This window comes from Misgurnus anguillicaudatus, chromosome 21, assembly GCF_027580225.2.
Source record: "Misgurnus anguillicaudatus chromosome 21, ASM2758022v2, whole genome shotgun sequence".
NCBI classification, from domain to species: domain Eukaryota; kingdom Metazoa; phylum Chordata; class Actinopteri; order Cypriniformes; family Cobitidae; genus Misgurnus; species Misgurnus anguillicaudatus.
The window spans coordinates 25,714,364-25,786,452 of NC_073357.2; the positions used below are offsets into that span (position 1 = coordinate 25,714,364).

General features: G+C 39.5%; 3 protein-coding genes across 4 annotated transcripts; 1 reads left to right on the top strand and 2 right to left on the bottom strand.

Moving 5' to 3' along the window:
- Window positions 1-224: 224 nt before the first annotated feature.
- Window positions 225-29,353, bottom strand: tnfsf10l (TNF superfamily member 10, like). The gene is made up of 5 exons (XM_055199036.2): window positions 28,954-29,353; window positions 21,857-22,006; window positions 11,952-11,988; window positions 11,627-11,728; window positions 225-4,321 (listed from the first exon to the last, which is right to left on the bottom strand). Exons 1-5 carry the CDS (start codon window positions 29,149-29,151, stop codon window positions 3,870-3,872), a joined length of 939 nt encoding a protein of 312 aa, XP_055055011.1. The 5' UTR covers window positions 29,152-29,353; the 3' UTR covers window positions 225-3,869.
- A 4,557-nt stretch (window positions 29,354-33,910) lies between these two features.
- On the bottom strand, window positions 33,911-39,711 carry LOC129440017 (uncharacterized). The gene is made up of 4 exons (XM_055199048.2): window positions 39,466-39,711; window positions 36,339-36,416; window positions 34,671-36,254; window positions 33,911-34,561 (listed from the first exon to the last, which is right to left on the bottom strand). The coding sequence occupies exons 2-4, from the start codon at window positions 36,414-36,416 to the stop codon at window positions 34,388-34,390; spliced, it is 1,836 nt and encodes a 611-aa protein (XP_055055023.2). The 5' UTR covers window positions 39,466-39,711; the 3' UTR covers window positions 33,911-34,387.
- Window positions 39,712-39,877: 166 nt separating this feature from the next.
- ccnb3 (cyclin B3) lies at window positions 39,878-57,070 on the top strand. 2 transcript variants are annotated; one of them, XM_055199061.2, is made up of 12 exons: window positions 39,878-40,028; window positions 40,313-40,426; window positions 40,515-40,595; window positions 41,256-41,356; window positions 44,030-44,141; window positions 44,518-44,616; window positions 44,704-44,796; window positions 45,736-45,873; window positions 46,300-46,455; window positions 50,771-50,920; window positions 56,092-56,222; window positions 56,629-57,070. In XM_055199061.2, exons 2-12 carry the CDS (start codon window positions 40,352-40,354, stop codon window positions 56,693-56,695), a joined length of 1,203 nt encoding a protein of 400 aa, XP_055055036.2. In that variant the 5' UTR covers window positions 39,878-40,028; window positions 40,313-40,351; the 3' UTR covers window positions 56,696-57,070. The 2 variants fall into 2 exon arrangements, with proteins under 2 accessions (XP_055055036.2, XP_055055044.2); XM_055199069.2 differs by having other exon boundaries at window positions 39,883-40,028; window positions 40,316-40,426.
- Window positions 57,071-72,089: the final 15,019 nt, after the last annotated feature.

Below are 72,089 nucleotides of genomic sequence, written 5' to 3' on the forward strand. Positions count from 1 at the left end.
CAGGTCCCCATAACACCACTGTCATGTAAATGAACAGCCAAAACGAATCAAAAGTTTTCAGTTTTAGCTGAATACACTATTGTGTAAATGGCCCTTTAGAGCAAAGACATTGCATTGATGTATATGTGTGCGTGTTAGTGGGACAGTTGTGGTATCATGTGCATTCAACATGAGCAAAGAATGGAAACAAACTGGCAACAAAAAAATAAATAATCCAAACATGATTCATGACTCAAAAAAGGCACTTTAATTTTTGGAAGTGACACCTCAAACATGGACACAGACGCTGTAAAAAACCTACTATAAAAAAAGAGAGTGAGAGATGTCAGTACATTCTTACCAAAAAGGAGGCACGAAGTTTGTAAACAGTGTATAACATTAAAAGGAACATTTTAGAAACCCACAGATTGTTGAACAAGTAAAAAAAATACGTATAATGTCTCTCGCTGGAAAAGGAAAAACAATAGTCTTTTTGTTTGGACTGACAGTTCATGTTGCTCACTGGATTTCGATATGTTCAACCCCCCCTTATGTTTTTCACAGCAGTCCTGTAAAGTCTCAGCAGAGAGTTTATTTAAAGTGGGCATGCAAACCATTAGATCAAACGCTTCAGGCATTTCATTAAGAAAACGCACCTTAAATGCATTCATCTTCCCTGTTCACGTTCTGGTGCTTTGGTGCGGTTTAGCGGGCAAGACCCCCTGTAATCTATCTAGATCCGTTGGAATTTAGCCATATTTCTCTTTCCTGCCAACCCCTCACCCCACCACGACCTTCATGTTGTGGCGTACGTATTTCAACACGTATACACTCGCATACCCGGACCTCGGACAGCCCGGAGGAACTGACTGAGCTAATCAGCTGGCTTAGGGTGAAGTGCTCGGATTATTTGGAGTTAGCCTTTTCAGGGTCTTTTGAGAGACTCTTGGGATCTCTGCATTATGTAGTGGCTATGTATGGCTTTAACTCTTAATTCGGGTATCATTTCCTTTTAAAGGGTTGATGAGAGCACTTTAAAAGAAATTGTGGATGCTTTCATAACATACATATAGAAAACCATACTTGAGTAGAAAAACCTAGTGGTATTCGACATCACATTCCCTTATAGGAAACATGAAAAACATTGCACGTTGTTTGAAGGAATTTGCTGGCATTTTGCCATAACAGTCTATTTAACAACATATACTGTAGTGTTCAAAGTTAGTGTTAAATTTAACTGAAAAAAAATGCAAAAAGAAAACTTCACACCTTTTCCACCCTGCTGAAAAAACAATAAAACCATTACAGAAAATTCTAATGGTTTCCATTAAAATACCAATAGGAACCATTAGCTTTTACCATTAAAACCAGTACACTGTAGTGTGTTTTGGGCCATATTCCATTAGAACCAATAAAATTCCCAATAAAACCATTAGAATTTCTGTGATTGTGTCTATAGACCTTTTGCGTGTTTGCAAACAGAGATGACGTTTTTTGTGGGCGGAGCCCAACTGGTGGCAGAAAGTGAATGCTGCTCAATAGCGGTGTGTTTTAGCATTAAACTGTGATTTTTATGGATCCGGTGTTCTGTAGAAGTCTGTTTCCCCGATATTTCTCTTTAGTATAATGTTTCTTATAACGTTTTCACCAAGTAACCTTTATTTTTTAAATAAATTAAAAGTTTAAATGGCTTGGCTACTAATTGTGTTCATGTATGTAATGTATATGTATTGTTCTTTATCAATTATTTTTACAGTATGTATCGCTGAAGTACTTATAAGAGCAATACTATAATGTATTCTGTATTATATAATTTATTAAATATTTCATAATTTTCCTGTTTTCAATTTCTTCCTTATATTTTTAGCCTACGTGTTTGTTCTAAAACTATTATGTTTACATACAAATTAATTCGTATAGGCCTGTTTATATATTATTAACACTTTACATCGTGTGTGTGTGCTATGTTTATATATTTATTAGTAAACATCATAATTTAGAACAAATAGGAAGACATAGGCTAAGATAGAAGGTAAAAGGAAGTAATAGAAAACGAAAAAAAATCTGAAAACTTTAATAAATGGTAATATTATTGATATTATGAACTCATTCAAATCTTTAATCTTTTTAAATAAATTATAAACGTAACGTAATAAAAACGCTATTAGAGACACACAGAGGGATCAGACTTCGACAGAACACCGGATATCTTTAATTATTTTCTATTCAAATTATTAAAACATTTCCAAATGATTTTATCACTCCAGTCTGTCCGGTTGAGGGCTTATTGCAACCATAAACACCTACGTTTATCTTCAAATGGTGTCTTCGACGCCGATATACTATAAAAATGAAGGTCATCTATTTTGGCACTCTTATTCTGACACTCAACAGCACAACAAAACATTTTCTAGTGAGTTATATTGTTCGTTTCACTCGTGTCTCATTCATTTCCACTGTTTTTCTGCCACCACATTGCGTGCGTGACGTAACTGTGACGTCGACTCGCAAAAGGTCTATAGGTTTTTTTAGCAGGGCATTCAGATTAAATCTAGTTCCAAGTACCAAACAAATCACAGATAGCGCTGAAGAATGAAGTAACTAACATTATGTCGAGAGCTAAATGCCCCTAAACCAATAAATCCACGCTGTATTCTGTATAATGTGATTTAAGACATTGTTTTGGCAGCGGCCTTTAGCGCTCTCCGCTTTTATCAGAGAAACCGGGGTCCAGAGTGAAGAAAAGCCGATTTTTGACAGTGGAAAATGATTACCCCACCCTCTCCTCTCCTAGAAACAAACACGTTTTCTCAGAAAATCTGGCCTTTTATCATTTGTCTCAGTGCTGGTTTCAGTTAGCCGGCGTCGGTTTGTAAAGGCAGTTTGTAAATTTACATTACCAGGCTCAGAGCGTTTGATTTATACATGAAGTAAAACCTAAGAAGAAAAGCCAGCATTACTACGCTTATACATTCAATTCCAAACCTCACAATTCAATTAAATACAATATATACACCGGTTGAACCACAGAGAAAACATATGTACTGTGTTTTCAGGGCACTTAGGAGGTGTGTCTGTGCTTGTGTGTTTATCTCTGTGTGGCAAAAACAAGGCATTGTATGACTGTGGGCGTGGTGTTGTGTTTATTTAACCTTTCCCTCGCTCTTACAATGCACCCTTGACCGGTCAGCAGAGGGAGACTGAGTTTGTGTGTGTGCAGGTGTGTCTGTGTCTTGTTAAAGTGAAAGAAAATTGGACAACGTCTGTTACGTGATTCGCATCCTAACCGGAGACTAAACATACGCGCATAGTCTGCTTTATCTTATGCGAGTGAAATGGTAATGTGTGTAGATGTTAAATATGCACGATGGGGAATTCTCCTGTGTTTTGTGTGCATGTTTTGAGTCTTTTTGCGGGCATGCCGCTCCACTGGTTTGACTGGACAGAATTCCAGAGTTCTGCAACCTGCCAGGATGCTCATTTGAGGCTGGTAGAGCCACATACTTCCCATCTCCTCATTCTTTCCTCCGCATTCCCGCTGTCATCGTTCTCTATTTTTAAAAATCTGCTGTACACGAAAACATTCCCCTCCGGCCGACGAGAGAGACTGCAGTTCTCACGCTAAACATATACACCGTTGGCACAGATTTGCTCGTGTTTCTCTGCTTCCCTCTCGTTTGTTTTTGCTACCGTTTCCAAGGTTCACATCTCTGATGTGATTATTCATACACATTATATACATTCCTCTGTCTTTAAAAAGAAGTAACCGAAGTTTCACGCGTTCACACATCCTTCACATATTCAATAGAAAGGAAAATTAAGCAATGAAATGATTTGTCTTTTTCTTTGGGGTGCAGCCCCACCCAGTGCATTCTGGGTAACGTAATTCCTTACAGATCCAGTCGGAAAGCTCCAAAGTAGCTAGAAGAGTCCTCGCCGTACACCATTGTGGGGGATGAGACGGAGACGAAAACCTCGTCGCCCGCTCGCAGCTCAAACAGGCCGCCCTGGTACACCGAATGAAGGGCGTATTCGGCCTCGGGCGCCCAACATTTGGTCCCTACTCCTTTCAGAAGCTGAATGGGCCGCAGATAGGACGTTTTCTTGTAGATACACTGGACTAGCTGGTGGCTGACGCTGTGATCCCCGTCGGTGGGAGAGGGGTAGCGGAAGTACACCTGGGAGTAAAGGTAGTAGCGGCCGTCCTGGGGTACGCGAAGGCGCCCGTTGGTCAGCGTCATGTTGTGAAGATGGGCGCCGAAGCTCTGATTGGCCCAGGAACGTACTGGGTGGCGGCAGGACTGGTGAAGGTCCGGCTGAGGGGTGGAATACTGAGCACCACCTGATGTAGAAAGAAAGAAACTTACTCGACTTGAAACGGCATTTGCAAGTTAATCAACTTTTGTAATGTGATGTAAAATGTTTTGCTTTATTCTGAAACACAAGATTATAGGACGGGACTTGATTTTATCTATCTTCCATACTAGAATGGAACCGGACTATTTTGAAATATTAACTCATTCTCCTACAGCTTTTTTTTAAAAGGTGCCCGCCAGCATTTTTTGTGATTGAAGGTTTCACAAAATGCCTTCCAGGAACATTTTCTTCTATAAATATATAAACGTACAAATATATCAAATGAAAGAACAGACCCTCTGCTTTCAAACAAACAAACAAACAGGTAAACAAACATAGCATTTGGCTTAGCCCCATTCATTCAATGGTACCATTTAGAGATAAAGTTAGAAGTGACCAAACACATCAACGTTTTTCCTATTTAAGACGAGTAGTTATACGAGCAAGTTTGGTGGTACAAAATAAAACGTAGCGCTTTTTCTAAGCAGGTTTAAAGGAGGAACTATATTTTGTGGCGTGGTGGCACTTTTGGGAGTACTTCGACTTGCCTGAAAAGTCTGCTCCCCTTCTCCCTCTAATAATGAGGTGTTACTGCGCCGAGTCGAAGTACTCCCAAAAGTGCTAGTACGCCATGAAGTATAGTTCCTCTTTTAAATCCGCTTAGAAAAGCGCTACGTTTTATTTTGTACCACCAAACTTGCTCGTATAACTACTCGTCTTAAATAGGAAAAACGTTGATGTGTTTGGTCACTTCTAACTTTATCTCTAAATGGTACCATTGAATGAATGGGGCTAAGCTAAGTGCTATCGAAGCGTTGCAGCGCGCTCCAGCGCTTACGTGCACGCACACAGATGATAGAGGGATGTATCAACAATTCTTAGTAAAGGTAATAACATATTTTAATATTGAAAATGAGTAGACTATTCCTTTAATTTTTTAATATATTATATATATTAATATATTACTGTAAAAATTTGTCAGGAAAGCGTCATTGGTAGGGAAATGTTTACTCTTTATTGACGAGATAACTCGTCAATGGCGGGGAAAGAGTTAAAATAGCATGTCAGATATAGATAGATATTTCATCGGACGCACGTGCGCTGACGCGATACACGTCTGGATCCGAACCTTACTTCCTGTTTCATGGTCTGACCAGTTGCTAAACTGATCTCTTGAACAAATGCCTCGTCGAAAATAACAAATGTTTTGGTTTCCAAGGCGATCTATGTGTTGTTTTTTTTGCTTGTTATATAAATAAACTACGTTTAAAGAACTTTGTTGTTATTTATTCTTAGCGGAGATTACCGGAAGTTACGTGCAGACCACAACAGACGCTTGTTTGTTAGATGTTGTTACTGCTGAAACCGTCTATAGTTATCATTATTGGCTTTAATTGCAGAAAATTGTAATACAACAAAATGAATCGGAATGAAATAACTGAACTAAGTATTGCCAAAATTTTGGTAAGTATCCTCTGATCTTCATCAGGTTGCCTGATGAAGATCAGTTGATCGAAACGTCGCAACGCAACTTTCCTTAAAAAAAAATTCAGCAAGCAGATAGTGTGCGGGAATTGTTCTTTGTATATTTTGAGACTTTTTGTCGTCTTATCCTACGCATCTATCTATTGACTTCAGGTGTGCGACGCTAATTTGTTTGGGTAAGTATCCTCTAAAAAAAATGCGGTGTTATTTTTAACCTATAGTTGGGTCAAAAAGAGTTTTGGCTAGAAGGGATACAGCTACCGGCAAAATCTTGTAAAAATCTTGTTGGATGAGCGCTGTTTTCACCCTAATCCTAACCCCAAACCTAACCCTAAACCCAACATTTCACAGGAATTAGGCGGTAGCTGTATCCTATCTAGCCAGAACCGCTGTTTTTCATCCTAACCTCCCCGAAACCTAACCCTAAACCCAACATTTCACAGGACTTATGCCGTAGCTGTATCCCATCTAGACAGAACCACTGTTTTTATCCTAATCCTATCTCCAAACCTAACCCTAAACCCAACATTTCACAGGAATTATGCGGTAGCTGTATCCTATCTAGCCAGAACCGCTGGTTTTCATCCTAATCCTACCGCCAAACCTAACCCTAACCCAACATTTCACAGGAATTATGCGGTAGCTGTATCCTATCTAGCCAGAACCGCTGTTTTTCATCCTAATCCTACCTCCAAACCTAACCCAACATTTCACAGGAATTATGCGGTAGCTGTATCCTATCTAGCCAGAACCGCTGTTTTTCATCCTAATCCTACCTCCAAACCTAACCCAACATTTCACAGGAATTATGCGGTAGCTGTATCCTATCTAGCCAGAACCGCTGGTTTTCATCCTAATCCTACCGCCAAACCTAACCCTAACCCAACATTTCACAGGAATTAGGCGATTGCTGTATCCTATCTAGCCAAAACCGCTGTTTTCATCCTAATTCTACCCCAAACCTAACCCTAAACCCAACATTTCACAGGAATTAGGCGGTAGCTCTATCCTATCTAGCCAGAACCGCTGTTTTTCATCCTAATCCTACCCCAAACCTAACCTTAAACCCAACATTTCACAGGAATTATGCAGTAGCTGTATCCTATCTAGCCAGAACCGCTGTTTTCATCCTAATTCTACCCCAAACCTAACCTTAAAACCAACATTTCACAGGAATTATGCGGTAGCTGTTTCCTATCTAGCCAGAACCGCTGTTTTTCATCCTAATCCTAACGCCAAACCTAACCCTAAACCCAACATTTCACAGGAATTAGGCGGTAGCTGTATCCTATCTATCCAGAATCGCTGTTTTTCATTCTAATCATACCCCCAAACCTAACCCTAAACCCAACATTTCACAGGAATTAGGCGGTAGCTGTATCCTATCTATCCAGAATCGCTGTTTTTCATTCTAATCATACCCCCAAACCCAACATTTCACAGGAATTAGGCGGTAGCTGTATCCTATCTAGCCAGAACCGCTGGTTTTCATCCTAATCCTACATCCAAACCTAACCCTAAACCCAACATTTCACAGGAATTATGCAGTAGCTGTATCCTATCAAGCCAGAACCGCTGGTTTTCATCCTAATCCTACCGCCAAACCTAACCCTAACCCAACATTTCACAGGAATTAGGCGATTGCTGTATCCTATCTAGCCAAAACCGCTGTTTTCATCCTAATTCTACCCCAAACCTAACCCTAAACCCAACATTTCACAGGAATTAGGCGGTAGCTCTATCCTATCTAGCCAGAACCGCTGTTTTTCATCCTAATCCTACCCCAAACCTAACCTTAAACCCAACATTTCACAGGAATTATGCAGTAGCTGTATCCTATCTAGCCAGAACCGCTGTTTTCATCCTAATTCTACCCCAAACCTAACCTTAAAACCAACATTTCACAGGAATTATGCGGTAGCTGTTTCCTATCTAGCCAGAACCGCTGTTTTTCATCCTAATCCTAACGCCAAACCTAACCCTAAACCCAACATTTCACAGGAATTAGGCGGTAGCTGTATCCTATCTATACAGAATCGCTGTTTTTCATTCTAATCATACCCCCAAACCCAACATTTCACAGGAATTAGGCGGTAGCTGTATCCTATCTAGCCAGAACCGCTGGTTTTCATCCTAATCCTACATCCAAACCTAACCCTAAACCCAACATTTCACAGGAATTATGCAGTAGCTGTATCCTATCAAGCCAGAACCGCTGGTTTTCATCCTAATCCTACCGCCAAACCTAACCCTAACCCAACATTTCACAGGAATTAGGCGATTGCTGTATCCTATCTAGCCAAAACCGCTGTTTTCATCCTAATTCTACCCCAAACCTAACCCTAAACCCAACATTTCACAGGAATTAGGCGGTAGCTCTATCCTATCTAGCCAGAACCGCTGTTTTTCATCCTAATCCTACCCCAAACCTAACCTTAAACCCAACATTTCACAGGAATTATGCAGTAGCTGTATCCTATCTAGCCAGAACCGCTGTTTTCATCCTAATTCTACCCCAAACCTAACCTTAAAACCAACATTTCACAGGAATTATGCGGTAGCTGTTTCCTATCTAGCCAGAACCGCTGTTTTTCATCCTAATCCTAACGCCAAACCTAACCCTAAACCCAACATTTCACAGGAATTAGGCGGTAGCTGTATCCTATCTATCCAGAATCGCTGTTTTTCATTCTAATCATACCCCCAAACCTAACCCTAAACCCAACATTTCACAGGAATTAGGCGGTAGCTGTATCCCGTCTAGCCAGAACCGCTGTTTTTATCCTTAACCTACCCCCAAACCTTACCCTAAACCCAACATCTTGCAAGATTTAGGCCGTAGCTGTATCCCCTCTAGCCAGAACTGTCAAAAAGGGATGAACGCAATAATTTAACATAATTTAACCTATGTTGTGTTGTTTCAACGCCAAATGATGTGCTGTTTTAACCCATTATTGGGTCATATATAAGCATGTCCTTAATTAATTTAACCTAAGGGCTAGGTTTGTTCCTTTTTGACCCAGGACTGGGTTAAAAATAACCTAGTATTTTTAAGAATGTGCTTTACCTAGGACAGTAGCCTAAATCAGTACTTAAAGAGCCCTATTAACTAACAGTCCATGAGACCTAGATGATGTCAGCCAAGTCATATTAAAAGTAAAGCAAGGCAGATTACAATAACTAAATGTTTGTGTCTTTGAATGAACTAATGAATCATGTACAATAGGAATGAGAATTAAGAAAATAAATAGGGTCAGTTATCATTTCATGTTGACTTTAAGAATGTGAGAAAGCAAATAATTCAAGAAATGACAAAACAAATCAGTACTATAGAGAAGAGGAGGGGTGGGGAGCAGGTGCAGGAAAAGGGCGTAATTCATAAAGTAAAAGGGAGGACTGAAAGATTGGTGGATTGACTTAAGAGAACGGCAGAGATTGAAACATAAAGGTAAAGCTGTGTAGGAGAGGAAGTCGCCGACGGTGAGAAATCGAAGAACTGAAAGAGCAAAAGAGAGGAGGAGGAAGGGAGGGATGTGTAGTGTAGAGTAGGCGGCATGTTCCTTGAACACAATGAAGATCGATATCACGCAAGACCAGCTCTCTTTGATTTAAAGCTTCAGAGGTTTTTAAGTGGGCCATACTTCTAACAAAAAAGGTACGGAGAACACAACACGTACGAACTACAGATGCGTAAAACAGTCCAGTGTTATCACAATGGTTAATATAGATCTTGGTTGTTTGAAGTCAGCTGCATGTGCGATCCATCAGGGTGTTATCATCGAGTGCTGTGCGGACAGGTTTATGAATAATAACACAAGGTACAGAAAGAGTGCACGTGTAAAGAAAGAAAGATGTGTTCTGTACACTCCCTTACTTACTGTTAGAGATCAGACTTAATTCAAAGCCGGTTTGACTTGGTTTAATTTCCTTATAGAATACCTGACTGAATAAATCACATATTCCTGCCATGTACAAAGTAAATGTGACTGATCATAGCAGGATGGACGCACTGTATAATCATGTATATAAAAGACAGCTTTATGAATGAATGTATGTCTATTATTATCTTTAATAACTCTGCATATATGAATTCCTGAAATGACGAATTTTATTTAAAGAGCACGAATTCTGTAAAATCTACTGTTTGGACATAAACATGTGTCAGCAGCCTACAATGAAAAAAATCCACCCTCGCTTTCTTTTTTAATCCCTATTAAACCAAAGCAGTCTCATTAATCATGCTGTTTTGATTCTCTTGTTAATGTGATGTCACACTGATAAAGCCCCACCCATGGCCATAGACTCACTGGTTTATTTTACACAAAAAAGCTTTTTTAAATGTGTTTATTAGCACATTGTAGCGCTAATGCAGCTAAAGATATTATTGTCTGTGGGTAAGGAAGTGAGGAACTGAAGCTCATTTGCATTTAAAGGTACAAACACGAAACATTTTTGCTCCCACCCAAATAGGGGCATTTTGGACATTTTTAGAGCTGAAACTTCACAGACACATACTAGGCACACACACACCTGAGACTTATATTACATCTTGTAAAAATGGACATAATATTTGGCCTTTTGTAAGATAGCCCAGCATTCACATGACTTCATACTTCTTTTGTGTTATATATATAAAGAGTTTGGTTCCAAAACGCGATAAACGGCATTTTTTATAAGAATGAGTTACCGCCAAAATCAGTTAAGAATTTAAAAGTAAATTTATACTTTTTTTTAATAATTATTTTTTGGGGACATTTTTGCCTTTATTGATAGATAGTAGTTTTTTATGAGAGACGACAGGAAAGTAGAGGGTGGAGAGAGGGGTATGGGATCGGCAAAGGACCTCGAGCCGGGATTCGAATTCGGGTGCCCACTACACCATCGGCTCCGACTTAAATTTGTACTTTTACGCAAAATACAATTTCTGCCGTGTTATTCTGTCATCTTTTCTCCTTTTTTCCCAAAACACAATTAAAGCCACTCCTCCTTTTCTGCAGAATGCGATAAAACTGCTCAACAAATCACAGCGCACCATTCCACGCATTGTAAACAAACAATGGCGGCACGTTGAATACACACATAATCCTAGTTTTCCCCATCTACTTTGTAACAAACAAAAACAAAATAAAACTTTAATGGCATTGATAAACCTGTGATGGTTTTCTGTGATGGGAAAGAAACGTAAGCCATCAACATCTAATAATTTACGCGAGAGGCACTCGGGAGACGGAAAAATGCCGGTTGCTTGTTCTCACACGACAGCATCAAGTTTCTCTCATGCTAACACATTGACCTCAGGGGATCTTATGAAAAACTTTACATTATTTTACTCGAAGTCAACGAAAATCGAGCAGGACCAAAACATTTTACAGATGATCGCTGTAAAAAAAAGTTAAGCGACGACGTCCCAAGTAGCCTATAATAGCGGCAATGACAGTGTTCTTAATATGACAAAGTAAGTGTTTTGATAAATGCCATTAATGTTTATTTTTTAATCAGTGTATACCACTAGTCAACTCAATAAATAAAAAATGGCAAAGATGAATGCACATTTATATATTGATCAATAGATTTTGATAAAAAATCAATTTTTATAATAAATTTTTAAAAATTAAATTATGGATTTTTTTCTTTATGTTTTTATAACTCGAAGATGCTATGTGAAAGTTTGTAATACAGAAAATAGTGGTTTTCATCTTGTTACTTTCTTGGTATAGAAAACACGTTTTTACCGAAATTAATCCAAATGGATTTATTGCGTTTTGGAAACAAACTCTTCATATATATATAATTTTACCAGTGTTACCTGGGAGACTGTTGAGAGTCAGGTGGGCTGATGGTCGTTGCGTTACGGTGGTCATATATTTTGACCCTGATGTATTATATGCATGCGGCATGGCTCTCGCCTCTGAGGAGGAAGCAGACAGAAGATACAGTCAGCACATCATAAAAATAGTAACTAGTGTTGCGTAAAAGCTTTTAAACCAGTTTCCCGTTCTTTAGATTGTCTAATGTTTGCACTAGATTTCATTGTGTTTTGTATTATAAGTCAAGTGTGAGTCTGTGCTTTGCTCTGTCATTTAGGAAAACTTTGATTCTTTGAAAATAAATGACTATATTTGCATACTTACCATGTAAAGCTTGTTTGGAGATGATGCTGTCTGTAACCTGTGGAATAGAAAACATTTCTGTTAATAAATGAAGCTTTTATGACTCCATAAACATCAATGTGAAACTGGATGATTCAGTTTAGTAGATTTTTAAGTTTCTTTCCTTGTTTCTTGCTGACTGTTGTTAAAGGTGATCCCAAGTTACGAAACAGATCAAAACAAAAAGTATAATTGACCGTTTTATTACCATAATAGGAGACATTTTTTCTTTTTTTAAAGACTGTGAAGTCCGACAGACACTCGCTTTGTATTAAGGTGGAGGTTCAGCCAAAGATGAAACTACTAAGAATAAGTTTAGGGTCACCTTGCTCAAGGGCGAATTTTCAGTAATCTGTGACAGCCATATTTCAACCCCCCTCTATTCGCTCTATTAGTCCCTAGGCCCCTCAACAACACTCCGCTCGGTGAAATATTTCCATTGCCTCCGAGCCAATCTCAGTTCTGAGGCTTGTATGTTTAAACCCCCGAGTGATTTACCCAAATTAAATTAATAGAAAACTCCTGATGATTTGTTACAGCTGAAGTCAGGAAATAAATCACTGTGTTCAAACCAGACAACCGCACTCAGCATGACAAGAAGCAGCAAAGAGTGTCAGTGATGGAAAAATACCATGAAGCCAATCAGATCTCAAAAATACACAAGTAACTAGTACAAAGTTCAACCCAAATCCCTCAGGCTTTTCTGACCTCTCCGGTTTTCTATTTATTTATCTCTTTAAAGGCATAGTTCTTCCAAGAATGGAAATCCTCAAGTTGTTTCAAACCTTTAAAGGGGACATATTATGAAAATCTGACTAAAGTGCTATCATTGGGTTCCCAGTGTTTCTATCAACCTAGAAAATGTGAAAAAGATCAACCCAGAAACTTAGTTTTGGTAAACCATTCTTTGCAAGCAAAATTTAGCTCCCCCTGTGATGTCAGAAGGGGATAATACCGCCCCTTAATCTGCACTATCCAACAACAGCACTGCCATTTAGTGCATAGATCAGCTCATTTGCATTTAAAGGGACACACCCAAAACAGCACATTTTTGCTCACACCTACAAAGTGGCAAATTTAACATGCTATAATAAATTATCTATGGGGTATTTTAAGCGTAAACTTCACATACGTACTCTGGAGACACCATATATTTATTATAAATATAAAAAAATCTTGTACAACATCCCTTTAAATACTACTTTGTTCTGCTGAACACAATGGAAGACATTTTTAAGAATGTATATAACTAAATCAGGGTCACAATTCACTTCCATAGTATTTATACTCCTAGTCAATGGTGCCCCAGATTTGCTTTGTTATAAAGACATTTTATCTTAAATTGTGTTCTGCAGAACAGAGAAATTAGTTTATACTGGTTTCAACAACTTGAGGAGGAGTAAATGGTGACAGAACTTTAATTTTTGTGTGAACTATCCCTTTAAGATACATCTCGTGTGAAGGTTAAACTTCACGTAAACACTAGAATTACAACAAATACTGTATGTTGGAATTGTCAAATGATTAACAATAATATGAATGCTTTTCTTATATGTTGTCTTTTGCAGTACACTTTAAAGTTGTGTCTGTGGAGATAATATGACTGATTTTAAAATTAGCATTTCGATTTAAAGGGATAGTTCACACAAAAACTAAAATTCTGTCATCATTCATTCAGTCTCATGTTGTTACAAACCTGCATACATTTCTTTGTTCTGATGAACACAAAGGAAGATATTTTAAGAAATGCTTGTAATCAAACCGATTGTGGACCCCATTCACTTCCACAGTATTCTTTTTTAAGAAAATGATGACAGGATTTCTGCGTGAACTATCCCTTTAAGGCATGTAACATGACTTGTTTAATTAAGAAAATAAAAGTATTTTTTAGCAATAATAGGTTATTTTCTTCCCTGTTTTTACTCTTTCTTTTCTTTTTTTCTTTCTCTCTCTCTATCTCTCCCCAGTCGCTCTGTCTAGTCATCATTCAGGAGTGAGTGTGTGTGATGATGAAGTCTCTGTTGTTCTTGGCTCTCTCTCTCTCTCTCTCTCTCTCTCTGTCTCTCTCTGTCTCTCCCTTCTCTCCATTCGTCAGACTGCCGAGCTCAGAGCTGCAGGCTTTATAACATGACATAATCTCACACAGGCCACAACAGAGATGGATTTCTGACCAGGGCTTTTTTCTTTCTGGTAAATGATCGTACAATCAATTCCATATTTGACACATGGAGCAGATAAAGGCTTGAGGTTCTTAGCGAAACAAAGAAAAACAATTGTTCATGTAAACGCTAGGCCTTCTATACACATCCCATAAAACATTTCCTCCAATTGAGCAACACATCTAAACTCTTTGCTACAGTCATCATTTAATAGCTAATACAAGCAAAAGTGCTTAATGCTTAGTATTAGACACATTTTGAGGAGGGTAACTTGTGAAATGTACTTTCCGGTCAGTTCAGCAGGTTCAGATAAAGACACAATGTCCAAAAAGATAGAATGAAAAAAGAATAAAAGAAAATTCCCATATGAATTTCATTTGATCCAGTGCAATCTTATTTTATTCCGAAGGATTTTGACTTAATGCCAATAGAATCCTTAAGGATTAGTTCCTTATTATAATATAAATTCCATTTTTTTTTTGGCTAGGGATATAGTTAAAGCATCCACAATCTGTTTCCTGGAAAATACAACAGAGTTCAAAGGTGGAGGAAAAGAACAGACCCATACAGAGACATCAACACTAACAATAAACACACCCAGTGTTAAACCTTTGGCCTTCCAAAGTCATGAGCCAGAAAAGGCGTGCAGCCGAGGATGATTTGTCCTCCATTAAAAGAGCAGGAAGTGGGTGAGTGCAAGCACGCAGCACGAGGAGAAAGCCATTAGACTCCTCTTTACTTAGCAAAGCAAAGTCGGCAATACAATACTTTAATCTGGCCGTGTGCGCCTCTAAAACTAAAGCAATGTGGTCCACCTTCCTCCAGGAGGTTTATTATTAAATGACTGTTGGTTTCCTTGAGGCACAAAGACTGGTAAACAATAAATCTCAGTGTTTTAGACTTTGTCCTGTGTGACTCAGCCTTGCACAGGTATGCTATAAACCTTGGTGTTGATAAATATAGTTCACATAAAATGTCTGGTATGGAAATTATAACTCTTTTTTTATACGTTGACCTAATGCAAAAACAAAACATCAAACAATAATAATAATAATAATAATAATAAGATTAAATGTGTTGTTTAAAAATTGATATTCGTAACCACTGGAGCTTGATATATTTACCACACTATGTATGCTTGGTCAAACTTATAATGGGCTCATTACTTCTGCGTAGGTCAGTGTTCTCCAACATGGTGCCCGGGGGTTGCCCGCACAGAGCTTGTGAGGTGCCCGCCAAAGCTCATTCTACTAATAGCCTCAATTTTAATATTTATTTATTACATATTTTTATATTAGCTTGGCTTTTTGTGTGTGTTAACGTTTTAAACAATAATAAAACATATCAACAAGTAAAATAAAATAAAACCAACAAGTAAAACTTGCTGTTTTGAGTACAGTGTTTCCCATACATTGATTTATTTGTGGTGGCCCACCACAGAATCAACACTGGCCCCCACAAATAGAATTTTCATGATTCCCATTTACATTTTTATTTCACTATTTAAAACAGCTTAATTCGGCTTAAAATATAATTTGATATATAATACAGATCAAATACAGATACAGATCAAAGAGTAGAAGTGAAACATATTTCAGGTGCCAACACTAGATCAAATGCAAACACGACATGATGACATCACATATATGCTAATTAGCGGGTGATGTCATCACCACCACAGTCTCCTCAAAATCCTGTGGGAAACACTGGAGTAGACTATAACAAAAAGCTCCCAGATTTTTATTGTGGTAGCCCTTGCTCGCAATAAGATTGGAGACCCCTGGCGTAGGTCCTACAGCGTAGCCTCAACACCATAGGCTACCCGTCATATATAGTTTTCATATATACTTCTGCTTTGTCATCAACATGCAATTACACATGCAGATTGCTAGTAGGCGGTATCCACGTGTGTAACCCACAGTAGCAGTGCAACAGCCAAAGAAGAAACAGCTTGGACAGTAAACCCACAAACTAAGAAGAAGTACTTGAGAAGTAGGGCTGTCAAAATGATTAAATAATTGTCTCATCGCAATAATTTCACCTTATTGCGATGATTTCAGATCACCTCAATGATTGCTCATCTCTCTAAAAAACACAAGGGGGAACTGCAGCGCCTCTATAAACGAGACAACGAGACCGTATCAGATTACTATTAAATATATGTTCTGTATTAATATTTACTGCCAGGTAAACCTGGCAAAAGATGTAATTTAAATAATCACAACAATATGTAAAAATTATTTCATAAACAAAGAAAAAAATATGAGAATTAAATGTGAAAGCAATAAAATAGGCAATTAATCGGCATAATCGTCAAAGCCCTAAAACAGGCAATTAATTTCCACAATCGTCACAGTTTATTAGAAAATTAAACGTCAGTCAAATTTAATAATCGTGACGCCTTATTGAGAAGACAAGCAGTAATAATAGCAGTAATACAATCCTCAGCTTGGCCAATCATGGTTCTCACCGTTGCAAACGGAAATACCTATGAAGAAATGCGACACAGATTTTTTTTACCGAGAGCATTTCTAGTGGACCAATCACAACGTTTGCGCTCCGTATAGAACGGACGCGTTGTTAAAATTTTGGCGAAATGTGCGTCAGGCAACACAGAGCTAGGCACAGCCTAAGCATAACCTATGATGTAGAACATACGCACCACTAAAAATTGCACTTAAAGAGACACTACACTTTTTTTTTTAAATATACTAATTTTCCAGCTCCCCTACAGTTAAAGGATAATTCCGGTATTTAACACTTTGAGTCTCATTTCTGGTTTGTTTTGGATGAACTACAGTGATGGACACAGAAATTTTGACAATGGGTCGAGTCTTGACTTTTCGACTCATTTAGAAGCGTCTCTTGACTGCTTCAGAATGGAAGTCAATGGCCATGCACAAACATGTCATTAAAACAACACTTAACGTTCATTTTCAAAACTGTACTACTGACCGAGTGGTTCGTGGTGTTCGTTGATGATTAAAAACAAATATATTGGCGCAATGTATGATTTCAATCCGTGTTATTTGCTATAGTGGAACTATTTTTTCAGATACCTCACAACCGCGTATATACTTCCGCTCTATATTTGAGTCTGAAGCATGAATGAACGTAGTCCAACAAACTGTAATAAAACGGTAGCATACTTTCAAAATCAAGTTTATTTATAACAGTTACACCATCCAATATGTTTTTTTCATTGGCAGAACAATAAAGAAGATATTTTGCAGAAACCCCAGTGCTCCGTCATGCAAGTCAACAGATCCGCACACTTTAAGAGCTAAAGCATATATATCCAATACAACAGTAATCCCCCATAACTCCGTGTGACATATTGACTTCTTGTGAAGCAAATCAATCAGTTTTTGCAAGAAACTGAACGTTATTTACAACACTATTAGCGTAAATGCCAAAGCAGGAAGCGCGCTTTACGTTCAAGGCGATCTCTTCCACACTGGTGCCGTTTGGTGGCTGTTGGCTATGGATGTTGGTCTGTTTGCGCCACCTATAGAGCGGGAGCGTGAAGCGCACTTCCTGCTTGGCAAAAGCTCTGCATTAACGCTGTAAAATATTTATATATATATTCGAATCTTAAAACTGAAAATCGAATGTCAACCCACGGAACAAATATTCGAATATTCTGGTCCAGCCCTACAAATATGGGAAACATTTCTTCTGAGAGAAACCGAGCTAAAAAACTACAACCACATGTAAAAACAAACAGACCCTTTTCTGTTTCCCGGCGGCGGAGTGATATATCAGCGAGCAAACAGTCTTCCAATAGAAGTCAATGGAATTTTACAAAATGCCAAATAAAACACGACAGAAACTGTATTTCGCTACACAACTTGTTTTTAATCATCAACGAACACCACGAACCACTCGGTGAGCAGCACAGTTTTGAAAATGAACGTTAAGTGTTGTTTTAATGACATGTTTGTGCATGGCCATTGACTTCCATTCTAAAGCAGTCAAGAGACGCTTCTAAACGAGTCAAAAACTCAAGACACGACCCATTGTCAAAATTTCTGTGTCCATCACTGTAGTTCATCCAAAACAAACCAGAAATGAGACTCAAAGTGTTAAATACCGGAATTATCCTTTAAACATTTGATTTTTATCGTTTTGGAATCCGTTCAGCTGATCTCCGGGTCTGGGTCTACCATTTTTAGCATAGCTTAGCATAATCCATTGAATCTGATTAGACCATTAGCATCGCGCTCAAAAATGACAAAGAGTTGTGATATTTTTCCTATTTATAACTTGACTCTTCTGTACTTACATCTTGTACTAAGACAGACAGAAAAATTAAAAGTTGCAATTTTCTAGGCAGATATGTCTAGGAACTATACTCTCATTCTGCCGTAATAATCAAGGACTTTGCTGATGTAACATGGCTGCAGGAGGCACAATTATATTACGCAGCAGCCGAAAACAGTCACCCTAGAAACTTTTAATGGCAGGGTACCATTTTCGGGCACTGCGTAGTAGCGTCAGACCCGGAGATCGGCTGAATGGATTCCAAAACGGTAAAAATCAAATGTATAACTCTAGGGGAGCTGGAAAATGAGCATATTTTCAAAAAAAGTGAAGTGTCCCATTAAGAATTCATAGAGATTTCAGGTCTTTGTAGTATGATTTGTTTTATTTGTGTGTGTGTGTGTGTGTGTGGGGGGGGGGGTTCATTCAAGTGTTCCCTATGGTAAACCTGGCTCTTCTCACAAATGAAGATGAAGAGCAGAAGTGTAGCTACATGTGCAATACATGTGTGGAGTTTATTCAATTTAATTGTCTTGATGTCAGTCCAATTTCGTTCCATCCTCTGTGTTTGAGAGAATTAAATAGTAATTAATAAGTAAAACAAGATTTCCTTAGTCTACCAAGTATACTTAATCTAACTTGATTTGCCACATTTCCCTTTGAGTATAGCACATTAGCTGAACTTGATAATAGGGTTTTTAAAGACACCATTCATTTATTTCAGGTAACAGCTTAATTCAACTTAATTCATTTATATTTTACAATATTGTTAACTGCTTATAAACCACAGTCCTGACAGACCAAACACATTAATACACAAAAACACACACCGTGCTCCACACACACATAGTGGATAAAATCAGTCCATGTCTGTTATGGGCCTTTGAATGAATGGGGCGTGTGTATGCTTACAAGTTGTTTCCTGCCATTCTTGGCTGCCGTCTGTAGTCGGCCCCCTGGCCTCCTATACCACCAATCCTGTCCTTAAACCCTATGAGAATTTCTCTCTTTCTCTATCCCTCGACAGGTTTTTAAGCTTATTATCAGTATCACTTAAACTTTATAAACAGCAGTCTGGGTTAATGTTGTATTTGTAATCGTGTCTTCCTCCTTCGTCTGGGCTCTTTGACACCGCGACACTTTAACCGGGTGTTATAAATGTGACAGACTGTCTTCAATCTCTATTTGAGTGTGGAAAATGGGCTTGATGACTTCTGAGACTTAATCTCTTCCATTCTTCTTTTCGCCCTCTCATTCTTATAAAGAGAGCGCCCGCTGAAATTCGACTCTAAGTAATACCAGCTTTGAGAGCTCAGCACATTTTTGGCAAGAGGAGAACCATCTTGTTCTCCGCACACAGTCGCAACATGAGAACACCCATCCGAACTGGGGTGTATACGTTTATTAACCTCCTATTTTCCATCTTAGTCCACAATGTGTGTTTGCTTGTGATACCAGACCTCTTTTTTTTTCACAAGTCTTTGTCTCTTTGCTTTCTCGTAATGGTTTGAAACAAAAAATACATTCATCTAAACAAACCACGAGTAGTAAAACCCACCACACAGCCAAAATTACAGTCTTTGAGCTATGATTATACAGAAGATAAAGGTTAGAGAGCGGACAGAGATGGCCTTTGTGTTTGTTCTGTGGCTCCCGGAATGCCCCGTGTATGATGATGATGATGGCTTTCATCATAAATCTGTTTCAGGCTCTTGTCTGGTGTGTTGCTGGTGATGCAGCGCTGCTTCCAAATCTAATGAGTCATTAGTAGAATCCCAGACAAGCAGAAAAAATGGTCTTTCAAGATGGGGAAGGAAAAGAAAACATCCAGAGTAAGGATTTAGGGATATTAAGAGGATTCAGGTGGCTACTCCCTGGGCCTTACTTAGGTGCCTTTTAAGCATATAATATTCCCCAAAATTATTTCGGATCGCGTTCATTTTGGCTTGAGATGTTTTAGTGTCAACTTTTGATTTGTTGACTGGCGTTGGGGTGTCCGCAAGCATGCCTGAGTGAATCTCAGTGGACGCAGGCATCTGTTCGATGATTTAACCGAACTCTTGCAGAGTTTGACTCTTGTTAGCTGAGCAGTCAGTCCGCATTAGACGTCATATCAATGCTAAATAAGGGGCAACGGCAAGCCAGGAACCACCAATGGTCAGTGGTTCGTAAAACCCGGACGCCTGTATGTGCTGGGTCCAGAATTTGGAAGACGTAAGACTTTGCTTTCCATTTTGCTTTTTTCAGGCCCTCCATAATAACTACCAGGTGTTCTGGCATTCTCTGGATTCTGAGGTCGATTGCTTTAGAAACATGCGTTTCCTCCATCTCTTCTCACTCACTCATTCTCTGCCTTTCCTTAAAAATGCTTTACCCGTTGTGTTGACATGTAGCTGGGAAGGTGCCCAAAGCATCAGCGTGTGCTTGTTCAACTTGTTTTATCTTATAAATAAAAATATATTCTCTCAGTCTACATGCAAACTCACGTTGACACGTACACATAGTCTGTATTTCCCTCTTTTTTTGTATTTCAAGACATTTTCTGTTTATTTACCAGGATCTCCATGGCCTAAACGCTTATTTATTTATTTAGCTCCAGTGCTGACCCCTAGCATGATCAGGGAATTTTTTAGCGCACCATAATTGCCTCTCTCAGAAGTGGCCCGTGTGTTTTAAATTAAGAGGCAAATGCCTCTGTCTCCAAGTGCCAATAAATTGTTTGCAGCCTCACTCAATTAGTAGTGAAAGATTTGACGGTACGCACGGGCTGTTTCGTGTAGCGTTGGGGGAAGGCTGGTGGGACGTGGAGACACGCTCCATAAAATCTGATAACATATATTCCCGGAGCTAAGGGCCTCGGGTAAACAAAGGGGTTGCATGGAAAATTATTAAAAATAAATGTCTTTCAAAGAGGGAAACATCGCAATGCGTGAAGTACAAACAAGTTAGGAAGCAAATGCCTTTAAGTGTTGGACTAGTCAAATCACAAGAAGTGAAGCCCTTAGACTTCCAAGCAGCATGTCGGTTGTATTAATGTAGGAACAACTAGAAGGATGTGAAAGAAAAAACTGGATGCTGAAGGGATAACCAGTCACGCCAGGGGAAAACCAGGCCATTTCCTTTCAATCTAAACTCTGACGGCTGGATCGGTTTATGATCAGTACAAGAGGTGACTCACTCTCTACAATGCTGCATATACAGACATAAGTGCCAGAAAACACTCCCATGACTCAACCATCTACATTTCTTCCCTTAGGAGATTGTAATCACTTGTCTTGACACATTTATGGTAATAGCAAGTTGCTTCATGCTTTGAGGACCTTCACTAGTAGTGGCTGTTGTCTAGAAATCTGTCTATGTGCTGATAAGACAGAAAATGTTTAATAGTTGTTATTAAGACATATCTTGCCTCAACAGGTAGCCTAATAAACTGTAACAATGCAAAACAATCAAATCGAAACTCACCTTGGAGATATAGGCCTTGATTCCCTCGGCTAGTTTGATGCAGGGCTCTCCGAACAGTTGAGCCAGGTCTTCAGGAATGTCCCTGTCTTTATCAAGGGCGTTGAGCAAACCCAGGCACCGCAGCTCTTCTGTGACCCCCTGATTCTTAACCTGAAAAAAGGTGAAAGTTAGAAAACAACTCGGACCCAATTAAGGAGAGGTCTATGTGTGTGTTTGCCACTGGGAACCGAGCCATCTCTTTGAAATCAGTAAATTATCAAGCAGTTTGAAAGCAACATCATTCATGGGGACAATGAGGAAAGGCACTTCGGTTTAGGAAGCTAATTAGGAAATAGAGCAGATGTCGAGAAGCATGCTCAATAAGGAAACAATCTACTGAAGGACGAAGCTAGGCTGAAGATCAAAATGAGGGCACGCTTCCCTTTTGACCCTTTCCAGGAAAATAGATGAGGACATCTGCATGGGTCAAAGCCAGTGGGGTACAAATTTGGCTCAAGCCAGCTGGAGAGGTTTGTTTAACATAATGAGGGACTTTCAAATGACCTTTCTTTGAGACCAGACCTGTGTCCAACTTTTTCGGTCTTTCTGTCCTCTCAGGTCCTTCTACTGAAACCTGAAAGTCTCGCCAAAAATACATGTCACCAGTTAAGGATCTCTGCGTGCAAGTTTTAAGCAAGAAATTGCGTCAAGTCACGCTCCACAAAAGCCCTTAACAACTCTCCAGTTGCTGGTGGAGCGTGGCAGGAGAAGGTGTGGAACGGATCGTATGTGTTTCTTCAGCTCATGCTGTTTTACAGTTATAAAGCGAGTCCGGCGAGTAATCGGGGACCCCCATGTTGAAATGGGGCACACTCACACGAAGAGCCAGTGACTGATCTAGACTAGAGTTCACTCACACTTACTTTATTGATTTGGAAGCACTTCCAAGAAAACATTTGTTGATCGACAACATCAGCATGGTATTGCCGATTAGAACTGGTTTATGGGGGCTTGTCCGGGATCACCACAGTATAGCAACCTTACCGTAGTACAACTTTAAATAGATTAAGGAGAATGGCTTTTTAGTTTTTTAATTTTTTTTAATCTTTTAGTTTTTAATTAGTTATTTTTTCTGCTGTAATCAATCTATGTCTACATATTTAGTTTTGTTTATCATCTGAGCTTGAACCTGAAACACAGAAACGCCCTTTGACAGATCACACAATTTATCAGATGTGTCATAGCTTGTGCCTGTGTGTACATGCTCAAAATCTCGATGACTGCCTGTAAACAACTTTTTTTTGTATTTTCTTCCTGCTTACACTTGCTCAGAAATGGAAAATGGGTCAGTAACATATGACCTGGAATTTGACGTACTGTCCAGGGATGTTTTGGATTCTTTCTGATCGTTGATCATCTTACGCACATCAGAGCACGCACATGGACTCATGCTCGAACAGGCACAAAACATTTGCATGCAAGTCTCGCTGACCTTAAACTTTGACCATACATTTACTTATTGCAAGCCCCTCTGAAATGAACATCTGCAATATTTCGATATTTTCAATGTGCTCTCCAGGGTTTGCTGAAATCACCCCAGCAGCGGATCGACTGTCATCATGATTTATATTAAGCATTAAAGAGTTTAGAATGAACTAATTAAGGTTACTGGCACGGAACTATTTCTGGTGCAAAGCTGCTAACCCAATTCTTGTGCCCGTAAATAAAACCCCTGCATTGCGTAATATCATAATCTTTCACAGATGGTCTGCTGCAGACCAATATGCAGTAAAATTACTTAGCTAAAATCAACATCCATGGTGGTACTAAGTCACTGTTAGTGAAACTAATGGTGCTCCGGAGGGGCCGAGAGTTTCTGATCCCAGACAGGGCACCAGGAAGTGGGGAACAATGCTTCAGTGTTAGCCCTGATTTCTGTAGCTGGGGAAAAGAAGCCACCACTGAACTTTCTGCTTCACTCCACATCCACTGCTTTTTTGGGAAAGGATTAAATAAGAGAAACCAGGCGTGTAACTTAAATCCATGCCAGGGGCACTCTGCATCTTTCTCTCTCTCTCTCCAGTATGTCTCTGTCTTGCTCTCTCCTCTTGTCTATGGCTGATACATATGTACTGTATATTTTTTTAGTTCCCCCTGTGGTCTCAAGGAAAAGACAGCAGACTGAAAGTTGGTCATGATCTAAATGATCTGTGATAGCTCCAGAAAGAGAGAGAAAGCTCTAGAGAGGCCAACCTCCGAGGGCAACAGGTTGTCTAAGCAAGTCTTCAAAAGAACATCCAGCTGAATATTCAATTTGTGCATTTGGCAAACAACGAACTTTAAGGAGATTGCTTTCTCTCTGCCTCTTTGTGGAAGACCACACAGAAGTCAAAACCTGTCTTTTCTGTACTAGGAAACAATACTTTGGCCTTGGGTTCCTTTAAGCCATTGAAATCATGTCTCATCATAGGGGAAGTCCCTTTTACGCAAAGCTTCTTGTTGAGTTTTATTTAGACGTACAGCGGAAAGTATGTAATAACTTTGGTTAGGTGTTTTCCTTTCAATTACATGTTTCTTCTAAAACAAGGGCATGACTGCATACGAACCTTGATATAGGCTTTTGATGCTAACAATGCCTCCCTTACAAGTTAAAAGTTGATTGCATACTCGGCATGCCGAACTCACCAGTATCCACCTGTGCATACAAACATTCTCCTTTACAATGGCCGGTGCCACTGTGTGTGGCAAAAACAGAGTTGCCAAGGGAAACTATTCTTACATTCATAATCACATTTGTTTTGGCCTCTTTCCTTGCTTCATAAATCTCTGGTAAATGGCCAACGAAGGCAGGTATTATTAGGAACCCATTGTGATGAGTTTTGAAAGCTCTCCGAGTGTTTTATGAAGTCTCGGGTCATCTCCGTCCTGTTCTGCATGACTTCTGCTCAGTTTGACTGAAGGCTACACTTCTAGAATACTAACTACATGTCTGTCAGTGGACTCTTGCTTCTTTTCTCAATCCAAATGGGGCCCCAGGAGCCACGGAGCCCTACTAAAGCATCTAAGCCATTTCAAAGAAGAAAAAATTCCACACAAAATTAATAGTTAATAATTAACCTTGACATAGACCGCCTAGACTAATTCTAAACTCATTTTGAGTCGTCATTCTTGATTAATCTTCAAACTAAAGTAATACGTTTATTGTGAAATACGGAGAAATACAATGTCCTTGTTTTAAGTGTCAGCCTTGCTCTGCAGCTGAGGTCATTACTGAACTAATGGATTTAAGTGAGGGAATTGCATTGTTTTTATTAGTTACTCACCAGCTAAACTTTCAGTGTAAACTGAGGTTGTGTTTGTTCTTGCAAGCTCTGATAATGGAGTACATTCGAGGTGTTTACTTGTGTTTAAGACAATACTTTGCGAGTCCCATCTGGTCAACGCACCAAAAGTGAGCAGGATATTTATGTTAGTGCTGAAAAATGTTCATTAGGCAACAGCTGAGAGAGAGAGAGAGAGAGAGAGAGAGAGAGAGAGAGAGAGAGAGAGAGAGAGAGAGAGAGAGAGAGAGAGTATAATTCTTTTTGTTTAGTTCTTGTCACTGTGATAAATTGACGACTGGCCTTCTGCAAAAAGTAAATGATCTGTAATCCTTCTACAAATACAACGATGGTGTTTAATCCTTCAAAATATTGTCCTACAGCCTTTTTCATGTTCTGAAGTTCAACCACACTGTAAAAAATGATATTAAATTAACATATATTTTTATTAATATTAAAGTAACAACTTCAGTTAAACAATTTCAACTTGTTTTTATAAGTAATATTAACTTATCACAAGTCAAAACTTAAAATGCTGCATTTTTTGACAGTGTAAGGTGTTCAAAATAGGCCAGGAGATTTTTTAAAACCTTTCTCAGATTTATTATAAAATCTCTTGTGCATTAAATACGATTTATTCTAGTAAATCAGTAGAAAAGTGAAGCGGCTCAGATTTACTTTCTTTTTCATTATTAATTTCATTGCTAATCAATTTAAATGCATGTTTTCCCCCTAGCAGCGACAGCAACTTATTAAATGTATTAAAGGGACATTCTACTTTTTTTATATGCTCATTTTCCAGCTCCCCTAGAGTTAAACATTTGACTCTTACAGTTTTGGAACCCATTCAGTTGATCTCCGGATCTGGCGCTAGCACTTTTAGCATAGCTTAGCATAATCTATTGACTCCGATTAAGTGATATTACGCACTGCCTGAAAATATTCCCCTTGGTAACTTTCAATAGCAGGGGACTATTTTCGGGCAGTGCGTAATATCACTAGGCCTGCTGCAGCCATGTTACGACAGCAAAGTCCTTGATTATTACACAAGAATGAGAGTATAGTTCCTAGACATATCGGCCTAGAAAATAAAAACTTTTAATTTTCCTTCGGTCTTAGTACATGATGTAACTACAGAAGAGTGAAGTTTTAAATAGGAAAAATATCGCAAACTCTTTGGTTAGTTTTTAGCGAGATGCTAATGGTCTAATCAGATTCAATGGATTATGCTAAGCTATGCTAAAAGTGCCAGCGTCAGACCCGGAGACCAGCCGAATGGATTCCAAAACGGTAAGAATCAAATAGGGGAGCGGGAAAATGAACATATTTTCAAAAAAAGTGGAATGTCCCTTTAAGACTAATCCTACAAACACCAACAAACACAGACAAACGCCAACATTTAAGTTGGCTGTTGGATTTAGAATGAAGCTTGTTGGCGTTTGTCGGATCAGTGTGAATTAGCCTTAACATTGCTCACTCAATATCTGCGAATTGTATCCAGAGATTTGTCCTCATGTCAGTTCTGCATTCACGGTTGAACCATGTGAAACCAAAACTTTGTGTAACACTGGAAACCATCCATGCCTTCATTGGTCCTGGCAAACATAGTGTAACTTGAATCTTTTACGAATTATCTGAGGAAAGGCAGCCAAAATTAGAAGTAATTGTACGTTCGATGTAAAACTATACACTGTAAAAAGTGAGGAGTTAGATCAAAAATTATTTGGTAAAGAATGTAAGTTATTTTAACCCAAATTTTTCATTTAAAGTGTTTTTCATAAAACAACTTCGTTTTATTTTTTAGGTTGATCCAACTTTTACTTTTTACACTGAAGAACTGCCTGGATAAGTATAAAGACAAAGATTGAAGGTGAGAGTTATAAACGGTCAGGGAGTGAGGCGTTGTGGATCTTGGCAATGGAAAATACCACAGGAGGTTTACCAGGGGGAGCCCATAAGAGGAGGCAAACATTTTCTTGCAGGGTATCACTTTACAACAAATTTCTGTTATTGTTTATGAGGGGCCTATCCAGAACTACACACATACTGGGCATATTGACGAAGATGTAAATTAGAGCTGGCATACTTAAAAAATGAAAAACAAAATAGAAACCGCTGTTCCAAAACCATCCACCACACACCTTGCTCGACCCAGCATCATTTTTCAGCTGAATCACCCATCCTCGCTGGATGTTGTCAACAGTAGTTAGTTATAAATAGGTCAGCCGAAACTCTATGTAATTTCAGCGATGGCGACTTGCGTGGGAGCTTCTCTCTTTGTCCTCCCTGTTGTGTTTACAGTCTCGCGGTGTGACCGTGAATTTACCTCACTTTCTTTTTCCACACAGAGGTGGTGCTTTTATTTGAAACGTCAAATCAGTGTTATCTCACAGAGCAGTATCACTTTACTGGCAATGCTGATCGAAGGGCAGTTGTTTCATATGTTAATACAGTGTTAGTAAACTCAGATGTTTCTCATAACCCCACTACTGACCTTTATCTACATGGGTCAGCACACCGGGTATTATTTAAATGCAAACAGGTAAAGTGGAACAGAGACACATTACATGTTGTTGAGTGTTGTTAGGCCAACTTTTCTTTGGTGTGCTTGACTCCCTTATCAAAACCACAGTCTATTTAGTGATTATTATGACTAACTCCTGAAAAAAAAACTAGGTTTGATTAAAAGTTTTAAAAACCAATTATGACTTAATACTTTCAATACTTATTCTATACTGCACTGTAACAGTGGTTAACTTATATTATGCTTTATATACTTTGACATAAATAACTACTTAGTGCAACACATAAAACTCCAACAAACTTTAAATTTTGTATCAAAGTATACAGAATATGTTGTACTAGGCTGCTGTGTGCTTTTCCAGGTACCTGTTGTTATCAATGTATCATGTTGGTTAATGACATGTTGCCAAACTGGAAAGTGAAGCATGAATAGAAACTTCAGAAGAAACAATACAATATTACAAAACAAGTCGGCACAAAACATGTACATGAATGTCCTTTAAAAAAGAAACTGTTTTGTAACTGGTCACCCATCTCTTTCATGTTACCTGTTTTATCTTTTTTTTGTACTAGTACAGAGGTGTGACAAAATATGTAAAAAATTAAAATCTATGAGGTCTTTTAAATAGACTATTAAAGCTGCATGTATAATATTTTTAAAGAATTAGCAAAATACTGTTTAAAATACACTATTAAAGCATGCATACAGTCATCTTTAATGCATATTTTTTGCTTGTTTTTAGATTGGCTAACCACAATTATGTGTAATTGATTCACAGAGCTATTAATCTGGCAACATATTAAATTCATATCATCTATAAGTTTGATTTGATTCCGATGTGCTTCTTCTATTTTATCAGAATTCATAAATTGATAAATCGATGTAATCTTTGCAGATCTAGTAGGCTATAATTGCAAGAAATAAAACAATTTAACTATTACATAAACTACCACATACTGTTTTTTAACCTCTTAAAATAAGTAGCTATTAAAAATCTGCAACTTTGTAAATGTTCTGCTTGAGAAAAGTTTTGTTCAAAACTTAAGTAAATTCTTGCCAATGCAGATAATTTTTTGGGGTATCACAAGCACGTGGACCCCGTGAAAAATGCTAACTAGACAGGCAACTGACTGGGTTTTGCACGCTCCAATAAAAGCGCAAAAACGCATGATGAGGAAAAAGTTCGAGGCAGTTCGTTAAGTTTTAATAAACACAGTCTATGTACTTGGATGGCAACAAGAGTAAAAAGTAAGTGCAACTTAAAGACCACTTACATGCGATAAAGACATGTTTAAGTAGACAAAAAGCCCAGTGGTTGAGGCGATCTGCAGCACGACCACCACGATCACGACCATTGCGATCCATAACTTGGAAGGCGACTCCCGAACGCGGCCGTTCGCAGGAACCATCATGTATGTGGTGGACTCGCTGCTGACCGACCGAAAGTAATCCTGGTTATTATGAGTAGCCATGGCATTCCTAAGACGTGAGTTAAATACGAGTTAGTGACAAACAAATGCGAGTCTGCGACGGGACGGTGAGTAAAGTCCTTCTTCTAAGCGCAGAGAGTGACCGTGGGAGAGCCTGCTCGACACTCGCATACACTGACTGTAGGAGTAGTGCAGTGCGCGCGAAGTGTGTTACACACACTGAAGGGTTGAGTCTCAAAGTTTCTCAAGGTATACTTCAGCTGTTGAAGAGCTCCTTAACTCCTTTCTTCCTGTTTCCTACCGACACCATATGGTTTTGGTATGGTAAATGTTCACTTCGCTATTTTTTATTATGTGTATTAGTCAAAAATTACAAATAATTTAAAGGGAAAACGTTTCGATATGTGTTACATCAATTTAGAGGTAGGTTTATTTTTTTAATAAAAGTTTTGTATAAGCATTTATCTAAAAGTCTTAAGACAAATGGTCTTTGGTGACAACGTGCCCCCACACTGAGGGCAGCATGAATGATAACTTATTAAATATAAACAATTAAACAATTATAAATAACAATATATGGGGTTACATATAAAAAATATGTTCAGTAAATTGTATAAAAATTGCAACACACGCACAAACTAAAGAGTAACAGATTTCAAAACCAACTTTATGGAGCCTTTTAAACATATTTAAACAAAAGATAAGCTTTAAACACGAGGATTACTTTAATTGATCAACTTGCATGTAACATTCATAGATAAAAGACTATATAATAAATTATGTTTATCACTAGAGCTTAGTCTTAAACATTCCAGTCCTTTTAAGATAAATGGTCAACGGTAAATTTTAAGGGACAAGAAACGTCCCTCCTTTCCACACACTGTAAATATATCTACAGCCTTTGTGTCTGTTTCAGCCATAAACAGAGATGAGCGTTTCGTGTCAGATGTTTGTCTATATAAGGAGGAACTGGTGGAGATGTAAGACAGATGTCCTGTAAGTCCCAGTGGGTTGCTGCCCTGGTCAACCGGAGTAACCAACCAGTCATCTGACTCACACCTTCAGCACAGACTGACTGTCACTGGTGGCAGGGCATCGAAAGAGGAGACAACCCCTGGGGTGTAGATCTCTCACATGTGCCTCTCTCTGTCATATACCATGACTAGCAAAGGAATGTAAGTGCTGTCAACAGACAAGAGACGAGACCAGCCTGCTAATTATCTAGGAAAATGACATTTGTACTGATTGGCCACAGCTGTCAAGCAAGATTTTCAGTATAGAATGACTTCATCTTCAGTGTGTACACAAAGCTATCAAATAGCTTCATAATACTTTAAATATAAGTTGTATGGACTACTTGATTGTTAAAACCCTCTGGTCCACACCAACTTTCATATAATTGTATATAAAAAGAAGCTCATTCTGCTAAACTTGGTGTTTCACAGAAGAAAAAAGTGGGGTTTGGAAAAACATGAAGCAGATGGTTTTTGGGTGAACTACCTCTTTAATGTAGTATGACACAGGTTAGAGCCAAATACGTTTTCATAAAGTCCCTATCCTTTGTATCAGAGATCAGAGAAATGTTTTACACGCTAACCTTATCTTCATGATATATAAAACTCAATAATCCTTAAAGTCAGTGGTCTCCAACCTTTTGTGGGCAAATTTGAAGGGCTACCCTGCTAAAAAAACCAATAGACACCATCATAGTCCTATTGGTTTTATTGGGGATTGTATTGGTTCTAATGGAATATGGCCCAAAACACACTACAGTGTATTGGTCTTTGTTGGTCTCTAATGGTATGTATTGGTTCTGTGTATTGGTTCTAATGGTATGTATTGGTTCTATTGGTTCTGTGTATTGGTTCTAATGGAATATGGCGCAAAACACACTACAATGTATTGGTCTTTGTTGGTCTCTAATGTATGTATGTATTGGTTCTGTATATTGGTTCTAATGGTATGCATTGGTTCTACTGGTTCTGTGTATTGGTTCTAATGGAATACGGCACAAAACACACTACAGTGTAGTGGTTTTTGTTGGTCTCTAATGGTATCTATTGGTTCTACTGGTTCTGTGTATTGGTTCTAATGGTATGTATTGGTTCTATTGGTTCTGTGTATTGGTTCTAATGGAATATGGCCCAAAACACACTACAGTATATTGATCTTTGTTGGTCTCTAATGGTATGTATTGGTTCTGTGTATTGGTTCTAATGGTATGTATTGGTTCTATTGGTTCTGTGTATTGGTTCTAATGGAATATGGCCCAAAACACACTACAGTGTATTGGTCTTTGTTGGTCTCTAATGGTATGTACTGGTTCTATTGGTTCTGTCTATTGGTTCTAATGGAATATGGCCCAAAACTCACTACGGTGTATTGGTCTTTGTTGGTCTCTAATGGTATGTATTGGTTCTGTGTATTGGTTCTAATGGAATATGGCCCAAAACACACTACAGTGTATTGGTCTTTGTTGGTCTCTAATGGTATGTATTGGTTCTAATGGAATATGGCCCAAAACTCACTACGGTGTATTGGTCTTTGTTGTTCTCTAATGGTATGTATTGGTTCTGTGTATTGGTTCTAATGGAATATGGCCCAAAACTCACTACGGTGTCTTTGTTGGTCTCTAATGTATGTATGTATTGGTTCTGTGTATTGGTTCTAATGGTATGTATTGGTTCTGGGTATTGGTTCTAATGGAATATGGCCCAAAACACACTACAGTGTAATGGTCTTTGTAGGTCTTTAATGGTATGTATTGGTTCTGTGTATTGGTTCTAATGGAATGTGGCCCAAAACACACTACAGTGTATTGGTCTTTGTTGGTCTCTAATGGTATGTACTGGTTCTATTGGTTCTAATGGAATATGGCCCAAAACACACTGCAGTGTATTGGTCTTTGTTGGTCTCTAATGGTATGTATTGGTTCAAATGGAATATGGCCCAAAACTCACTACGGTGTATTGGTCTTTGTTGGTCTCTAATGGTATGTATTGGTTCTGTGTATTGGTTCTAATGGAATATGGCCCAAAACACACTACAGTGTATTGGTCTTTGTTGGTCTTTAATGGTATGTGTTGGTTTTGTGTATTGATTCTAATGGAATGTGACCCAAAACACACTACAGTGTATTGGTCTTTGTTGGTCTCTAATGGTATGCATTGGTTCTATTGGTTCTAATGGAATATGGCCCAAAACACACTGCAGTGTATTGGTCTTTGTTGGTCTCTAATGGTATGTATTGGTTCTAATGGAATATGGCCCCAAACTCACTACGGTGTATTGGTCTTTGTTGGTCTCTAATGGTATGCATTGGTTCTATTGGTTCTAATGGAATATGGCCCAAAACACACTGCAGTGTATTGGTCTTTGTTGGTCTTTAATAGTATGTATTGGTTCTGTGTATTGGTTCTAACGGAATATGGCCCAAAACACACTACATTGTAGTGGTTTTAATGGTAAAAGCTAATGGTTCCTATTGGTATTTTAATGGAAACCATTAGAATTTTCTGTAATGGTTTTATTGTTTTTATCAGCAGGGTACTTTTTGATATCTACTCAAATAATTTTTGTTTTACTTGTTGATATGATTTAGTATTGTTTAAAATGTTAACATACGTAAACCAAGCCAAGCTAATATAAAAAATGTAATAAATAAATATTACAATTGAGACCATCAATAGAGACTATCAGACTCTGTGCGGGCACCATGTTGGAGACCCCTGGTACAGAGCAAACATGTAGGGGCGGTTTCCCGGACAGGGATTAGCTTAATCCAGGACTAGGCCTTAGTTTAATTAGGAAAAGTAACTAGTTTTAACAAACACGTCTTACTAAAAACATTACCTGTGTTCATTTTGAGGCAAAACAAAGGGCACTGATGCATTTTAAGATATATAAGTGCAAGTTGTTTACAGTTTGGACAGCTCTTAAAAATGTTTTAGTCTAGGACTAGACTAATCCCTGTCCGGGGAAACCACCCCGTAATGTATTTATATTTTTTGTATTTGAATTCATGTATAGTTCCTTACACGTTTGTCTCTTCTGTCCGCCTGTTTGATCATATAAATACAAAGAATAACTCGCCATTGCTGTTGACCTACTTCAGCGCTTTGTTAGACGTGAATGATTTTGAATAGAGAATATATGAGTGCATTTAAGTCTATAAGGCCTGTTTAGTGTAAGGAATCCCTTACATGTGTCTGGCTTTCATTGCAGAGAATAAATCGATGCGTCATCATAGCTTGGGGAAAAGGGGGGATCGGACTTGGGAGATTTTCCAGGACCCTCGTGATCCATTTGACTCTATATGTCTCAGCTCTAATGAAATGACGACTTCTCCTTTATATCTTTCCCTCCCTTTTCTGCTATCTCATCTCCTTGGTGCTTTTCCTCGTCTCTCACTTTTGGCAGCGAAGCTTCTTCGGTCATTGGAACAAACACTTCTCCAGATGCACCGAAAGCCGTTGTGTCTTCACTGATGCTGCAGCTGTGAAGTCAGTCCCCCTTGTGTATGAGAATATGTGTGTGTGCGGGAGAGAGAGAGAGAGAGAGAGAGAGAGAGTAATATAGGGAGAGGGTCAAAGAATGAGTATGTGTGAGTGTGTGTGTGTGTCCATTAATTCAAGCTGTGGGGGTAAGTGGGAGGCAGGAGTTCACCAAAACGCATTCCTGCCATGTTAGGTATCACTGCTTGGGGAGTATTATGGGATGCAGTAAAATAGTCTTGCTTTTAACAAACCCTCCAAAGCACCGCACAGCCCACAAAATACCCCCAAGAGTACAGCATTCAATGTTTAGCATTTCCAGAAACTTTTTATTATCGTTACTGACATACGAAAAACATAAAAATAAACAGAATACAGAGTCTTTATTCAAAAATGTTTTGGGTGGATGGTAACGTTTAAAGCTGATTTGTGGTCAGATTTCTGATTCTCTAATACCGGCTGAGGTTTGGCGTGCGGATCGGGAGAGCAGATTTCAAATCGGTACAAAAGGGGAGCGTGTACGCAGATGTTTCGTCTCTGAGGGATCATTTGCAATGGATCAAATTGAAATCAATTTTAACTGAATATTGTTTTCTATGACATTCTTTTGTTATGGCTTGTCTCCTTTAATAAACGTTAAGGATTGGGATGTAGGAATGGTGATAGGTTGAGTAGCTTGAAATCGTGTCAAGTAAAAGTTTCTTCACTCGTGTTTCAGGGTTCCACTGTATAATCAATCCTCCAACTTAAACAAATACAGTTGGGTACGTAAAGCTGGTCCAAGGTCAGTTTAAAGGTGTATTGTCAATGAGCTGATGCAGATGCCCTAACAAAGAATCAGAGCTCTTATGGTGCCCTCTGCTGGCCTCTTCCTGCATATCACAATACTGGCAGAGTGATGCCACCAAGGCACCCACAGTCCAGCCATTCAAGCGGGCACTGCGGGAGAGTCTACAAAGCTGAAGAAATAAAGAATTGGTCACATTTCAAATAAAAGCAGTACTGTTATTCATGTTAAGCATGAGGCTATTCAATAATAGATGTTATTCAGTGAAAACTTATGTGTACCTGTTGTGTAATGCTTGTGTCTGGTAGATCAAAGAAAAGCTCTGAAGTTCCTGTCTGAGAGGCCGCAGCCCACAGTAGAGCACACTGTAGTTCCTGAACATCGCTGCTTACCTCAGAATACATCTTGATGATTACGAGAGGTATAATGTCTTTCTGTGAGCCAATTTGAACATGTGTTCCCTGCCTCAAGTTTATCTGTATGCAGGAAGCATCACGTACCGAATTTTCAAGTACGTCTTGTGCAAATTTGTTAGCATATGTGTGTACAGATGATGTCATATTCATGGCATCAAATGCAATGCCGTTGAATTCTAACGTATCGTTACGGCAAATAATGGTTGAGGCTTTGTTGGACGGTGTTGAGCCTTTACACGAATAAATCTCTTTTTCCCATGGCTGCTGTTCGGTTGCTTGGCTCGAAAGATGTTGATGTTTAAGCCCACCCTGTTTGAGCTTTGCAAAAGCATGAACCACTGCATTAATGATAAGATCACTAGCTAAAATCTTTATATCTTCTGCTGCAACGCATGCCGTGCTAAGTTGGGGAGCAACAGACTTAAGACCGTTCTGTTCTCTTCTGCTTTCTTCTTTTTCTTTCATTATCACCTCTGCTAAAGATGCTATGACAATCTCATCCGCTAGTTCCTCAGCAGTAGCCCATACTTCCTTATTTACTTCTACATCATTAGTAGTAATAAAATTAAGGATGTCTGCAGACAGTTGAGCCGCATAGTCAGCCAGTTTGGGAAGCTCATCTTGAAGTCCACCATCATCTCCAGCCTTCTCTTCTTCTAGCCCCCCTTGCCAACGGCACTCCAGTGACAGCGAGCGCATCAATCGCGTCATAAACTCCGATTTGTCACCAGGACCACCGGTCATCTGGTTCTCCAATAGGGGCTGTATCTGATCTTTGGGGGTTGAAGGAGGTGTCGAAGGAAGGAACTCTTTAGCTAGCCCTCCCTTTAGCTTCCTTGTGAAACTGTCTCGGCTCTTCAACATCTCTGGATGTAAAGGGGTACTTGGAGGGGCATCAGGGTACTCAATAGAGCCAAGACTAACCATGCTCTTCAAAGTAGTTGCAAACTTGTAATCATATTCTTCCATCTTGATGTCCATGTCTTCATCACAGTTGTGCCCAGAAGTTACAAAAGCTCCCTCCATAACTTGTTTATCAGATGTATCATCAGGCCTAAGAACACAATGTCTTCCCATCTCTTCCAATGCTTTGCAACAGGCTTGTAACGTTAGCTCCTCTGCTAGCATATTCACGTCATTCCCTCTCATCTCGCTCGATTGTCTTGGGTCAATAAGATTGCATTTGTTTTCAGAATGTTCAGACGACGGGGTCTCTCCTTTCGTCATAGCTAACTCTATAATTGTGTTGGCTGTCTTCTGCGCAAAGTGATGAATGGAGTCGGTCTGTGCATACTGATGTTCAATCACCTTTTGATCGGTATGTTTCATGTTCTGTTCAAACGCTGCTTCCAATAAAAGGCTGTAAGCTTCCAATGTGACTTTGACAGATGATGGGTTATAAGCAGGTTGTGGAAATGAGTTCCTGTTGATTTCTACCTGCGTGGAGTTCTGAGAAGGACATAACAGAAAAACGAACTACTTTACTAAGACGTCTTTTATGATGTTTGTATACTGTCAGATGTCGGTACTTACATCAGTGTGAACATACTGTGAAACATCGACTATATCACACAGTTTAAATGAGCTGCACAACCACTCTGCATTAATCATCTAAAAATAAGAATAGAAAAAATTAGGGCTGTCAAATGATTAATCGAGATTAATTGCATGCAAAATCAAAGTTTGTATTTGCATAATATATGTGTGTGTAATTATTATGCAGTCGTGGGCTGTGACTTCTCTTCCGAGGGGCGCAAATTCAAAATATGTGTTCGAGTGTCATGTGTGTTGCGTGTCATGTCAAAATATGTGTTTGTTGCGTCATGTGAAACTCTGATTACACATGAGATTAAGCGAGTATCTGGCAGACGTACACATACATGTATAAATTTAGGAAAAATGTTACTTATATTTATTTATTTATATTATATATAATAAAATTATATATACATGTTCACATGCACTTAAACATAAATTTGTATGTATTTATATATACGTAATAATTACACACAGTACACACACATATATTATGCAAACTTTTTATGTTGTTAATATTTAAATTGTACTAAAATATATTTTCTTTCGCAAGACAAACAGGCTTTAGCAGTACATTGACATTTTAGAGAGTTGCTCAATGCTGCCCCTTGAGACTCAACGTCTCAAATAACTTAGGTCAAGCGTTGCTCCAGCACACCGGTCAACCGGTTCATTTTTAAAAAGCAACTATGGTCCAATTCACAATTTTACATTTCCTTTGGTGTGTAAGTGTATGTTACAGGGTTCCCACACCTTAGTTAACTTCAAATTCAAGGACCTTTCAAGGACTTTCCAGATCCAATACCCTCAAATTCAAAGACAAAATGTGGGGACACATTTCAAGTGAGATCAAGGTTACATCTTGTTACCTTTAAAGATACATTGTAACAGTTTCCTTTCGAGGGAATTCACGCTGCGTCACTGCGGCGACACTTTGGGGACGCCTCCAGGGGTAAGTGCGTCTGAATATGTATATCAAAGTTAACCAATGGTGAGGCTTAACGACAAAGACAGGGTGACGCGGGAGTCAGGAAGTATATCGCTATCTAAAATATTGCCAAAGACGGCGTTACAGGGACCCTCGAAGTATGGCAAGGGAGACGCAGCGTCTCGTTCCCTTCTCAGGGAACAACAGTTACATACGTACCCAAGACGTTTTCATGTGTCAAACACAACTATGCAAAAAAGCATTTTGGTATGAATCAACATTTGCATACAGAAGATATAAGCATTTAAAGCAAACAATTTAGCATGTGTGCTTAAAAGTCTAGAATTATATTATATTATCCTACACTACAACGACTTTCAATGGCCTGTATCTATGTATGTATATTTTTCAAACATGGTAAGGAGCGTCACATTTACGGCTAATGTCAGAGGGATTCAGGCGAATCACAATGTACAGATTAGCTGGCCAATCAGGGACACGGCGCTTTTCAGATCGATGACTTTTGTACAAAATCAATGCGTTTGAGAAAAGCAGTATATCTGGAGCTACAAAAATGTATGGTATGTGGAAAATAATGTGTTTTTAATCATAAACTATGCAACCAAATACACAAAATAACGTTGTTTTTTAGCAATGAAATAGGTGCACTTAAGTGAACTTGAAGATCGGAATTCTTCACAAGGAGGTAAGAGGATGGATTGAGCCCTCAGTCTTCTTGTGGGGTAATGGACATTGTTTCGATATTGTTCAGTACATTAGGGCCCCTTAGATTTATTATCTAATATAATAAAATGTGTGCTTGTTTTACATTTACATTCTCTTGCACCACATTTCTTATGACACCCTTACAAAAGAGCAAAAAACACTGCTGCATGCTCACACTATTAAAAACAAACACTTTTTTTCTCCTTACTCCCTCTTTTAAAATGTGTTGACTTGTAACTTTGTTACATTGTACTGTATAGCACTTCTCATATATTATTTCCTCCCTAATAAGAATCACTTGAAGATGAAAACTACTTTGATTCAGGGACATTTTATATAAACCAAAAACAATGAAAGTGAAACTGCCACGCTGATCTCAGATCAGCAGAAAAATGACTCTAGAACCCTGAAAACCACAAGTGATCACCAGATGAGTTGCGCTCATAGTTCCAGGAACTAGGTCATGTGACAGACAGGAAATGATGGTTGGTGTTTATAGGCTCAAAAATCTAAAATTTGATGTTTAGAGACTAGATGTCTATCTATTGATCTATTTCCTTGAGACGAGTTTAGGTAAGGTGATTCTAGATCAATGTCGAGTTGCAACCCAAAATACTCAAAGAAAGGCCTGTGTATGTTTAAGTTGTGATAAACATCTGCTAACCTTACACATACACGCCCACGTGTTTATGTAGTTTGGCTGTCTAAATGCTAAATCACACATGCATAACACGCAGTAGGTCTACGATTACAAATTTCTGTAAATGGAAAATATGCAGTTGAGGACATCACCTTGAAGAATATTTGGATTTGCAATCTATTATTTATGTATGGTTATGGCTTGACGTCTTTAATAAACCACAGATGATTGAAATGTTCTGCCCAGTAATGAAATGTATGTGATTATATTGATCCAAGGTAATGCAATGCTGTTTGCCTGCCAAAGGAAATTATGTTATTAAAGCAGTTCTCTCTTTTCACTACATCAAACATCCCAGTCTTAAATTAAATCTGCCCTTCCCTTGTGTAGCAATCTAGATAAAAGATTTTGAGAATTTAAAGCACATGGCTTGTGAAACACATGAATGCCTTTTGTTTTTCAAATACAGATGGAGAATTATAGCACAGGGTCATTTACTAAAAACCTAGAGATGCAGAGATCACTGCCTGGACAATAGTAGACATCTTGTTTATGTATCAGATGTCACATATGGCTTTAAAATGTGAATTCCAGATCAACTTTAATAGAATTAAGATGTAACAGGGTATATTTTACATGTGATACAAAATATTCTTTTGTTAAAAGTAAAGGAGACAAACCCGTGAGTTAAACCTTAATGATCCTAACTAATTTATTTGTAATTTTCTACATTAAACAATCCTATTGTAAGGTATAATTTTGAAATCTTTAATATTGACAGATCAAAACTAAGGTAATAAAAATCAAATCTTAGTTATTTTATGTCATACCTTGTACAGGGAAAATCAGTCAAACGGGTTCAGCTTGATTAATCAAGTACATGAGTAGTAGGACTAGTTAGTTTGCAGACTATTGCAGACTTCCTTTGAATGCAGATTATGTATGTGGGTTTGTGTGGAGGTGTGGCTTGTCATAGCGACAACAGAAGTGTAAAAGAAATCGGTTAACATTAAATATGTTTCAAAACTGTTATTGCTCATATTCCCAAATAAAAATAAACATATGCTGCTCATCAACCCCATCCTACATGCGTTCATTTTGGAGACAAAACAACACGAACTCTCTTCCTATAGGTTGCCAGGGTGGGTTTGAAAATTCTATTGTCCCGCCCCTTAACAACGGCATTCTACCTCAATACTGATTGGTCTAAGGACAGCGGAGTTAGCCAATCATCTCATTGTGTGCAGTTTCGGATGCACGCAGACAGTGAACGCTGTGTGCGTTTCAGGCTGGATAACTTTGCATTGGGATAATTTGACTTTATTTTGTGAATGTTAACGTGTTTATATCAAAACATTGTTTTGGGTGAGACTGTTAAACGCATCGGAACGAGGTAAGATCAATATAATGCAGTTTTGTTCTTTATTTTGCGTGCATTTCAACGACATGCTGCTTGTGATCAAAGATCGGTTTAAAGTATTAATAACTATACATTCAGAATAAATTAAAGTGTGCTTCTTGCTATTTTAAGTATATCTATGTTGACTTTACGCAACCACGTGGAATATCGCGCAGTTTTATGTGTGCTTGTAAGAATTGACTGCATTAGTACGAGTTGTATGGGTGGTAACTGTAACAGATTTCTCATTCAATGTTTTTTTGTTTCATTTTTTGTAGCAGCTGAGAAACGTGAAAGATCGTACAAACAGCTAAAAAATGCCATTTTCAAGAGGAAAGAAACTCACCACTAGCAAAATCCCCAAACTTCACACCAAAGGATTGGAGAACCAGGTATACAACCACAGCGGATCAGTTGTTTAAATGGCTGTCCATGTTATTAACCCTTAATAATCATGTTTGTGTTAATGTGTTTTTGCAGGATGGCACCCAAACCAAGCGCTCGTCCTCTTCTCCTCAAGGGGCCCCTAAGAAAAGGACAGCTTTTGTGGACATTACCAATGTGAGCGTGCCATAAAAGTTTGAAAATATTTTTCTATACATTTCGTGTAGCTTTAATGCTTTCTTGTTGGTTGACTTGTTGCTGTGTGTCAGTGTTTGTTGGCCCCTCATTCGGAGGCTGATGTAAAACCAGTAAATGTGTTTGTTTCATAACCCACTAACACATGGGTTTCTTGAATGATGCAGATAGGCACAGATTTAGCACGTGATCTCTTTAAAATTCATCAAGGCTTATACAATAGCAGGAGATGTCTTTCTTTATTAACTCAGACTGACACTCCCCTTGTTCCAGGTGAGGTGCTCTCATATGTAAATTGCGATTATAGCCTTGTTAACTGCTGGATAACACCTCATACTGATTCTCAATGCATCAGATCGAAAATCTGATCGATTTGACGTTTCACAAGGTTGTTTTAACCTTAGGACAGCTTAACTCCAGGAAAAAATCAATTCCTGGGTTTAGTGTCACGGGTCTTGTTTTTCAGTAGTACTTTGTCTTTTTCAAGTTGAGATTAAGACTTAACAGACAGAATGATCGTATAAAGGCTAACTCGTTCATTCTACATCTAACAGCCAACCTGAATGTTGGTGTTTATCAGTGTTTGTTGGATTTGTGTGCCGTTAGGAAAATTATACTAATTAAAATGCACTTCTTTTTAAGGCACACAAGATTGAGCTGAGCAACCCCATCAAGAAGAAAGGTCCCATCAAGAAGTTGCAGAAGAAGGTTTCAGTGCTGGCTAAGAATGACACCAACTTAAAGTAATATTTGGTTCCTCTTTTTCAAAATACTCAGACGATTCAATGAGGCATTTTCAGTATCTGATTCTCAACACATTTAAATTTTTTACTATTGGTCCTCACCAATCTTACGCTGGATTTCCACCAACTGCGGAGCGGCTGCAGATCGGCTCCGCTGCGTTACGGCTCCGCCGTCCGCCAATACACACCAGTTCCGAATTTGTTGCAGAGCGGCTGCATGCTGAAATGACGAGGACCCATGAGGTCTCGCAAATTCACGTAATGATCGCGTGATATCTAATTCTGTCTCCGCCAATTATGATGTTTTGCTGTACCAGCCCAGATCCTGACACGAGATCTCGCGAATACAGGTATGATCACGCGATATAGTCATGGCTCCGCCCTGCTGTCCGGCATCTGTCAAAAATAGAAGCTCTGCGTATTTGTTCCGAAGGGCAGCGGATGGCCGGAGCTTTGACGGATTCGAACGCAGTCAGTTGAAATGCACACATTGACTTGAATGGAAACCGATTTACTCCGCCGCCGTTCCGCAGTGGATCCACAGCCGTTCCGCTTTCTATCATAGTTTCAGATGGTTTGATAGTACTTTTAGCATATCTTGCAGCTTTCTTATTTATGGGTTTCTGGCACACACGTGCCTTTTTGTTGTGCCACCATCTTTAGGAACTTTGCGTAGCTGCTCTAGGCAAAACCCTACACCCTAAAATAAACACAATAATTAAGGTTCATTACAACTGGATATTTTGTTTAGTGATAAACTAAAATAGACTAATAGCATATTATGTAAAATGTAAAAATCAGCATGCAACCATACTACAGTTGCAAATCCATATATGCTTATGTACATAATATAGAGGTGGTTTCCCAGACAGGGCTTATCCTAGTTCAGGCCTCAACGCAAAAACATTTTTATACTGGCCCAGTTCAGGGTTTTACTTCCCCTGCCAAAATTTTTACTGGCGCAACCAAAAAAGATTTAAATGTCACATATTTGAAATAGTAAAGTATAAATATACAATTTATTCATCATTAGAAACGCTGTTATTAATATGCTGTGTTGATATGTATTTCAATGCGCTTAAAATTCTCTTTTACCATTAAGTTGCCATTAAGTTCAGTGGACCAGATAAAGGGTTATCAGCAACCCTTTTGACACCATGCAAGCTATATGCTGTCGGCTTTTCTTTTGAGTTTCTCGTTTTTTTTACGGTATTTGTTGTGCCAACGAAAAAGAAACCTCTTGACATTGCGGAAAAGTTAACATTCGCAACGCTTAAAATGTGTCTTGATGGTTACATTGCATAAGAATACATACAAACAAATGGCCACATACAGAAAATATATTTTAGTGACTGAGGTCGAAGCACTGGCCCAATCGGGCAAGTGACAATACTGTTTACTGGCCCGAACAGCTCTCACACTGGCCCTGGGCTAAAATGCATGTTTGAGCTGCCTAACTTTAAAAACATCTTGTACTGACATATCATAGCATATTTCAGTATCATTGTTTGTTCTCAAGATGCACACCACTATTGTTTTTAGTAAGGTTTGTTTGTAAGAGCTTCAAACCTGTCCTAATATTACTAAGGCCTAGTCCTAGATTAATATAAACCCTGTCCGGGAAACCGCCCCATAAAGTTTAACTTTAAATTTAGAATTCATAAATGCATTATAATGTGATTATTTAAAGTGCAATAATTTAGTAATTTAGTAAAAAGAATTTCTAAAAATTTAAATACTACTTTTTATTATCAGTCACATCAGGACACATTTATGTAATGGGAAGTAGATATGCTATACTGAAGCAATAATGCACAAATAAACTCATATTAGATAAACAACAGATTAAACTAAATAAACTCAGCTAGCTATATATCATTTTATTGCAGTAATTAATTTCTGACGGTGTTCGGGTGTTTTTGGGGATATTGTAAAACGTTAATCCATTTCTCTATGATTTGCTGTTAACACAGCCATAGAACCATGTTGCAATTCGGTCCTACAAAACCTCATTCACACAGCACTTTGGACCCAGAAAATACCCGGCAGACAAGCTTCTGTGTGAAGGCAAACACGTCCCGTAAATGTTCTACGATCGCATTCGGAAAGATGTCCTAGTAACATTGCCGTAAGATACCCGGAAAGCCCTCAAGGGGGATGTCGTAGTGAGGCCGCGCGTGTCATGACAACATGAAGTTATGGTTCAGCTCTTTAAAACGAGGGGTTTACATGCAGATCAACATTTACGACAAGAAATGTCTGCAAACTGGACTGAAGCAGATATCAGGTAGCTTGCATAAAAGAAACATAAAAGAATAGAGCGTCACGCGTCATATCAGCTCTTTTATAGTCTTATCATAAACAAAAATGCACACGAGAAGTTTCTGGAGAGAGAAATAATGGATAATAAACAAACTTCAGACGCAAACTACCAAGTGCAGGACTTCACGTCATGTTTCTTTCCGGGATATTTACGGTATCTGTGAGTGAACGCACACACAGATTCCGGCAAATCATTGGCAGTGTGAATAAAGCAAAAAATTTAACGATACCGGACAAATCCCAGGCGCATTTCCAGTGTATTTTCTGTAATGTCTGTGTGAAAAGTGCTCAAATGGTGCCCGCAGCACTGCAAGACGTCAAAGTAAATCAATGACTTCTTTTAACCCATAGACAAGCTGTGGTCAATTCAGAGGAAAAGTTGGAGATTGTAGAGTCACATGCTGAGATACAAGAACAACCTTGTACCAAACCTTCACTCCCCGCACATCTTCAGCCTCCACAGGTAAGTTTCTGGTCTGCTGTTCATTCTGATAAGATGTATCTTGTCCTGACAGATTTGCCATGAGTGATTACAAGTAACAGGAACATCCATCAATAAATATTCAGCTGTTTCTCCAGAGGAATGTTGTCTGGAGGTTTTAATAAAGAGATCTCACAGCCTCATTACACCCCACCAAAAAGGCAGATGCAGATGTTAAATCTGAATTATAGTATATAAATGCTAATTTAATTAAGCATCACCCTGCAAATCCCTCTTGCCTCATTATACCATTCTTCAAAATTTTGAGTTTTAGCAAGGATTATTTTTTCTTTCTTGTTTACAAATACACACAAATCTTCATTTGCATTCTTATAAAATTGTCTTTGCTGTCTCTCAGATCCCTCCAGAGTTTGACATTGATTCTGAGCACGTCAGTGATGCCACACATTCACCAGAATATGCCAAGGAGATCTTTGACTACCTCAAGAGTAGAGAGGTTGGTATAGAGTATGGGTTATGAATAATCTTATATATAAAGCAACAAAAAACACCAAACTAAATCCATATGTTTTCTTTATTTTAGAATAAGTTTGTGTTGCATGATTACATGGCTCATCAGCCAAACCTGAACACCAGTATGAGAGCCATTCTGATAGACTGGATGGTTGAAGTTCAGGTAAGTGCTAATGTTTGACCAGTGACTTTTATAAATGTGAGGCTGTTTACACTTGGCATTAAAATGCTTTTTCGTCGATCAGATCACAAGTGGACGACGTTAAAGGAATAGTCTACTCATTTTCAATATTAAAATATGTTATTACCTTAACTAAGAATTGTTGATACATCCCTCTATCATCTGTGTGCGTGCACGTAAGCGCTGGAGCGCGCTGCGACGCTTCGATAGCATTTAGCTTAGCCCCATTCATTCAATGGTACCATTTAGAGACAAAGCTAGAAGTGACCAAACACATCAACGCTCCTCCCACCTAAGACGAGTAGCCACACGAGCAAGTTTGGTGGCACAAAACAAAACGCAGCGCTTTTCCAAGCGGAGTTAAAAGAGGAACTACACTCCATGGCGCAATAGCACTTTTGGGAGTACCTCGACTCGGCGCAGTAACACCCTCCCTCTCCCATTATGAGAGTGAGAAGGGGAGCGGACTTTTCAGGCAAGTCGAAGTACTCCCAAAAGTGTTTACACCTGGCATTGACGTCGTCCACTTGTGATCCGATCGACGGAAACGCATGTTAATGCCAAGTGTAAACAGCCTCTTTGTTGCAATGGGCATGCATCTAATGTCAGGCCTAGAAAAATCGCAACTTTTAGTTTTTACACCATGTTTACCACAGACATACTAAGACATTGCTCAGGTGGTTATTTTAAGACATTTGCCAGGTCAGGTGTGCGTTTATTGAAAAATAATGCATACTCATGGACCATTTCTCAACCAATCAGAATAAATTTAACAGCGTGCTGTAAGAGTCAAATAAACGTTGCTTTGCAGGGCTGTGCGTACGACCGTTTGCATACATAAAACAAACTATACTCCGGGTTTAAGTGTCTGGATTGGTGGTTGGTTTGAACCACTGATATGACTCTGATTTTTTTTTATAGGAGAATTTTGAGTTGAATCATGAGACTTTGTATCTAGCTGTGAAAATGACGGATCATTATCTGGCCGTGAGCCAGGTCAAACGCGAGGCTTTACAGCTCATTGGTTCGACTGCCATGCTCATTGCCTCTAAATTTGAGGTAAGGATATGCTCTCCCATGAGAGTAAATGTCTTCGCCTTAGACATCACATAATTGCTCAACTATATGTTCACCCTGTTATTATCTCACACTTAGAAATCTCATAGGAACAGTTGCTCATTAAAAGTGTGACTTTGACGTCTACCATCCAGTTCTTTCTTTTCATATAATGCATACTGCCTGTTTAAAAAAAAAGTTGTGTTTGAAATATTAATTCCTGTATAGTGTCTATCCGAGTCCCAGACTAAAATGCATGTTTAAATTGCCTTAATTTAAAAACTCCTTGTACTGACATATCTTAACACATATCAGTGCCATTGTTTTGTCTCAAGATGCACCCCACTTTTTATTTAGTATCTCATTCAGTGTAGTATGGTTTGGGATTCCTTCAGTACAGTGAATCTTTCCCTTGGTGAATCTTGACAGGAACGGGCTCCACCTTGCGTGGATGATTTCCTGTATATTTGCGACGATGCCTACAAGCGCTCCCAGCTCATCGCCATGGAGATCTGCATGCTGCAGGCTCTGAACTTTGACATCAATATTCCAGTTCCTTACCGTTTCCTTCGGCGTTTCGCCAAGGTAGGAATGAATACACACGCACACACCTTCACTGGAGAGATGGGAAGAGTGCCGTTAATGCTGGATTAACCTCACACGTGTGTATGTCAAAGTCAGAGAAAGAGAAATGCTCTCTGCATTTGGTTAAGCTTACTGCTGTCAGATCCATTCTACTGAGTAGCTGAATTAATTAATGAAGGCTTCTTAATTTAACACATTTTTTTGCGGCTGAATGGCTGGTTTTACTAATAGCTAATTTAGCCAAGAAATTAGTTTTTTAATGTGCATTGACAAACAATATCATTGCAGTTAATTAGAATGACGCTAAAGCCCCCATGAAGTCACTTAATGAACATAGTTTTGTTTTCTCTGTTTGTGTGTGTTTTTGTTAAAGCAGTGCCAGTAGGCTTTATTCATTACATATGCATGAACTGTGATTGCTGCTTGCCAGTTGGTGCAGGTGTAGTTTGTGGAGGGATGTTCTCATTGTAGAGATTTGATTAGACAGAACCTGTGTAGTGAAAGTTATTAGTTTTGGTCCATTTTTTTTTCCTGGCATTCAGTACACAGTTTCGGCAACAACAACATAACCAAACTGCTTTTATAGTCCAAATGCAACTTCCAGTAGACTTGCACATTGAATTAATAACAACAGAGTCCTTTTAGAGTAATTTATTTCTGATAACAAGTGTAATTAAAGCTAAATATGTCATCTTTATTCATATATCATATTTAACGCATATCAAATACTACACTGAGCTCACTCACTTCTTGCCTGGCTGCCAAACTTCTCTGCAACAGAAGTGATCCGTGCTTGTCATCTTTAGCAAACTGAAAATGTTTATTTTTGTCAACGTATTTGTTTCAGAGATCAGTTTATCCACTAGCCAGACCAATCAATAAACACAGATTGGAAGTTAACTTTGGTTCCAGGCACATAACTGCTGCAACGCGCATGCGTCTGATGAAACCGTCTATTCATGAATATCAGCTGACGTCACTCACATCTCAAACTTGTCTTCTGCCATTTTGAGTACCTTAAGTGGTCGTAAAAGAACTAGAAGCTATGCCTTCAATATGTTGTGAGCATCAAAATCGCTATTTTTACAACACTAAGAAGGCTCGACAAAACATGATACTTTGCTCGAAGTATCACCTGAGTCTCTACATGTGAACGCGAGCATTAAAGGAATAGTCTACTCATTTTCAATATTAAAATGTTATTACCTTAACTAAGAATTGTTGATACATCCCTCTATCATCTGTGTGCGTGCACGTAAGCGCTGGAGCGCGCTGCGATGCTTCGATAGCATTTAGCTTAGCCCCATTCATTCAATTATACCATTTGGAGATGAAGTTAGAAGTGACCAAACACATCAACGTTTTTCTTATTTAAGACGAGTAGTTATACGAGCAAGTTTGGTGGTACAAAATAAAACGCTTAGTAGCGCTTTTCTAAGCGGATTAAAAAGAGGAACTATATTTTATGGCGTAATATCACTTTTGGGAGTACTTCGACTTGCCTGAAAAGTCCGCTCCCCTTCTCACTCTCATAATGGGAGAGGGAGGGTGTTACTGCGCCGAGTCGAAGTACTCCCAAAGGTGCTATTACACCATAAAATCTAGTTCCTCTTTTAAATCCGCTTAGAAAAGCACTACGTTTTATTTTGTACCACCAAACTTGCTCGTATAACTACTCGTCTTAAATAGGAAAAACGTTGATGTCTTTGGTCACTTCTAACTTTATCTCTAAATGGTACAATTGAATGAATGGGGCCAAGCCAAACGCCATCGAAGTGTCGCAGCACGCTCCAGCGCTTACATGCACGCACACAGATGATAGAGGGATGCATCAACAATTCTTAGTTAAGGTAATAACATATTTTTAATATTGAAAATGAGTAGACTATTCCTTTAAGAACATTGTTTGTGTACACAGAGTTTACTAAAAAAAAAAGGTTTTGAACAACTGACTTTGTCTGTTTTGGTGTCTGCCCGCCGCCGCCTTGCCAGTCAAGAGGTATCGATCTCCGAATGCGACATAAGGAGGGAAGAGAGTAAAGATGGATAGCTCCTAAAGCATAGTTCCATATAAATGCACAGATAATTCATTGTTTTGTCGCAAGTGAAAAACAATATTGACCTTCTAGTTGAAAAAAAGAGCCTCCTATAAAATTCATTCATTCGCATTCAGGGATCGATTCCTTATGTCTGGCAAAGATGGCGAGCAGACACCATAACAACCAAAGTCAGTTGTTCAAAACCTTTCTTTTTAGTAAACTCTGTGTACACAAACAATGTTCTCAATGCTCGCGTTCATGTGTAGAGATCCAGGTGATACTTCGAGCAAAGTTTCATGTTGTGTTGAGCCTTCTTAGTGTTGTAAAAATAGTAGTTCGGTAGCAGCGGACAGCAGCTGGGAGAACGCATCAGGGATCGAGTAGGGATTACCCCCTAACAAAGATATTTTTTGACAGTTAAGGTGCAAAATATTGTCTTTCGTAGCCATTTACTGTATCCGTACGAATCATAGACAGTAAAAGATGAAAAAATCCGTAAATGGTAGCAAGCTAGCCAATGCCTGTCAGTAGTCTACTGGTACTTGGTAGGTACTCAAAAATGGCGGAAAAAGAACAGATGACGTTAAAGGTCACATGACTGATAATCATGAATAGTAACGTAAAGATACAGATAAAAAAGTGCTCATATCAATCCAAGTGATTGTGTGAAACACCTTTTTAATGTTTATGTATTTTAAGGAGTAGTTCATCCAAGTAGGGAAATTCTCTAAATTTACATAACCTCAGTGTTTCCCATACATTGATTTATTGGTGGTGGCCCACCACAGAATCAACACTGGCCCCCACAAATAGAAATTTCATCATTCCCATTTACATTTATATTTCACAATTAAAAACATATTAATTCGGCTTAAAATATAATATGATATATAATACAGATCAAATAGAGATACAGATAAAAGAGTAGAAGTGAAAAATATTTCAGATGCCAACACTAGATCAAACACAAACACAACATGATGACGTCACATATATGCTAATTAGCGGGTGGCGTCATCACCACCACAGTCTCTCAAAATCCTGTGGGAAACACTGTAACCTCATGTCGTCTGTCAGTTTCGTCAGATCTCATTGGTTATTATATGTAAGAATAGGACTGGGCGATAGAGCTAAAATTTTTGTCATCAATATAACGTGTTATATCGTTCGATAGGGATAATTATTGATCAATTTTATTAAGCTTCTTAAAAAATGACCAGTAGAAAAGTTTTAATTTAACCACTGTATGTTTTATTTACACACTTTATTAAGGGAAACAATAAACAATTTCAGTTTAGCAGTAGTAAACATTAGTATATGTTACATAAAGATTAAATTGGTGTTAAATAAAGTCTATAAATGCTTTTTCTGGAGCATTTTCGTCACCATAATGTTTGATTCCTGTTCTTTGTTTATTGTTTTAAACTACGTTTGCAATGGTGGTTCGGCGCCTACTTCACCTACATTTTTAACAGGCATCATATCGAATTTATCTATCGTTATCGGCAAAGGTGTATCGGCGGCACATATCGGTATTGTTTTATCACCCAGCCCTATGTAAGAACCAATAAGATTCCAAGTTATCGATGTGCCGCCAATATATTAACCATTTTCTGTCACCAACATATTGTTTTACCCTTCATGAATGTAAATTAACTAAATTCATTTGGATTCTTTTAATGATAGATGTGTTTTTTTGGGGGGGCTTGCAATGTTGACCCCTATTTAGGATTAAATGATAAATAAAAATATAAAAATATTAGTTTATGTCCAGCTGAAGAAACAAAGTCATTTACATCTCAAATGGCTTGAGGGTGCATAAATTATGAGAATATTTTTTATATTTGGGTAAACTGTTAATTTATTGCACTGCTTGACATATGAAATAATATTATTTTTAATTTTAAGAAAAAGATACGGATAAAATAGACCACATATAAACATTTTACACATTATAAACTGTGTTTATTCAGATTAGATTAAAACAGGGCATGTCTTAGATGACCTAAAATAACTATACAATTATGCCTGTAGGTTTTTTTAGGACGTTTCTATTGAAGAATAGAGCAGAATAACATTAGTTTATATCATACAGCATGTCTTGTTCCTTTGCTAAGCCCCTCATTCACCAGTAAATGCAGCCTTTGATAATAATAACCCTGTGGGTTGTTTTGTGTATGTCAGTAAAATTTGACCTCTCCACTTGAGGGGGATTGATACAGATTTTGGCTCATGGTGTTTATCATGACATGATTGGCTTTTCTCTCCCCCTGCAGTGTGTAAACGCGGGTATGGATACGCTGACCCTGGCTCGGTTTATCTGCGAGCTGAGTTTACTGGATATGAAGTTTGTTCCCGTGAGAGCATCTCTCCTCGCCTCTGCCTGTCTGCTTATCGCTCTGGTAACCAAAGACCTAGGAGGATGGGTAAGAGTACGCCTTCCAAATGCTTACACAATCAGAGAGTTTATAAATTATACAGTTTGTTTATGAAATACTCATCCTTGATGATACCGACACAAACTTTCACTGTGAATTCAGCATTTCCTGTGTGCCTTGGTGCTCTGATAAGACTAAATGAGCTTAACCTGACAGCAGTTTTATGGCAGGCTGGTGTCTTATGGATGCTAATTTCTGTCTCTTCTTGGCAATGTGTCCTCAAAATAACAGTGGATCGGTGCCCAAAACAGTTCGGGGACTGCTTTTAGTGCAGTCAGTGTGAGACAGACATTAGAATGGCTTAAAGGTGCCATAGAATAAAAACTGGATTTACTTAGATGCATAGATGAATAATACAGGGTTCCCGCGGGGTCTTAAAAAGACTAAAATACAGAAAGTTAAATTGAAGGCCTTAAAAACTCCCAGATTTTTATCCTAGGCCTTAAATTTAATTTACCCAAGTCTTAAAATGCGTTTCTACTCTCTTCACTTTAAACTGCTCTCTGCTGCAGTGCACTCTTAACTCGCTCTGCTAAATCCCCCTTCAGCTCTCCAGATAACAGCAGCGATTGGCAGACAGAAAGCAAGAAATTACCGTAATAAACCATATATTGACAAAAAGCACAATTTGTCGTCTTTTAGGTAACATTAAATTTTTTTTTGTTAAATGAATAACCGTACAATCAGAGCCATATAGTTAGCAACACATAACAAACCACAAACAGCTTTTTAATGGTAGATTCATCCATTATTTGATAATTAGAGAGGCTATTAATAACAATGGCAGTACATAGTGCATATTTATGCATGAAGATGGCAATTGCACATTATTGCAACATGCATAAACATTAAAAGCTTACATATTACACATTGTGATGCATTTTAAAATCTTAAAAAGCTTTACAATTGTTGGAGACAGTGTAAAACATGTCAATAAGGCACAAACCAACAGCTCGCCATACTAATCTTCCCATATTACTACATAAAAATACACATATTGGTGTGATATATAAATATTGTAATTAGGGGTGTAACGATATTACGAACCGAACGATCGCGATACACCAACCACGATACGAATTGCGAACCTCCCGTGTCGTGTCGCGGTACTCTCATGCCTCCTGCTGCCCATTGTTGAGGTTAATGTCACTTATCTCTGACTAACTAATCTATTTATTAAAAAAAATATTTGCATATATTTGATTAAATTGTATTAGTAACGACTAATAAGAGCTTTTTAAATGCTGTTCTAAATGGTATATTCCAAAGTTACTGTTTTCCAAGTGCATGTCATGTCATGCCACGTGACTTGGGAGTGAGCGCAGGTCACAGGATGGCTGCCCTGCCTGTGTGTGTGCGCGCGTGTGTGTGTGTGTGTGTGATGATTACATTGATTAGTTCATTACTGATAATAAACCCTCATTATTCAGATTTACAGACTCATAGTACATTTATTTCATGCATTAGTTGACTTCAACAGTAACATTTTCAGCATTTTAGCTAAGCAGTAATGATATTCATCACCTGATAAACAGCTAATTACAGTCCTGCATTACTAAAGTTAAAGTTTGATTTTAAGTTTGTTTGCCAAAATGTATAAAGAAAGCGTCAAGTTATTTTTGTTGTTGTTATTAAGTTAATATATTGTTCCTTAGCATTGCTGGTTAAATGACAGGAACCCTACACCCACAGCGAACCGAACCGAAACGGACCGAACCGTGGCTCCAAAACCGTAAACCGATCTGAACCGTGCAATTGGTGTATCGTTACACCCCTAATTGTAATTAATGCATTTCTTGACTATTAATTAAGAAAAATTACAGCTCTTTGCAGGGGCGTAGTGGGACCTAAAAAATCTACCGGGAATCTTCGTAGACCACCGGCCCTCGGTGGTCAAAAATAAATAAAAAATAGGGTCGAACGTGCTCATAAACAGGAAGTAATAAATGGAATAATGTGTGCATCTTTAAATAACTGTAAGAATATTTCCATTAAATATAATTTTCGTCATATAAAGTTTTGATAGATGATAATGTTTTTCCACTGTTTTTGCTTATTTAGACTTGTTAGTGCGGTTAAAAGCATGTTTGGCGCATTTAGCTCAGAGTTTATTTTAGTAATATTGCGTTTTTCCCGGTAATAATAATACAATTTACATGCATCAATCCTGCTTCCTTCTGTTTATTAAATTCATTATGCTGTTATGTTAAAGGGACACTTCACCCATATGAATTAATCTTTGTATAGTTAGAACCCCAGTCATGTTTTTGAATGGTCGTGCATTATTTCCTCAGTTGCCGCTGAGACAGGAGAAATACAGATTTCAGTGTTGCACTTCCTTCTTTGAATGATGTAAAAATCATCATTTTACATCATTGAAAGACTACAAATATGACGCAATTTCAATAAAGATTAATGTTTCTATGGGTGAAATGCTCCTTTAAGTTATGTACATTTAATGCCATGAGACGTTCATTGTCGTTATATGAATACTCTCATATAATATTCAAATCATATGTAGAATAATGTGTGCGTCTTTGAATAACTGTAAGAATACAGCTTTGAAATAAATTTTTGTCATAAAGTTTTGAGAAATAATAATGTTGTGAGGATATTTATTGCAATGTGAGACGTTTATTGCAGTTGAATACTTGCAAATATAATATGGAAATCATATATACTGTACATAGTAGGGAATATATAATACTATGCTAATTATTATTTATGATATATGTGGAGATAAATAAACCTTTGGAAATCTGCTGATTTGATCAATTCATGTCCTGACCATCAGGCTAGAGATTTTAAACATCCTTAATTAGGGATGCTCCGATCGATCGGCCGCAGATCGGTATCGGCCGATAACGGCATTAAATGACTCGATCGGTCCTCGTTAAATTTGCCGATCTCGTGAACCGATCTTTCTGTTTTTGTCTGTCATGATATGGCTCCTCAATGCGGCTGCACGTAGAGACCATTTTTATGCAGTGAGAGAATTTTTATAACCCGTGGCTGATGAGCGACATGTAGATTTGCATTTCTCTCTTTGCCTTCACAGAGATATGTGTATTTTCTACGAGGACGCGGTCCGGTCCTAACATCGCGACCCGTCTTCACATCCCCATCAAACAGCGTATACAACACATATCTATCGAGGACAATTGCATCCTCATGTCAAAAGTTTATTATTTGCATGCGTTTTAAAGTTTTGAGCGTTTAAACTTTAATTTTCCTCACAGCTGCTCTCGTCTGCATACACCCGCCGCGCGCACACAGCACCCTGTCATCAGTGCACGTGAACAGAGCGATCTCTCTCTCACGTCTTAAAGCTGCAGTAACCTAATTCATTTCTTAATAAAATCACTCTCTGCTCTTGACTAAAGAACTGTTGTACTTCATACGAATGCGTGTATATTTAATTCATACAGTAAAGACTGTTAACTGTTTTATTTTCATTAGTTTTTACAGACATAAGCCTTTTTAAAGGCATATTAAATTTCTCTTTGCAGAAGAAATATTTGTTGTGCTAATTTATTTGATTCTCTATTAAAACAATAATATACCTAATTACTGCAAGTAATATAACAAAGGCAACATCCGTGGTTTTACTTTATCTAGAAAATTTTTTAAAAGTTACAGTCATCAAAGAGCTTGCATATCAGCTTGAAAAATCGGTATCGGCATTGGTATCGGCCGATCACGAAGAGAACAAATCGGTGATCGGTATCGGCCTGCAAAAATCCTGATCGGAGCATCCCTATCCTTAATCCACACTTACTAGTCTATCAAATAATATCTAAAGTGTTTTGTTTTGTTAAAAAAAGTATGCTTTGTTATATTGTTTATGCGATCATAACAAATCACACAATGATTTTATACACAGAAGCAGCGGATCCGACCGCATACATTCTGCAATAAACGGGTGTTCAGCTGCTTTTTACATCAAAGGCCGACAGGCTATGCCATTTGGGGAGGGGCCGCTCACTAATATTTTTGTAAATCTTGGACATGGTTGGACCTGCCGAACTTGTTGAGCACTTTTATATACTTTGTTGAGCACTTTTGTATACTTTGTTGAGCAGAGAGGCTGCACAATTTGACCGGCGGGAAGCGGCCGCACATCAGGCCGCCAGACGGTGTTGCAAATATAACTCGCAATGTATAACTATTACCAGAAAGGCACAGCGGGAAAAGTTCCGACTCCCACTCCGCTATTGGCTCTTTGCCTCTAACTCAATTTATTTCAATGGCTCACTATGAGCTTCCAGGAACTAACTGAAGTCTGAATCATGTGACGGCCAAGCTTTATGGACTTACATTGTCAGAAGTTTCTTCCTAAAGGGCTTTGGGTAGAATGTGTCAGCCCCAACACTCGCAATCTAATAGGGTTAAGCATAATGTATTTCCATGTATTTTGATTTTCTGTTCTAAAGGGACACTACACTTTTTTTTTGAAAATATGCTCATTTTCCATCTATCCTATCTGATTTTTATCGTTTTGGAATCCATTCAGCCGATCTCCGGGTCTGGCGCTAGCACTTTTAGCATAGCTTAGCATAATTCATTAAATCTGATTAGACCATTAGCATCACGCTCAAAAATAATCAAAGAGTTTCAAAGTTTCAGAGTTTCCCCTGCTATTGAAAGTAACCAAGGGGACTATTTTCGGACAGTGCATATTCGGGCATATCACTACGCCTGCTGCAGCCATGTCACATCAGCAAAGTCAAGTTTGGGCACCCATGTTAAAGGACAAGTTCGGTATTTTACACTTAAAGCCCTGTTTTCAGATTGTTTATGATGAAATAGAACGGTTTTGACTAAAATTTGATGGTGGCCCGAGAATTTTGGGGTGTTTGTTGCATCACCCCACACCTTTACAATGGCTGCATAGGTGCACTAGAACAATCCTTCCTAAAATGCATTAAACTTTCGTTTACAAAGTCGTGAAACTCACCGATTGGTCAGGGGTGTTCACTGATATGCTCACACAAAAATCGCTGCAAAAGATGCTTAATATGCGCTGTTAGTTCCATTTAAACAGGAACTTATAAGGCATATTACTCATAATTTGTGATAGTTGGTTGCAGAATGTATTAAGGGGAGGGACATTCTCTAGTAGGTGAGCTTTTGATTGACTTTTCATATCTTGTTTCTAGGCACCATGTCTACAATTCCACTCTGGATATGACGTGGAGGATCTCGCACCTGTGGTCCGACAACTCCACCACATGCTCAGCAGCCCGCCGGACAGTAAACTTGCCATCATTAGGAGCAAGTATGCACACAAGTAAGTCTTACGTGCTTTAAATTTTTAAATGCCAAAACAAGCATTTCAATACCTGGAGTGGCCAGTTAACCGGTTGAAACAATAAATCGCAACACACAAACAAATCTCAGCTCCTTATCTCACCCATTCAGTAGGCTTACAGACTTATCTTTTTAGACTTCAGATAAACTTGCACACTTGCTAACAGAACTCCATAAGGCTTAATAGATTTGCTTTTACTCTGAATGTATTTGGGTTGATGCAACAGTTGAAGAGCTGTTTCACAAATTGTGTATTTTATGTAGCGTACAATCATTTTCTTTCAAATGTTTGTTTGCAGAGAAAGCATTTTGGGCAAAATCTAGTTTAGTTTCTAATGCTGATTGCTCTTTTATTAGTTTGCTTAACTGAGATAACTTTGTTTCAGGGTTTTCTTTGAAGTTGCATTAATCCCAACAGTGAGTCTGGAGAAGCTGGAAGGATTTTTAAAGTGACCTGGAAGAATATATGTACTGTTTCAAATATTGTAAATATTTCTATTTAATGTTGTATTTTAATCTTTTAATGTACATTGGCAAAACATGTGTGTATATATAACTTCCAATGTTTTTTTTTTCACAAACCATGCTATTCTGCATGTAAATGTAAAGGCTTTTTGACCAGAAGAATAACTAGTTACTGACAGACATTGTAACAAAAAAATGCTTCAAAACCAGATAAAGTATAATGCATCTTGTAAGTTCATTAGAAATGTCTTGAAATTATGTTACTAAATTACATTGTTTATGTAACATTCACCATGTATATATATTTGATTGCATTTGTTGCTATTCATGCATTTTATAGTTTACCAAGTATGTAAATTTGATGTTTAATAACTTTTGATTGACTGTTTTAAAGCTGCTGTCAATTAAAAAAAGTTATATTTTTGTCTGATTCATGCCTTATAAAGATTGTAAGTACATATAAATAGTGCAGTGTTGCGTGTTCCCTTTCAGTCGGTCACTACGACGTCACGTCGTGACCGACGAATTGGGAACCGCTTCGCGGGTGACCTATCTACTTCGAGAACTATCAAAAACGCCAATGAACTTGGCATGCAGGTATTTGCATAATGCCGGCGCCGCCCCGCCAGGTGCGTATATAAGGCACAGGTGCATAATACCAAATCAGCTTTATTGCTTCGAAGCCGGCAGACATCTGCTCTCGAGAAGCTGTTACTGATCTTCGTAGATCCTGTGCTGTGTGGGAAAAGAATATCTCAGCTTGCTGAAGTTGGTTGGGCAAAGACACCTCAGTGGAGGCTCGCAGTGTTTTTTCCACCCTTTCTCTCTCTCTCTGTCTCTTTAATTTAGGACTTGAGTTCGAGTGAGTGCGTTTGCCTCTCCCTGTGTGTTTCACCAGCTCGCACAAAAGAGTGATTTCCCTAAAAGAGCAGCACGTTTGAGCTTTGTGTCTTTTTAAAGACAGCCACTCATTCGTGTCACGGTCGGGGTCGTCTTTTTAAAGATGGATTTCCGTCCGTGCTCCGTTTCTGGATGCGGTGTGTTTATCGCCCCCCAGGATGGCCACAAGCGTTGTCTTTCGTGTCTGGGGCTCCAGCACGCAGAGGCAGCGTTGCGTGATAGCTCATGCCCCATCTGTGAGGGTATGACTATGGCGGATTTGCGGAGACGGGTGTCGTTCCTCCGGCAACGGCCCCCGCCTTCCCAGTCTGGTGCTGCTAAGGGCGCAGCTACCAGACTTGCGAAGGATGACCTCCGTATAACGGTGCTGGGTCGGTCTGCTGGTTCGTCCAGTAGCTCCCAGCGCCCTGATCCGTTGCCAGCGGAGGTCCCGATGGAGACGAGTGGCCCGTGTTCTACGGTGTCCTCGCGCTCTGTCGAGCCTCCACCTGACGCGATATCCACCGTAACGTCGGAGGGGGGGTTGTCAGCCTCAGACGTCGATCCGGATCCGCTCCCGCCTTCGGGCCAGGTTGCGGCTTCTGCGTTCGACCCTGAGATGGCAGCCATGCTCGCTCGGGCGGCGGAGGCGGTCGGCTTGGAGTGGACTAAACCTCCCCCACCTGAACCGTCCCGCCTCGATGATTGGTTCTTCGGGGGTGCCAGGGCTTCTCAGTCCTCGCCCCCGGTGCCTTTCTTCCCCGAGGTGCATGAAGAGCTGACGCGGTCGTGGAAAACCCCGTTTTCCGCCCGGAACCGGCCGTATCAGCCTTCACCTCTCACCTCTCTCGAGGGTGGAGATGCCAAGGGGTACACTGGTATCCCGTCAGTGGAGCGCCCGGTCGCGATGCAGTTGTGTCCGGCCGGTGTCGCTTCCTCCTGGCGGGACCAGCCTACTCTCCCCTCGCGGGCCTGTAAGCAGTCTTCGGCGCTGTCCGGTGCTGCTTACAAGGCTTGTGGGGAGGCAGCCTCTGCCCTGCATGCCATGGCATTGCTGCAGGTTCATCAGGCTAAGGCTCTGAGGGATCTGCACGCGGGAGGTCACGACTCGGCGGAGTTCTCTGAACTACGTGCGGCTACGGATCTGGCGCTTCGTGCGACCAAGGTCACCGCACGCGCCGTCGGGCGTGCGATGTCTACCCTGGTAGTCCAGGAACGCCATCTCTGGCTGTGTCTGGCGGACATGAAGGACGCTGATAAAACCGGCTCCTGAATGCTCCGGTTTCCCAGACCGGCCTGTTCGGCGAGACGGTCGAGGAGTTTGCCCAGCAATTCTCCGCGGCCAAGAAGCAGACTGAGGCCATCGCTCAGATCATGCCACGTCGGAAGCGTCCTGCGCCTGCCCCATCCACGTCGGCGCCTCAGCCTGCTCCTCGCCGAGGGCGTCCTGCGGCGGCCGCCTCCGTTCCTCCCCGGGGCTCTTCTAAGAAGCGAGGAACCGGTCGTCAGCAGCCCGCCCCGCCCGCTCAGCCCGCTGCAAAGGGTGGTAAAAGAAGATCAAAGCGGCCCTGAGACGGGCGACCTAGAGATGGAGGGGATCGCTCTTCGGGAGATGGTGAAGGCACCACTCCCCCCACCGGAGGAGGGCCGGTTGGGGAATCTTTTGTTTCATTTTTCTGTTCCGCCGACTTTTCAGTCGGCACCCACAAATCCACAAAAAGAGCGAATTCCACTTCCATCTCTAGGTCTTCAGATGAGCTCCGGAGATACGAGAGGGCTCATAACCCCCCCTCGTTCTCCGACTCATCAGAGGAGAACGAGAGCGACGCACGGGCTCATAACCCCACCGCGCTCTCAGCCGGTAGGAGACAGCTACGGGCTCATAACCCATCGTCTCCCTCCTCCTTCGCCAGAGGGTGCATCGAGTGGTGTGAGGTGTCTTCAGCAGAGCCTCCCTTACTCAACCACCCAGCAACGGACTCAGGTGAGTGTTATCACACACAACACTGCTGTCGGTGCGGCCGTTACGCACACACCGGCGATCACCTCCGTTGCGCCCGCCGCGGGTACACCGATCGTGCCTTTAGTCCCTCTCGCACGGTATCTGGGGGCGTGGGAACAGCTTCCCAGCCCGTCGCGTTGGCTTTTACGCACGATTCGTCTCGGCTATGCGATCCAATTTGCCCGGCGTCCCCCCAAATTCTCCGGCGTTCGTTTCACTACGGTGAGAGCTGCCGATGCGCACGTCCTCCGTGCGGAGATCGCTGTCTTATTGGCGAAAGACGCGATTCAGCCGGTCCCTCCAGCCGAGATGAGGTCGGGGTTTTACAGCCCTTACTTTATTGTACCCAAGAAAAGCGGCGGCTTGCGACCGATCCTGGACCTGCGTTCGCTGAACCGTGCACTTCACAGAATGCCGTTCAAAATGCTGACGCCCAAACGCATATTTCCATGCATTCGTCCAAACGATTGGTTCGCATCTATCGACCTGAAGGACGCGTACTTTCACGTATCGATTCTCCCCCGACACAGGCCGTTTCTCCGCTTTGCGTTCGAGGGGCGAGCATACCAGTACAAAGTCCTCCCATTCGGGCTCTCTCTGTCGCCCCGTGTATTCACCAAGTAGTGGAGGGGGCTTTAAAACCCCTGAGAGAGAGAGGTGTGCGCATTCTCGCGTATCTGGACGATTGGCTAATAATAGCTCAAACACGTCAGACGCTGTGCGATCACAGAGATTTAACTTTAAAACACCTCGCTCGTTTGGGTCTTCGGGTCAACTGGGAAAAGAGCAAGCTTTGCCCCGTGCAGAGAATCTCTTTTCTCGGTATGGAACTGGACTCGATCGATTTGACAGCTCGTCTAACAGAAGCGCGTGTACAGTCGATTCTGACTTGCCTGAATACATTCAAGAGCAAGAGCGCGGTCCCGCTGAAACAATTTCAGAAGCTTTTGGGGCATATGGCAGCAGCCGCAGCTGTAACTCCGCTCGGACTGCTTCATATGCGACCGCTTCAGCGTTGGCTTCACGATCGAGTCCCGAGGAGAGCGTGGTTGCACGGCATTCACCGTGTTATCATTACACCTGCGTGTCGTCGCACTTTCACTCCGTGGTCAGACCGTGCGTTTCTCCGAGCCGGTGTGCCTCTGAGACAGGTCTCCAGGCACGCGATAGTATGCACAGATGCGTCAGACACGGGGTGGGGGGCCACGTACGATGGGCTTGCGGCTTCGGGGGTCTGGACGACACCCCAGCTGCATTGGCACATAAACTGCCGGGAAATGTGGGCTGTATATCTTGCGCTCGTCCGTTTCAGCAACGAGTTACGGGGCAAAGATGTATTAGTTCGTACAGACAACACTGCGACCGTGGCGTACATCAATCGTCAAGGCGGTTTACGCTCGCGTCACCTGTCGCATCTCGCCCGTCACCTCCTCACTTGGAGTCAGAAGAATTTGAGGTCTCTTCGTGCCATTTACATCCCGGGCACGCTCAATGTAGAGGCGGATGCGCTCTCTCGGGCTGCGCGTCCCGGCGAATGGCGACTCCACCCCATTGCGGTTCAGCAAATTTGGAGACGTTTCGGCAAAGCGCAGATAGATCTGTTTGCTTCCCCAGAGACGACCCATTGTCGCCTGTTCTATTCACTAGCCGACGACTCGCTCGGCGTGGATGCATTGGCACACAGCTGGCCGCGAAACATGCGCAAATACGCGTTCCCTCCGGTGAGCCTCATTGCGCAAACCTTATGCAAAATCCGGGAGGACGAGGAGAGCGTGCTGTTGGTGGCACCGTATTGGACAACCAGGAGCTGGTTTCCAGAACTCTCTCTCCTCGCGACAGCCCCTCCGTGGAAGATTCCCCTGAGGAAGGACCTTCTTTCTCAACAAGAGGGCACATTATGGCACCCGCGCCCCGACCTGTGGAACCTCCATGTGTGGTCTCTGGACGGGGCACGGAGGATATGAGTGATTTACCGCAAGAGGTATCTAACACTATTGCTGCTGCGCGAGCGCCGTCTACGAGACAGGCTTACGCGCTTAAATGGAACCTGTTTGTCGACTGGTGTTCTTCCCGAAGTGAAAACCCACGAGAATGCCCGATTAGTGTTGTGCTTTTATATCTCCAGCGTCGCTTGGAGAATAGGCTGTCACCATCCACTATTAAAGTCGATATCGCTGCGATATCAGCTCACCATTCACCCGTAAACGGTAGAACAGTGGGTCAGCACGACCTAGTCATTAGATTTCTCAGAGGCGCTCGAAGACTGAATCCTTCGCGTCCCCCCTCTATTCCTCCTTGGGACCTGTCCTTGGTGCTGAAATCACTCCGGGAAGCCCCATTCGAGCCTCTGCATAGTGTGAGTGTTAAGTTTCTTACAATGAAAACTTTAACTCTCCTTGCTTTGGCTTCTGTTAAGAGGATAGGGGATATTCATGCATTTTCGGTCGATGAATCGTGCCTTCAGTTCGGGCCGGCTGCATCCAGCGTAACACTGAGACCCCGGCCCGGCTTTGTGCCCAAAGTTCCCACCACTCCTTTTAGAGATCAAGTGGTGAATCTCCAAGCACTGCCTTTGGAGGAGGCAGAACCAGCCATGGCTTTGTTATGTCCTGTTCGTGCACTACGTGTGTATATAGACAGGACGCAAAGTTTTAGGACCTCAGATCAGCTCTTTGTTTGTTACGGTGGTCAGCAGAAAGGAAAAGCTGTCACCAAGCAGAGGATGTCCCATTGGATTGTGGATACTATAGCCCTTGCATATCAAAAGCAGAATGTGCCTTGTCCATTTAATTTACGTGCCCACTCTACTCGCAGTGTGGCATCATCTTGGGCACTGGCTCGCGGTTCCTCGCTAACAGATATTTGTAGAGCTGCAGGCTGGGCGACACCTAATACGTTCACAAGATTCTATAGTGTTCGTGTCGAACCGGTTTCCACTCGGGTTCTTTCTACTAACTAGTTAAGAATGCCGAGGGTCGGCTCGTGTGTCGGCTTGGAGCCTCTATTTTGGTGCTGCACATTTGCACCATTATGGAAGGCCATCGGGGCAAAAACGTCTAAAAAACTGTTTTTGCCTCTCCTCCACCGCCCTGATAGCTGGTGTTGCGGAGCATCCGCTGTCAACCTATCACTGATGTATTCTCTGTAAACCTGTGTAGGCTAGGCGTCCACATTTGTCCCCTACGTGGGGTTCATTTGTGTGTATAGTCCGTGGGGTTCTAATCCTCCACGTTTTTCCTTAGCAGAGCCTGCTCTGCATCTCTCAACATACCATGTATTGTTCAGAGACTTTATTTGAGCAACCTGTCGGTTGTTTCATATATTTTTATGTCATCCATTTTACCTTCTTAGGGGATGGCTTCCGCAGTGTTCTAGCTCCGCTCAGTTTAGACGCTTCCCCAGTTCGCTGGTTCACTATCGTGGGTTAAGGAACAGGTAGTGACCGGCCTTCTGCATTTCGCCTTATGTGGAGGGCGGAGGGCTTTTGCAGGCACTGGAAGGGTTCAGCTGCAGTGGCGTTTTGGTAGGGATTCCCAATTCGTCGGTCACGACGTGACGTCGTAGTGACCGACTGAAAGGGAACGTCTCGGTTACGTATGTAACCCTCGTTCCCTGAAGGAAGGGAACGGAGACGTCACGTCTCGTCGCCACAGTTTGCTGTTCCATTGCTGTCCAGGCCGGGCACTGTTGCTCGGCTTCTCAGCAATAATATAGCTGATTTGGTATTATGCACCTGTGCCTTATATACGCACCTGGCGGGGCGGCGCCGGCATTATGCAAATACCTGCATGCCAAGTTCATTGGCGTTTTTGATAGTTCTCGAAGTAGATAGGTCACCCGCGAAGCGGTTCCCAATTCGTCGGTCACGACGTGACGTCTCCGTTCCCTTCCTTCAGGGAACGAGGGTTACATACGTAACCGAGACGTTTACCAGTAGGAGGCAACATGTTCCCAAATCCACTTTCACAGTATTAATATAGAAAGTCTACATTCCACCATCCTCAATCTTTGCACCTACAAAAAATATAAACCTCCATCACAGTAATTGTTAAACGTAGGAAGGTACTGTAACTTATTATCTAAGGAATGTAAGTGTATAAACAGTCGCTGACGTCTGCTGGTCGTTTTGAATGCATTTTGAGTCACAGCTGTGAGCTGCTCCAATCCATCATGCCCACGAACAACAAAAAAACAACAACTTTGAGCTTCTACAGGAATTAGTTTTTTCTATGCGTTCTGAGAGCAGTCGATCTATCTCTCTGTTTCCTCCTGTGTGGTTTAGATTAAGATTGAAAGAGAAAATACATTCTTAGATGAGCTTAAAAGAGGAACTGCAGTATCCCCCGTGGTATAACGTGTAGGGTGCATATGCTTGTCTTCTGGGCTATAAGGTTGATGTTTTTAACCATTATATATTCTCATTCATGTTTCATGTGGTTTCCCCATTTGCGGTTTTCCATGCACAATGCACGTTCTCTTTGATCACTGGTGTATTGGTTTGTGGGCTTTTTTCACATAGATTTTGAGTCCCCCACTCAAAATTTGATCTGGTCAGACTGTAAAATCCACATGAAAATCTTTATTTTTCATTTAAAGTGGCAGTGGGTTTGTTTACTGTTAAATGCAGTTATATTAAAAGCATCAGTAAGCATTTGTGAAAGATGTTAATCCATTAAAGGGGACATTTTGCAAGACTTTTTAACAATGCAAAATAAATCTTTGGTGTCCCATGTGTAGTATGTGAAGTTTTAGTTTAAAATATCATATAGATCATTTATTATAGCATGTTAAAATTGCCACTTTGTAGGTGTGAGCAAAAATTAGCTGTTTTAGGTGTGTTTTAAATGCAAGTGAGCTGATCTCTGCACTAAATGGCAGTGCTGTGGTTGGATAGTGCAGATTAAGAGGTGGTATTATCCTGTTATGACATCACAAGGGGAACCACATTTCAATTACCTGTTTTTAAATGCAGAGAATTTTTCCCAAACGTAGTTGTTGGTTTAATCATTATCACATTTTCACATAAAAATGTCCCCTTTAAAGTCGCAATGAAACGGAAGTATCAATTGTCTAAATTTCTTCGTGGTGACGTATATCCAAGTGAAGCCGGCTTCTGAAATGAAATAAGGCAGGGCTGGATTTGAATTTGTCTATCGAGATCTGATTGGATCGTTTAAAGTTGGGCCGTGTTGCTAATTGCTAATCGCAGCAATCTTCTCCCGGACCCCGCCCGCCTGACAAACCACATGACTGAAATTAAAGGGATAGTTTACTTTGGAGTGAAAGTTCTGTCATCATGTGCTCGTCCTCGTGTTGTTCTAAACCTGTGTGAATTTCCTTTTTCTGATGAACACAAAAGAAGATATTTTGAGAACTGATGGTAAACGCACAGCTGTAAGTGACCATTGACTTCCATAGTAAGAATAAAAAGGACTAGTAAATGATGACAGAATTTTCATTTTAAAGTGAACTATCCCTTTAAAGAGAGATCGTTTTGAGGATGGGAGGAGATTTGCGTTTTTAATTAAAGATTATGAGGGCACATGAATTTTGAAAAAATGATGAAGCTCACAGATAATACAAAACAAATTACATTACAGTTTTTCATTTTATTTCTTGGCGACTTTAACGTGATACTCCATCCAAATAATTAAATTACCCTATGATTTACTCACCCTCAAACAAGCCAGGATATATGTCCATCATCTTTCAGACGAACACGTTTGGAGTTATTTTAGTAAATGTCCTTGCTTTTCTAAGCTTATGATGAGAGAAAACAGAGAACAAGTTCTGACTTTGAAGCCCAAAGGGTGCATTCATCCTTCACAAAAGTAATCCACACAGCTCCAAGGGGTTAATGAAAGGTCTTTTGCAGGTAATCGATATGATTTTGAATAAGCAATATCCATATTTTAAACTTTATAAACTATGATAACTAGCTTCCGGTAAAGATGCCATCTTGGACTCAAGAGATTCAATGTGCAACGTACCTATGGCAACCAATGCTCGCTACGCTAAAACTCTTGAATCGCGTGAACCCATTGGAGCCACGTGGATTACTTCTGTTAAGGTTGGATGCACTTTCTTGAGGTTTAAAGTCAGAAGTTGTTCACTTATCCCTGTTTTCTACCGTTATTAAGCTTGTAAAAGCAAGGACATTTACTAAAATAACTCCAAATGTATCTCGGATTGCTTGAGGGTGAGGTCATTTTAATATTTGACTGGAGATACCTTTAACCTTTAAGAGATCCTAGGGACATTTTGTGCCTTTCTGATTTTAATTTTTAAACCATCTTGACTGTGATAAATAATGCCCAAAATTGCCAGAGGTTAATCATTTTTGATAAATTTTTGAATTTTAGTTTCAGTTTCCAGTAAAATTAGCTTCAAATGGACTGCGCAAAAACCGACACGTGTGATCCTAGGGCCAAAAATGCCCATTGAAAACCATTATAACTACTATTTTTGACCCCCCCCCCCCATTTATCTAAACATAAGCAAATGCATACTTTTATGTCAAGATATAATTTTGGACTACTGGCCTTCAAGTTTGAATTTTTATACTTGTCCAACAGGTGGCACTACTTTTCACCATTCCATGCATGCATCAAAATTTTTGCTGTTTTCTGCGGGGCGCATTTTTACTGAAAAGAAAACACTGTGGTTCCATTAACTCTTTCACCGCCAGCGTTTTTTTTTTAAAGTTGCCAACCAGCGCCAGCGTTTTACATGATTTTCACAAAAGTTTAATGCCTTCCAGAAAATGTTCTTCTTCAAATATATAAACATACAATATACCAAATGAAAGAACAGACCCTCTGCTTTCAAACAAAAAAAACTGTTTCATCCTACCTTGAGTAGTTCTTTTGTAATCAGCTTTTGAATATGGGTAGGTTTCTGCAAAAACACCACATTTTGAGCAAAAAGCAGAGATAATTCCATTTTTGTGACGGACTTTTCATAGAGATCCTATTCAGAGCGATCTTTAAAACAGACACGGACATGCAGCAGCTTGCCACAGGGCAATACTTCCGGTTTTAAAAAGTTGCACCTAGTGGATAATAGCGGTATTGCGGAAAGACGGAAATACTCGTCATTGGCGGGGAAGCGTTTTCTCTTGATTGACGAGATATCTCGTCAATGGCGGGGAAAGAGTTAATGTAAACATACTGGCATATAAAGGGTTACTTTTTTCACAAATTTTATTAATATTTGATATGTATCTTTCAGGCAGAAGTAGTTTTATAATATTAAACCATTTAAAGTGGAAAAAAGATTTTTTGAAGGGTTAATGGAGATAAAGAGGTCTTAAAACCATCTTCTTTTGCTAGTGTAATCCTGTTCATAAATAAATCACATTTTTATAAATAAAGATAATGTGCGATGTGAGAATGTTAAAACAAAGTTCAGGTGGTGTTCTGAGCGAAAAGCAACCTGCCTTCTGAAATCAACTAAAATTTAATAAAGAGGCGGCTTGTTAAAGCTGTGCAACATCTAATAATTGTAATTTCCATGACATTAAACTATATAGGGCCTCAAGTTCTTTAGATTGTTGTTTTTGAACCAGTTACTCTTGTATGGGGGGTTCTGTGAGTTGTAACCTCATACACATTCTATGCTTTATCTCTGAATAAACAGAGGTGCAATATTTGAATATCATTTCCTAGCAATTTTTTTCTGTAATTTTCTCTGATGCTCCCAAGCCAAATTGACTCGTTTCCATGATCATTCCGCCCAAAACAAACGCACGAGAGGCAGATAGGCTGTTTGAGCTGCGATCCCAGGGAACAAACGCTTCGCAGAGCAAATTACCTCAAAGACGCATTTACCTTAGCTAGCTAACTGCATTTGGAAATTCATCACAGTCAAGTTATGAAAGGCGATGCCTGGCTGCGTACGCATGCTGCTCTGACGGGACACATGAACATGGCAGTTACATAGTAGCAGGTGGCACATTTGTTAGTTAGAGGTGAATAGATCAAAGTTGGATCATGATGACAATGTGACATGCTGTGCTCCTTACTAATGGTTGCATTGTACTTGCGTGCATCTGTCTTATGGACTCACATGTAAATATGAGGTCAATGATGTGTATCCAACATCATCTGCTCTGCACATCTGTCACCATGACGATAATTACCAGAGTAAATGCACATAGGAAAATGTTATAGTAACACATATCGTATAAGTAAGTACAATAGATTAACATTGCATTGTCTCCTTTCTTTTAAGTCAAAACTTAAAATAATAAGTTGAATTGACTAGCATAAATTGTTCATGCTGCTTTTTTACAATGTAGCAAAAGAGGAGAAAAATATTTCAAATAAATAAATAAAAATTCAGGGAGGACTTTTTATTATTTTTTACAAAAGTGTGTGTAAGAGATGCATATTTTTTTCCTTGCCTGTGTGTGGTATGTGAAGAGGGGTGTTGTATGCTGACCTTGATGATTAAGGCGAGATTCAGTGGAATTGGGCAGTATTTTTGCTCTGCTTCAGGTTTTGGAGATTAAGAAGATTGAGATGAGAGCAGAGATTAACCTCTACATTAATCTGTAACAGGAGCGTCGCTTCAGCAAACACTGGACATATTCGGTTAATCTAAAACAAAACAAAGGTCAAACTAACAGCTTATCCATTTTTCTATTCATCAGATGTTTTTGTTTTTATGAAAATGCATCATGGTTTTAGACTTTTAGGCATGGAGAACAACAAGAGCGTTACACTCAGTGGTGTTATTACATGTTTACTATGCATGTATAAACTTCATAGTGACTGAGTTGGGGTCTAATCTCAGGGTGATGTTTGCTTGCTGTAGGCGTCATAGTGGCATTCGTATGAAACTAATTACTTGGCAGACTGTAAGCGCTGTGTTCAGGGTGACTGTTAATCAGTACAGTCTCTCTCTCTCTCTCTCTCTCTATCTCTCTTTCTGCCTCGCTCTGTTTTTCTCTCTTTCTCTCAGTAGGTAGCCAAAAGGAAAATAAACAACGCGCAAATGTTTCGAATCTTAAAGTTTTAGTTTTATGATTGCCTACGCATGGAAACTTTACAAGCAGTAATTTTCTTACAGATGAGTTCTTCAGAGTGAAAAAACAAGGTACATTTTACCCCAGTTAATGTCTCGTCCCATCTTACTCTAAGTGTGCGTTTGTTTCGTAGGCACCTGCGTAACACAAAGTTTTAACCCTTCTTCACCGGAATTTATTCTAGTAGGAAATTATGTATTTTCCGAGATAAGGGATAATTCAATTCCCATTTATTTGGATAGCGCTTAGCAAAGCAGCTTTACAAAAAGACACAATGTATAATACACATAAAACAACAATTATACATTAGTTTATATTCCAGAGCTAGCGTCAGCTGAAGGATGATTATTTTCTCCACTGTAATCTTTCTGTCTCTCTTTTATTGTCCCCACACTGGAATCGGAGGATGAAAAATTATAAATAAAATACACAAGATATAATTACTGTGCCAAAGAAGTTAGCAGCATCAATTTAAGCCAAATCTACTCTAACTGCATTCAAATACAAACACGTTAAAGAGCACCTATTTCATTGCTAAAAAACAATGTTTTTTGTGTATTTGGTATAATAGAATGTGTTCGCTTGGTTTATGGTTAAAAACACATTATTTTCCATATACAGTACATTTTTGTAGCTCCAGATTTCATTCTCTTCCTGAAACGCACAGATTTGAAAGCTCTGTGTCCCTGATTGGTCAGCTAATCTGTAAATTGTGATTGGTCTGAATTTCTCTGACGTCAGCCGGAAATGTGATGCTTGTTACCATGTTTGAAAGATTCGTTTGCTAACAGGAGTTAAAGGAACAGTATGTAGGATTGTGGCCAAAACTGGTATTGCAATCACAAAACTGGTGGCCAATACACAACATGACAACATAAACATCAGTTGAGGGCTGTGACTCCACTTTTTAAATGACAATATCCTGACCAGACCACTGTTGTGAGTGATAAGTATTTGAAATGAAAATGATTTCTTAATGTCTAGTGACATATCAGGGACATTTTATGATTAATTTATATAAATTTCTTACATACTGTTCCTTTAACTTACAGGCTGTGAGTCCAAAGCTGGAGGAATTATGATAATGTCGGTCTTGTCTACATCACCAATCCCAGGAAGTAAACTGTTGCCTACAATCCATGTGTTTGTTGTAGTCCAAGAAAAGAGATTTACGTTGGACACGATAACTCGCGTCATCGTTTACTTTGGGGTTTGTACCTTTTGCGCATCGTTAACATGTACTAATAAACAGTGTTGGGCAAGTTACTGAAAATTAGTAATTAGTTACAGTTACTAGTTACTTCTTTTAAAAGTAACTGAATTACTCTACCAGTTACTGTATATCAAAAGTAATTAGTTACTTAGAAAAGTAACTTTTAAGTTACTTTTATGTCTGCTTTTTAAATGTAAATATGAAGAGTACTGAACAGTCAAACAGTTAAATTATATGGATGGGCTATTTTACACGTAAGACTCTAATATATCACATACTGTAGGAGCCTAGACCATTTAGACAAATATTCTGCATGTTTACAAAAATATATAATGTGTTAAAATTGTGTAGTGTCTCAAAAATTTGGAGACAATTGTGTCAACATGTCATATTTTCTAAAATAAATTATAATTTTTCTGATTTCATATTTATTTTAATAAGTAAGAAATGTCTCCGCTGTGTCCTGCTGACAGGCGCGATGCGTGTGCAGCAGATGAGGCAAATTATGGGTCCTCCGAAGGTTAGACCGTCTCATTTCAGTTCTCTTCGCGAACGCTGGAAAAGTTTGGGAACTACTGCACTAGAACACAAAGGGCCTTTTTACACCTGGTGCGTTTTCTCTGACCGGGTAGCTAACCGATTTAAAAAAAGACCAGGTGTAAATGGCCTTCGAAACATTTTTTAGATGGATTTAAATTCGATCGCTCAAACCACTTTAGGAGGTGGTCTAGGACACATTTCAGATGAAACTAGACCAGTGTCTGGTTGATGAAACCACATATGTCAGCGCTCTACTTCTCCCAATCCTAAGCACGTCACTCGGAAGTTAGCCGGAAGAGAGCCAAACAAAGACGATACGCTTATTGTTTTAGCATCTTTAGTTTTTTTAAGGCAGAGTAATAAATAGCGTATTTGCATTTTGCGCGGAAGTAGAAGATCGAATTGATATCCATTTTGCCAAGATGCATTTATGTGGCATATAATGTAAATTGGGAACAGTTTTAACAAATCAGATAGCTATCCGATTAAAGAAAACACATGAAGTGATGTGACCAGATGTAAAAAGGCATTTTCTGTTCTAGTGTGTTTCGTGTTCCACTTAGCATTTCTACTGGATCGCAAAACTTTTCATGTTATGTGTATTGTCTTTTCTTGAGGAATGGTTTAAAAGAAAGCATCTGCTACGTTCATATAAATTCAAATCTTGGCTTTGAGAACCATATGCTTGTTTACTTTTTAAAGCTGTCCAAATTAATTTGTAAGTATTTATGTTCTTATTTTGAAAGAAAACAGGCCAAAAATATGAATAATTTATCTTGCACTCTAGGGCATTTCAAATGTGTGTCAAATAAAATGCTCCCTGCACTGTAAAAAGTAATACCTAGATCTAACTTATAAAAAGTGAGGCAAGTGACTGCATGGGAAGTTTTAGGTTGAGTCAACTTTCAACCTTTTTTAAGTATATTGAACACACTAACATTACTTAATATGAATGCAATAAAATTGAGTTGAGTTAACTAATTGTGCTAGTATTACTCAGTTAGATAAACCTTCTTTTCTTGGTACAGGTAGCGTATTTATGGTTAGTTGTTGTTTTTTATGCCGTCAGATGAGGGCTAGAAACGTTTATTCAAACAACACACCCACTCAGTTTCGTTTTGGGCAGCTGTAAAGCGCGACTTACTTCAGTATGCAGTCTATGCACAAGCACCAGTCTTCTGAACAATGGTAACTACAAAACTCAAAGAAGAAACAGAAACTCTTCCAAATATCGAAGATAAATGAACATTAAACACTAACAAGTCTTTCTTTTTAGTTAAAAACAAAACAAAAAAAGTTTCAATTCAAATTTCACTCTCCAAATGCAGTCCCATGCAAAGCATGCTGGGAACTGCAAGTCCACTGCCTAGTTAGTTGTGTTTACGCAAATAATTCATGTAGTTTTAACACAAAATTAATAAGTTAATTTCTTTCTTACAAATTTAAATCGATTAAAGATAATAAAATTAAGTTGAATTTACTCAATAATGTGCTCATTTAGAATTAATCAATTTATTCCAATTTTTATTTTATTTTAACTCGTATTTTGATTAAAAAAACAAGAATTAATTTTTTTTTAATACAGTTTACTCAATTTATTTTTTTTAAATCTACTAAGGCACAGAAACACTTTTTACAGTGTGTAATGAGAACATTAATACTAGTAAATACACAAGCCCTTTGGTATTTCCCTCCCCAAATTCTTGTAGGAAAGGCATTA

What these genes read in the sequence shown, in the direction of transcription:
- tnfsf10l (XM_055199036.2), bottom strand. Translation starts at nt 29,151, where the DNA reads ATGGCTACTCATAATAACCAGGATTACTTTCGGTCGGTCAGCAGCGAG. An exon ending in TCAAGGCCTATATCTCCAAG is followed by an intron (nt 11,989 to 21,856) that starts GTGAGTTTCGAT and finishes TCTATTCCACAG; the next exon opens with GTTACAGACAGCATCATCTC. An exon ending in CTCCAAACAAGCTTTACATG is followed by an intron (nt 11,729 to 11,951) that starts GTAAGTATGCAA and finishes CTTCCTCCTCAG; the next exon opens with AGGCGAGAGCCATGCCGCAT.
- LOC129440017 (XM_055199048.2), bottom strand. Translation starts at nt 36,416, where the DNA reads ATGATTAATGCAGAGTGGTTGTGCAGCTCATTTAAACTGTGTGATATA. An exon ending in CACAGTATGTTCACACTGAT is followed by an intron (nt 36,255 to 36,338) that starts GTAAGTACCGAC and finishes TGTCCTTCTCAG; the next exon opens with AACTCCACGCAGGTAGAAAT. An exon ending in ACACAAGCATTACACAACAG is followed by an intron (nt 34,562 to 34,670) that starts GTACACATAAGT and finishes TTATTTCTTCAG; the next exon opens with CTTTGTAGACTCTCCCGCAG.
- ccnb3 (XM_055199061.2), top strand. Translation starts at nt 40,352, where the DNA reads ATGCCATTTTCAAGAGGAAAGAAACTCACCACTAGCAAAATCCCCAAA. An exon ending in CACATCTTCAGCCTCCACAG is followed by an intron (nt 44,142 to 44,517) that starts GTAAGTTTCTGG and finishes GCTGTCTCTCAG; the next exon opens with ATCCCTCCAGAGTTTGACAT. An exon ending in CCAAAGACCTAGGAGGATGG is followed by an intron (nt 50,921 to 56,091) that starts GTAAGAGTACGC and finishes TCTTGTTTCTAG; the next exon opens with GCACCATGTCTACAATTCCA.